General features: G+C 42.9%; 5 protein-coding genes across 8 annotated transcripts; 2 read left to right on the top strand and 3 right to left on the bottom strand.

Annotated features, from left to right (window-relative positions):
* Positions 1-353: 353 nt before the first annotated feature.
* mapk13 (mitogen-activated protein kinase 13) lies at positions 354-7,142 on the top strand. Its single transcript, XM_080534989.1, has 12 exons — positions 354-687; positions 1,409-1,538; positions 1,907-1,965; positions 2,915-3,020; positions 3,258-3,287; positions 3,759-3,806; positions 3,894-4,008; positions 5,483-5,554; positions 5,885-5,964; positions 6,125-6,203; positions 6,379-6,552; positions 6,737-7,142. The coding sequence occupies exons 1-12, from the start codon at positions 575-577 to the stop codon at positions 6,820-6,822; spliced, it is 1,092 nt and encodes a 363-aa protein (XP_080391115.1). The 5' UTR covers positions 354-574; the 3' UTR covers positions 6,823-7,142.
* Positions 7,143-11,757: 4,615 nt separating this feature from the next.
* Positions 11,758-24,631, top strand: brpf3b (bromodomain and PHD finger containing, 3b; the record flags this gene model as incomplete). The annotated part of the gene is made up of 12 exons (XM_080534980.1): positions 11,758-13,280; positions 15,052-15,208; positions 15,465-15,596; positions 15,825-15,953; positions 16,389-16,701; positions 16,996-17,286; positions 17,989-18,585; positions 18,675-18,756; positions 18,977-19,071; positions 21,839-21,936; positions 22,102-22,256; positions 22,809-24,631. 12 exons carry the CDS (start codon positions 11,758-11,760, stop codon positions 22,990-22,992), a joined length of 3,756 nt encoding a protein of 1,251 aa, XP_080391106.1. The 3' UTR covers positions 22,993-24,631.
* nr1h5 (nuclear receptor subfamily 1, group H, member 5) lies at positions 23,809-35,482 on the bottom strand. Of its 2 annotated transcripts, none has more exons than XM_080534987.1 (11): positions 35,376-35,482; positions 31,235-31,370; positions 28,840-29,184; positions 28,460-28,600; positions 28,055-28,194; positions 27,664-27,762; positions 27,449-27,548; positions 27,062-27,178; positions 26,743-26,832; positions 26,474-26,587; positions 23,809-25,384 (listed from the first exon to the last, which is right to left on the bottom strand). In XM_080534987.1, the coding sequence occupies exons 2-11, from the start codon at positions 31,329-31,331 to the stop codon at positions 25,197-25,199; spliced, it is 1,431 nt and encodes a 476-aa protein (XP_080391113.1). In that variant the 5' UTR covers positions 31,332-31,370; positions 35,376-35,482; the 3' UTR covers positions 23,809-25,196. The 2 variants fall into 2 exon arrangements, with proteins under 2 accessions (XP_080391113.1, XP_080391114.1); XM_080534988.1 differs by having other exon boundaries at positions 28,055-28,182.
* A 1,810-nt stretch (positions 35,483-37,292) lies between these two features.
* On the bottom strand, positions 37,293-42,072 carry slc66a1 (solute carrier family 66 member 1). Its single transcript, XM_080534990.1, has 9 exons — positions 41,981-42,072; positions 41,198-41,256; positions 40,642-40,842; positions 40,425-40,554; positions 40,107-40,194; positions 39,643-39,803; positions 39,454-39,546; positions 39,056-39,241; positions 37,293-38,385 (listed from the first exon to the last, which is right to left on the bottom strand). The coding sequence occupies exons 3-9, from the start codon at positions 40,830-40,832 to the stop codon at positions 38,299-38,301; spliced, it is 936 nt and encodes a 311-aa protein (XP_080391116.1). The 5' UTR covers positions 40,833-40,842; positions 41,198-41,256; positions 41,981-42,072; the 3' UTR covers positions 37,293-38,298.
* Positions 42,073-43,057: 985 nt separating this feature from the next.
* trim33 (tripartite motif containing 33) lies at positions 43,058-66,949 on the bottom strand (the record flags this gene model as incomplete). 3 transcript variants are annotated; one of them, XM_080534977.1, is made up of 20 exons in its annotated part: positions 43,058-43,785; positions 43,996-44,046; positions 45,271-45,423; positions 45,593-45,667; positions 49,655-49,772; positions 50,075-50,628; positions 50,807-50,963; positions 51,490-51,553; positions 52,099-52,234; positions 52,649-52,858; positions 53,425-53,610; positions 54,640-55,109; positions 57,602-57,719; positions 58,146-58,292; positions 58,544-58,658; positions 58,834-58,950; positions 59,444-59,576; positions 59,874-60,021; positions 60,353-60,471; positions 66,358-66,949. In XM_080534977.1, 20 exons carry the CDS (start codon positions 66,947-66,949, stop codon positions 43,567-43,569), a joined length of 3,882 nt encoding a protein of 1,293 aa, XP_080391103.1. In that variant the 3' UTR covers positions 43,058-43,566. The 3 variants fall into 3 exon arrangements, with proteins under 3 accessions (XP_080391103.1, XP_080391104.1, XP_080391105.1); XM_080534978.1 differs by having other exon boundaries at positions 54,649-55,109; XM_080534979.1 differs by having other exon boundaries at positions 59,444-59,567.
* Positions 66,950-70,861: the final 3,912 nt, after the last annotated feature.

Genomic DNA, 70,861 nt, shown 5'->3' with positions numbered 1-70,861 from the left:
TAAGTAGCCTACTTCCTTACTTCATTCAGTGAAAGGTGAGAATTTCCCATAAATAATGTTTTAGACTATAGGCCTAAGCTACATCTAGGTATGATATCTGATTCTAACGTGTAGTGTTGTTTTCCATTTATGTAGCCTAATGTGCTGATTAATAAATCATTTAGAATTTAATTTATTCATAACAAGTACAGTACCACCTACCACCATGTGTGGGTGTGAACGGAAACTGGAGTCATCGTAGCTGACATGTTTTAGCAAGAACCTCTGAGCTTCACAGAACATTAGAGAGCTATGAGTTATTGGGTCGTCATATTTTTCTGATATTTCGCATAGTGAAATAGCGTGGGCCGTCAATGATCAACTCCAGTAATAGCCTACTGTATCTTGGACATATCACCTAGCCAATATTGCAAACCTTCCTCATGGTAAACCCCACAGTGCTTTCCATTGAGCTATTGACTTATTGCGACTGGTGTCGTGACCTTTTTAACAAGTAGTTGCAGCAACAGCGCGTGGGAGGAGGTGGGGAGAAGTACGTGCTTGTCTTTGCTTCGCGATCTCACCGAATCTCAACATGGAGGCTCAGACACGGTTTCACCGAGAGGAGATCAACAGCACGGTGTGGGAAGTCCAGGAGAAGTACACACGGTTGAAACAAATCGGGACCGGGGCGTACGGTTCCGTGTGGTGAGTTGCATGACGTCGCCTGTACACTGTCACTGCTCTTGAATTCATGTCTCGCTTGTATTCACACATGTTTACAATGTAACCAGACTAACTACTGTTATCGTGTCTTAAGCTGCTGCAAAGAAAGTGTGTTGCAACTATCTACTCTAAGTATTGGTCAACCTCGAGTTATCATGTCAACGCTAACGCATTATGGTAAACAAAACATTTCACGCTGAGCTTATACCTGTTCTCAGAAACGCTGCTATCACATACGTTTTGGTCTATTGTAAGGGAGGGTAGTTAGAGTCTATCTTAAGCAATTTACCCCGAGGGCTGTGAAGACAGTGTGCACATTCACCATGTTTAGACTAATCAGCAGCATACGTTCCCACAAGCAAATAATTGTTAAAGGGATAGTTCACCTAAATTCTAAAATATTATTATACACATATTATTTGGTTCCTTACCCTGGAACTGATTCTATGGACAATGACAACTTCAATGAACACTTTGGTTCAGTTTATCTGGGCACTGTAACTGCTACGTTAGATTTCAAGGTTTACCTGTAATATTGCTTTGGGTTCCTACTACCTAGTTCCTAATTCAATCTCTCAATTGTATCCTTTTATTGCAGTCTGTACCAATGAATATTAAACACCATGCAATATTGAGTACATAAAGTGTAATGTAAATTGTATTTTTTTTTTTTTTACCTAATATTATTTTCTCTTTACCTCAGCTCATCAATAAATGAAAAGACTACAGAGAAGGTGGCCATCAAGAAGCTACACCGGCCTTTCCAGTCAGAGATCTTTGCAAAGAGGGCGTATCGTGAGCTGCGACTGCTCAAACACATGAAACATGAAAATGTGAGTACACATGGCCTGGTCTTATCTTAACATGTAAATGTAAATCTTCCCTATCATGCAATAATACTTATTCTCTTTGACTCTGAAAAAATCACTTGCCTTTCCCTACCAGAGTCATCAGATTTTATGCTGTGCATTTTTCTGCTATATGTGGCAAGTGCTCACAAAGCTGACCGTAAAATTATAAGAAGATATACTGTGACTTTAAAACTGACATGCACAATTTCTGTATAATTGTCGGGAAGATAATGGGAAACATTTCTATCCCTTATCACCAACCTTCCCTGCCTTTTTGTATCTTTCTGAAATGTGGAACCTACAGTATTCCTCTCAACCACTTCTCTCTCTCCTCTGAAAATTCCCGTCAGGTGATAGGGCTTCTGGACGTGTTTACTCCCGCCTCTGGCCTCGACAGTTTTCAGGACTTGTGAGTATTTACCACTTATCTGTGACATCAGTCAGAGTAAGGCCTGAGGCTGAGGTGGAGAATGTCTTTGATGATCTGGTAGGAGACATTGACTTGATTAGCTCAACTCTTGTTGCTCAATGCATTGTCCATGCAATCTCATTTTGGGAGTGGTCCCTTGCGGTTTCAGCTGTGACAGATTGAGGGTGTGATGGAGAGAGAGAGAGAGAGAGAGAGAGAGAGAGAGAGAGAGAGAGAGAGAGAGAGAGAGAGAGAGAGAGAGAGAGAGAGAGAGAGAGAGAGAGAGAGAGAGAGAGAGAGAGAGAGTAGAGAGAGAGAGAGAGAGAGAGAGAGAGAGAGAGAGAGAGAGAGAGAGAGAGAGAGAGAGAGAGAGAGGAGAGAGAGATAGAGAGGAGAGAGAGAGAGAGAGAGAGAGAGAGAGAGAGAGAGAGAGAGAGAGAGAGAGAGAGAGAGAGAGAGAGAGAGAGAGAGAGAGAGGAGAGAGAGAGAGAGAGAGAGAGAGAGAGAGAGAGAGAGAGAGAGAGAGAGAGAGAGAGAGAGAGAGAGAGAGAGAGAGAGAGAGAGAGAGAGTGTCTGTGTCTGTGTGCCAGTTAACCCCATATGAGACACTAACCCTTACCACAACGACTTCAGCACATGTTGTACACATGTTGTACTATGTTGCACACTCTCCAAAAATTACCTATGAACTTTGAGCTCCTGTAACTTTCAGTTGAACCAGGGGTTCACTCAGTATAGGACAAAATGTTCAGAATGTTGCAGATAGAAATGTTATGGAGCTGCACAATCCATCCATTATTCCACCTGATCAAGAGTCATGTTTGTACTACACAAGAAATTAAATTTCTGCCTGAACATTCTGAGAGCACCTGGTGTCATCGTTCACATAAAGCCAGTCAATGGGTAGTTCTGTTGATGTGGTAGTGATGATACCTATGTCTGTCCACAGCTATCTGGTGATGCCTTACATGTTCACAGACCTCTCCAAAATCCGTGGGGTTCTGTCAGAAGATCGAGTGCAGTTTCTTGTCTATCAGATACTCTGTGGACTAAGGGTGAGTGTGTGTGTGTGTGTGTGTGTGTGTGTGTGTGTGTGTGTGTGTGTGTGTGTGTGTGAGTGTGTGAGTGTGTACATGCGTGAGTGTGTACGTGCGTGCATGCTTGCGTGCGTGTGTGTGTCATGGGCAAATTTGAATTTTTGTAAGTATTTCAATGGAATTATCTTTTATGGTTGATGTTCTATATCATAGTACTTAAAAAATGGTCTACTTTTTCTCCTCTTCTGGTCACAGTACATTCACAAAGCTGGCATCATTCATAGGGTAAGTGGCATTAGAGATACATGGCATTTGAAAGAAGGACTATTTCTGCTGTGAAGCATGAGAATGTTATTTTAAATAGTCATCATTAGCATTGCGCCATCAGAACCCTGCCCAAACAGGTAGGATGACTAGACTTACTCCTGATAAATTCCCTGATATCTTTCACGTCTTTCACGTCTAGACACGCCCTGCCCAATGATGTTGTTTCATGGAACAACACCCTTGTAGTGTATGTGTAAGTGTGTTGATTTGGAAAGTACGGTGGGTAACTGTGAAGTATAAGATGGGCAGAACAAATGTTATTTTACATAACACCCTAACTGCCTGTTACCCATCCACCTGGTTTGTCGTTACTAAAACCGTTGATAGATTTAGTGGTTATACTCTAGGTTTATTATTTCTGCGGTATAAAAGCAACTTAATCTCAGCCACAACACTCTGCATTTGAGTCACACTTCTGTTCCTTTGCAGGACCTTAAGCCCGGTAACCTGGCTGTAAACCAGGACTGCGAGCTGAAGGTTTGTAATCATGAATAGGATAATTCATGAAAAATCAATGCAGAGAATAAGTCCTGGATTATGACTATGGCTTTGCTGATGATGCAGATCCTGGACTTTGGCCTGGCTCGCCACGCTGAAGCAGAGATGACCGGCTATGTTGTGACTCGCTGGTACCGGGCGCCTGAGGTCATTCTAAACTGGATGCACTACACCCAGACTGGCAAGACCATCATAGCTATTACACACTCTCACCCTCATAGATCTTGACTGTAGTTTGTAAAACGCGTGTATTGTCTAGTCCAGTGTTTCTCAACCCTCTCCTCGGGGTGCCCCAGCCGCTACACATATTTGATCTGTTCCACCACCAGCACACCTGATTCACCTAATCAAGTACAAACCATAATTGCTTTGTACTTGATTAGTTGAATCAGGTGAGCTGGTGGTGGAACAGATCAAATATGTGGTGTGGCTGGGGCGCCCCGAGGAGAGGGTTGAGAAACACTGGTCTAGTCAATACCATAATGGCTGGGACACACTGGATAACTACCTCAGCAGCGCGTGTGCATTTCATTTTGACGCCCATGTTAACAGGATAGAGCAGCCACACAGCCCGCTTGAGCCGCGCATGCCGTGGCGCCTGGCTGCAGCGGCACGCCATATAGAGAGTCGGAGTCTCGTCTATTTTTTCGGTGTGACGTCATACTAGTGTATTCATCACTTCTGCTATCTGTTTCAAATTAAAAGCCACATAGGTACTAATATACTAAAATAGGTATATTACATATACGGTAGTCATAGCAGAAACCCCACATAGGCTATAATTATATTATGTTAATAAGTTAAAAGAACATCAGGTGAAGGGCAGTATTTTGCAGGGGTTTCTCTCTCTCCCTCTCCTTTTCTCTCTCTCTTGCTCTGAACAAGGGTAAACAAAAACAACGTGACTGCTTTCTGGTTATAACTGTTTCACTTTTCGAACTGCTCATTAAAGATGGATGACAGCAGAGACTGAACCCAGAACAATTTATAATGAAGTGAAATGAAACATTATATTATTGATGGCCATTAGCAAACGCAAACTCAATGTGCAAAGATAGGGCTGGCAGTAGCAGCTCCGCAGCAGAAACTCTGTATGGAAACCGCAAGCGTGAGAGCCGCAGCAGCTCTGCCATGCACACGCGCTGCTGAGGTAATGGTATCCAGTGTGTCCCAGCCATAATAGTTTAAAACGTTATGGTGCTGACATGAGACAACAATGCGTCTTATCTTGTCAAGTTTAATGTATGATATACATGTACATTATGTGCTACATCAGACTGGGGTCAAATATGTAAAATCAAAGTGCACTCAATTGTACTAGGCAAACTAAATCAAAAGCAGCAGCAGGTATTTAAAAGTACTTGACATAATGTATTTGACACAGATCTGAACTGCACAAATGCATACTGGAACTATGTAGGGATAAGGCCTCTGTAATGTAAGTATGTGTTACCAAATATAGCAATAACCGAACAAGAAGCTGAAAAATTTAATATATCTGCCACACTGTTCTTCATATCACGATGATCTGACCATTTGAGTGTGTTAGTAACCATACTCCAAGACTCACTGACTCTGTATGTACAGTATATGTGATGTGGTTTTCAATGTCATGGTTTTAATTAAAATGTTTTACCTATACACTCCCATTCTAGTGGATATCTGGTCCGTGGGATGTATAATGGGAGAGATGATCAATGGGAAGACTCTGTTCAAAGGGAAAGACTGTATCCTTTCATTTTACTCTACTTGTGCAATGTTTTTGTCTATATAAGGGCTTGTTTTTGTCTATATAAGGCAGAAAGATTAATCCATGTCTGTTACTTGAATTTTCATGCAAATCACCCATTGACACAAGTTAGGATTTGTCCCAAGGTGCCTCCGCCATATACAGACCTCCTGAAAAGTGTTATTTCAACGTTTGTCATTTACTCTGATATCCAACTTTTTCTCTACTAATACTGTCCATCTCTGTTCTTGACCTTTGACCTGAGCCAAGACAGCCAATCACCAATAACAGAAATTGAAGCAAATAGACTCTAACCTTTGACTCGCAGACATGGACCAGCTGACTCAGATCATGAAAGTGACTGGAGTACCAGGACCTGACTTCGTTCAGAAACTGGAAAGTCAAGAGGTAGATTTGGCACCTGGATATTACCTGAATGAGAATGTGGTGTATATTTTGTTATAAATTCATAATTCTAATCTCTCCATGGAGTCAGAATTTGTCCATTGCTAGATTTGTCCACGTAAATGACTGAACATTTTTCTCTCTTGTGACTTTTTGTAAAAAGGCAAAAAGCTATGTACGATCTCTCCCCCACTTTCCAAGAAAAGACTTCTCAATGTTGTTCCCCAGAGCCAGTGCACATGGTGAGTTCAATTGATTTCACACACATTCTCTGCAATGCATTTGTTATTGCGCATGAAATGCTGTTATTCACATTTTGTACATCAGTACAATACTTGAATTTGGTTGTTCTGTAATCCAGTATCATCTCCAACCTGTTGTCTGTTATTCACTGTTTCTCTTCTGAACTTTTTCAAGCTGTTGACTTGCTTGAAAAGATGCTGGTCCTTGATAGTGAGGCTCGGTTGACAGCCGAAGGTGCTCTGGCACACCCATATTTTGATGGCTTGAGGGACCCAGAGGATTGCCCTGAGCCACTGCCATATGATGACAGTCATGACAATGCCACACTGCCACTCGAAGAGTGGAAACGTAAGTGCCAATTCTCTTCTTTTTTTTCTCTTTAATATTAGATATTGGTCACATTTTATTTTCAGATCTAAGATTTTGTTTTTAATTTGTCAATTTGTTTTACAAAGTTACTTATCTTTTACTTACTTTTATTATTGTTACAATATACTGTAGATATTTCATTGTCTAAACCTTTTCCTCATAGGGTTATCCTTCAAAGAGGTGAAGAGCTTTGTGCCATTCCCACGGCGTGATTCCAAGAGACGAAACACACTGACTATGTCCCATTGATTCCATGCTAGTGATGTGAAACAACGTTGTTGTGATACCATAAACTAACAAACACACACACACTATACTAAATTGTTTTGAAAATACATTTTGTTTCAGGAAAGACTGGGATTTGGAATTGTGAGATACTGAACTACATTCCAGCCAATTCAAATGGCCACTCAGTTTTTCAGCAATCATAGTGAAGTCTTTGTTGTTCTGCAAATGTTTGTCAACATAATTAGTATTGTGACACAAAATGTTACTTTTACAGTTCTTACCATGAGTCTTACTGTATTTTTACTGTATTGAAAGAAGACGTTATGTGAGGTAAGACCTCTGTTTCCTCAATAAATGACCAATGATACATGCAGTTTGGAGTCCTCTGTTAATTAAATCTTTTTAAATTATGAATGATTATCCCCCAGAGAACAGTGACATACATACTCACCAAACACTTTATTAGGAACACCTGTCAACAGTCCAAGCTGGTGGAGGTGGTGTAATGGTTTGTGGAATGTTTTCTTGGCACACTTTGGGCTCGTTAATACCAATCAATCATTGCTTGAATGCTACTGCCTATTTGAGTATTGTTGCTCACCATGTGCATCCCATGTACTCATCTTCTAATGGCTACTTCCAGCATGATAATGCACAAAGCAAAAGTTGTCTCAAACTGGTTTCATGACATGGCAATGAGTTCTGTGTTCTTCAGTGGCCTTCCCAGTCACCGGATCTGAATCCAATAGAACACCTTTAGGATGTGGTAGAACAGAGATTCACAGCTTGAAAGTGCACCTGAAATCTGCAGGAATTGTGTGATGCAATCATGTCATCATGGACCAGAATGTTTTTTAAGCAAAGGGAGGCCCTACCCAGTATTAGTATAGTGTTCCTAATAAAGTGTTCAGTGAGTACAGATTAAATTAAGTCAAGCCCGCAACTGAGATGTCATGGATCAATTGGTATACAACTGGCAAGCATGGGTGATTTAATTTGAAATGCAAGCAAGATAAGAATTATGCCTATTGCCTTATTGTCTTGTGCTGCAATGTCAGGAACTGAAGCCTAAAATGTACGTCAAACTTGAAACTTGAGATAAGATGGTCTATTTAAATACTATGATCAATGCCAGCCTCTTCCTTATCTTAATGATCTAAGAAGATTTTGATAGGTGAAAGTGAAATAGCCTTGCCCAGGATGTGATACACAGTTTTAAGTGGCATTTCCTAGGCCAGTAGAATTCTTTATTTATTTTCATAATTGTCGGGTTATGTATTTGATTGATTAGCAAATATTGTATACACATTTTTTTTTTGCATGTTTGCACATTCCAGGTCTATTTACTTACAGTGAAGCTGGAAAAAAACTGAGCAGAAACATAGCCAAAATCTTAGGCTTGCCAAAATCAACAGTTTTGAACATCATTAAAAATAAACTTGTGAGCTCAGCACACAGATGACTGCCCAGGATATCGCTGAGTGCAACAGCAACAAGGAGAACAGCAAGCAGCCCCTTCCCCCCGCCAGCAGATGAGGATGGGGGCATCGTCCACCCCCTTCTTCCTCCTGCTGTTTTGCACACTGTACATATACCCTAACTGTACATATTGTATTGATATCCATTGCCCTTGTTCTGTACATATCATAATGCACATATCTTAACCGTACATATCTTCACCCTTGTCAGTACATCTCACTGTACATACAGTGGGGTGCAAAAATGTGGCCACCCCTGGTTTAAATGTCTGTTACAATTAATCTCCAAGTGATTGAAAGCAAACCTGAACACTAAATGCTACAAAGTTAAACATGACACCTTTCTGCAAATTTTAAAGCAAGTTTCTTTTTATTTACATTTTTGAAATGAATTCGTTTTTAAATTATAAAAAAGGAAAAGGGCCCTTTTGTATTATTCTTTGTTACCTTTTGAGAAGATGATTACTAAGGCCCAGACCAAGGTGATTTACTCATTAGGGCTTCAATGAGTCAGGTCAATATAATTCCATGGATTCCACTTTATGTCAAGAAATTCTAGAGGCTAATGTTTGAAGGTCAGTCCAGAAATTGAAGTTGAAGAGAGGTTGGGTGAATACGACCTCAACCCGAAGCATACCTCAAAATCAACCATGAAGTACCTCCAGGAAAGACGGATGATTAGATATTAATTGTAAAAGGCATTTTGACTAGGGGTGCCCACATTTTTGCACCCCACTGTATATCTGTCCATACTTTTATGGATTTTTGCCCTAGTATGCACTATCTGGTTAGATGCCGAACTGTGTTTTGTTGTCTTTGTACTCTGTCAATAACAATTAAATTGAATCTGAATCTGAAGTTCACAATCAGCTCCTTGATTTAGTTGATGTTCAGGGAGAGGTTATTCTGGCACAGTCCGCCAAGACTCTTACCCCATCCCTGTAGTACAGTAGGGGGATGAGCACACAGCCCTGGGAAGCCCCTGTGTTGAGAGTCAGAGTGCATGAGGTGATGCTGCCTACCTTCACCACCTGGGGTCTGCCTGTCAGTCCAGGATCCAGTTAGGGAGGTGTTAGAGACCCAGAGCAAGTGCCATAGCAACTTGGGAGGGAGGAGTTTTTCAGGGCCAAAAAGTGGAAAGGTCTTGACTGACCATGTCAATCCATGTTGAATATGCGTTCCATTTCCTGGTGCTAAGATTTGAGGCAAAAAGACCTCAAAACAAACAACTGAAGATGGCTGCAGTACAGGCCCAGCAGGGCATCACCAGAGGCATGTGGTGGGGTCAATTGGTCGCAGACTTCAGGCAGTCACTGCATGCAACAGACTGTCGACTAAATACTCATTTGTACATTTGATGAATCTGTCCCATAAGTACCCTAACTTTTGGGCAGGGGACTATAAAAGTAGTGTAATTTCTGAATGGTGAAACGATTGTGTATTGCCTACCATTAAATAAAAGCTGAGAATCTCTAATTTAACCTCATAGTAATTGTTAGAGTGTAGAAAGAAGACATTTTTTCCGAAAGAAGAAAAATGCTTCACTGTCCCATTACGCAGGGCACTGCATAGGTCACATATTTTTGCCACCAACAACACTACATCATCTCCAAGTGCCTTGCAAGTTGATTTCGTTGCTTGTAACCAATACATGATTGAACCCTCTCAGTCTCAACTCATTGAATTGAATGCCTATGTGAAAGGCATATACTCAATAATACCTCATACCGTATTTAAGTTTCCAGCCCGCGAAATCATCCTCATCGTCTAGCTGGCCTGTTTTGGTCCAAGGGGCGTGTCCTTGTCCTGGCTGCTCGCCCCGCTCTCCGCCCGAACACCAATCAGCGACATCTACTGCAAGACAGTGGAGTTAGTTAGCTAGCCAAGGAGCTAGCAGTCCTCCTCACTAACTAGGTCGACAACTTAGTTGGCGTTTCCTTTCTAAACTGAAGTTGTTGGTTGTATGTTTAATGACAGCATTGGAATTCTGTTCTCGTCTATTCAATGGAAGGCTGAGGCAACAAAGACGTGTTACGACGCGACACACCGGCTCTGGGCCGAAGTCTAACAAGGTGAGCTAGCCAGGCTAGCTAACGAGAAGCCTTGGCTGGGCAAGCGGTTCATTCCCTTCTGTCGAGCTGCCAGTGACTAAATAAGGTAAAGAAATAACATTGTCATTATTCTACTGTCACAAGTATGATACACGCGACTGTGCCAAATACAAGTATGTTTCGAATCGTACTTGTCAATCTTGAAGTAGTTATTTATTAGCTAGCCGGCTAATTATAGCGTGTCGTTGGCTAGCAGGTTGGTATGCAGCCCGCGTTAGCGATGTAGCTTTGCCAGCTGCCAAAGTTAGTCCCTGCACACTTTTCACACGGTACACTTGTATCCGATTCTGACACGACATTGTTCATTTAACCTGCACAGTAAATGTGTTGAACTGTCGTAACCAGTTAGTTATTTCGTGTTTTATTCTTTGTGTAGCTTTATTATGCTCCACTAAAAACGTAAAAATGGCTGACACTTCAGTCTGGAAATAAGGGCACTCATCAGTCAGTCGAGGCACATTCGCAAACGATTGGCTTGGAGGTGGCTCTGTCCAAACGCAGAGAGAAGTGATTGGGTGTAACTGACCTTGTTGAGTTGACATACTGTAGTTGCTGAGATAAAGTCCAGAAAATGTAGTATACCCATGAGCTTGCATGCTCAGTTACTGACGTAAAGAGATCAATCCACTAGTTTGACAGCACTGCACGGCGTCACGTCGGACTATGCTTTTTGCATGTTTGTTTTGAGGAATGTGAAAGATCTGTTGACATGTCGCCTAGGTAATACTGCGGATATCATTGGAAGGTACTATAGTTGGACCACAACCCGCCTCCACGAGCAGCAAAATAAAAACACACCACTGCCTTGAGTTTAGCCTTGATACTCAGCTTTGTGTGTCAGTATGCCTAATCTGTCGTTTCGTGATCTAGATATGTCCGTATACAATTCGTGCACATGCTTTTGAGATAATGAATCAAAAGTTTCCTTTTTGGAAACGTTAGTCCACAAGCCCAAGCTGTAATATTGGGTAGATAGTAGATACAACAAACTAAAAGTCTATTTTGCTCGTCCTGGCATAACATTTAGAAGGCGGTGGTTGGCAGACTATGTTGTCCATCTGTTGGAAATTCTTAGCCATTGCCAGTTTGAGGTTTGCAATATAATGGTGTTAAGTTAATGTTACTAATGCACACAGCCTATATTACATGTATCAAAATGTTTGCTGTAAGCCAGCTGTCAGGGGACAATGTTATCCAGAAGCCAAGGTATATAAAGATGACAACATTTTCAACAGTGTGTGTCAGCTCACTCTGTTGAATACTCCCTCATTTCTGGCAACATTTTAATTCCAGTGCCTAGTTTTCTCACGCATCTCTTGTTCATCTGGTTACAGCAGTTGGCGTCAGGGCTGCGTGGTTGGAGGCCTATGAGGAAGCCACGGCGGAGGGGCCAACTGGCCGGGGGTGGGGCAGGGAGGTCAGATGGGACTGGCGGAGGGCGAGGGGGGGGCCGCCAGCGTTCTCCCTCACCATACAGCCTCAAGGTGTCCCCATCCAGAGAGACACTGACCTACTCCCAGGCCCAGAAGGTGGTGGAGGTAGACCTAGATGGCAGGCTCCACCGGATCAGCATTCTGGACCCTCTGACGGTCATTACTGAGGATGAGATGACTGCCCAGGACATCGCTGAGTGCAACAGCAACAAAGAGAACAGCGAGCAGCCCCTTCCCCCTGCCAGCACCACCCCAGTACGCAAGCCGGCCACACCTAGAGGCCGCAAGAAAGACTCCAAACATTCCTCTTCCACACCATCATCATCCTCCACTCAGAACCACTGCTCCAACGCTCACTCACAATCACATGACAAGACTAACTCTTCACACCACCACAACCACCCCGTTCCCTTACCCGAGCCCACCTTCCGCCTGCTGGAGACCTTCAGGCCCTCGGAGGCACCCCCTCTGCCAACTGCCTACTATCGCTACATAGAGCGCTCAGCGGAGGAGCAGGAGTTTGAGACAGAGTATGATATGGACGAGGAGGACACCGCCTGGCTGGAGATGGTCAACGCCAGACGGACGTCGGGTGGCCAGGCCGCCGTGTCCCCAGACACCTTCGAACTGCTGGTGGACCGGCTGGAGGAGGAGTCCTACCTGGAGGCGCGTAGCCGGGCTCCCTCGCAAAGTGCCATCGACGAGGACGCCTTTTGCTGCGTGTGCCTGGACGACGAGTGCCTCAACAGCAACGTCATCCTGTTCTGTGACGCCTGCAACCTGGCCGTGCACCAGGAGTGCTATGGTGTGCCCTACATCCCCGAGGGCCAGTGGCTGTGCCGCTGCTGCCTGCAGTCTCCTCAGCGGCCCATGGACTGCGTGCTCTGCCCCAACCGCGGCGGTGCCTTTAAGCAAACCAGCGACGGGCGCTGGGCCCATGTGGTGTGCGCCATCTGGATCCCTGAGGTGTGCTTTGCCAACACAGTCTTCCTGGAGCCGGTGGAAGGGGTGGACAATATACCGCCAGCCCGTTGGAAGCTTACCTGCTACCTGTGCAAGCAGAAGGGCCGGGGGGCCTCCATCCAGTGCCACAAAGCCAACTGCTACACAGCCTTCCACGTCACCTGCGCCCAGCGTGCTGGCCTCTTCATGAAGATCGACCCCGTCCGGGAAACCACCGTGAACGGGACCACCTTCTCGGTGAAGAAGACAGCCTTCTGCGAGGCACACTCCCCGCCAGGGCAGGAGGGGTCAGACGAGGAGGAGACAGCGGGGAGGGTGGTGGGGGGCAGGGCCAGCCGCGGGCGCAGCGCCTACACCCAGTCTCCAGAGGTGGAGAAGCAGTGCAGGAAGAAAGAGGCCAAGCAGGGGAAGAGGAAGGGGAAGAAGAGGTTGGAGGTGGCTGCCCGCCGCGCAGCCACACCCATGGTTACGGTATCACAGATCCCCACACACAGGTAAGTCTGTCTGCTGGTGTTCACCACTTACTGCTTAATAGTCTAGTATACCTGTAAACATCCTGTCCATCCCTATTCCACCGTATATGTAATCAGACATCAGTATTTGGCATAGCCTTATACATCGAACTGATGTTTCTATTAGCATGTCTCATGCTTGAGGTACACACTAGTCTACTCAAAATTAAGATGCATTTTGTAAATGGCATACCAAGATCAGGGTTTCCGTTAACCGGTAATTACCGGTCTTTGTCCGGTAAAAATAGTTGAAGTCCGACAAATTGAAAACTCGTCCGGTGAAAATAATTCCCTCTAACCATTTTCAGCTGAGCACCAAACACACACACACAACACTGCCCGAAAGAGAAGGACCCGCCCCCTTTAGTTAGCCTATAGGCTATAGGCTAACTAAAGGGGGCGGGTCCTTCTCTCTCGGGCAGTGTTGCGTGTGTGTTTGGTGCTCAGCTGAAAATGGTGTCCCGAAGCGGAGCGCCTTAACTTTATCGCACAATAACAAGGATAACAAACGAAACGGACAACATTTACACTAAGATGGAGACAAACTTCAGCGATATGATCTAACAGCCGGTCTTCAGGACGACATACAGACCCGTATGAGCTTACAGGGCTATCCCCTATCTATCTGAGAAAAGGCATAGCCTAGGCTGTAACATCGAACGGAAATTAGCCTATACGCATTGCAAGTTAATTTAAAGCCTATTTATTTTCAAAGAGTTTTATTCTATTTTATTTTATCTGATAAAAGGCATATGAACGGAAATTAGGCTAGCTGTGTCACGCCAGAAGCCTACATGCTTGCACTGTTCAATAAAATGTTATACATCTAGACATTGTGGTATTTCTTTATATACGTATCCCAGACTGCCTATCAATTGTTTCTCAATAAACAGTTATGTTCTCCTCATTGTCATACTCCCGAGTCCGATTAAGTATGATTTGACAGGCAGCTAAACGAAATGCCTTCCCAACCAGCGAGACCTGGGGGGTATTCCATCAACGTCGCTAAAGGAAAATCCTGGCTTATTTTGACAAGTCTCGCGAGATCTATCAAGATATGCCTGGATCTTTTTAAGAGTCTCGCGAGACTTAACGAAATAAGCCTAGATTTTCCTTTAGCGACGTTGATGGAACACCCCCCTGGTTATAGAAATGACGTTGTTTTATTGATTAAAAAAGGGTAAAACTGGAAAGAGAAAATAGAAAACTCACATTAATCCCAAACAATTTAACAAACTTCAGTTAACGTAATGTGGAGTCCGTTCATTGATCGACGCTGTCTGTTCAGTTCCCAGTGAGGCGCCCGTTCAGCGCTGGACCCGTTCAGCGCTGGATTTGACGCATGGCATAGCGCGCATGCGTCAAATCATGTTATATTATTATATATTATATAGCTCGCATCTAATCGTATCGGATGAGAAATAGACATTAAATGGCATATATAGGCCGCTACACAACAGTAATCACCGCGACAAACAGCTATATTAGATTTTGATTTTTTTTTTATTTATTTTTTTTTTATATTTTAATATGATGACCGGAATATATCACGTTTGTCCGGTAAATCGAATTCTTCCCGGACACGATGTCCGACGGCAAATTTTTCTAACGGAAACCCTGACCAAGATTCAGATTGATGATGATCTAGAACACAACATCTCTAACCTTTCACATACAGCAATGAACAGAGATGTGGACTTGAGATGACTGAGTGAGTTGTGTGGTATGTTGAACTCATCTTCATGCCACGCAGGTTGAACACCATCTGCAAAGGAATTCTTGTCCAGAGGAAGAACCAGTTCATGCAAAGGCTGCACAACTATTGGCTGCTGAAACGTCAGTCACGGAATGGGGTGGCACTCAACCGTCGCCTGCACTCCCATGTACAACCCCAGAGAAGCATTGAGAAGGTTAGAGGTCCCGGACACAAGGGGCTCAAAGGGGATACAGAGGGGTGTGGCATAGCCTTTGGAAAGATATAGATGGATAGAAATATGATGTGATTTCTTGCTTCCAGTTGACAGAGAAACATGTTCTATTCAGTGTGATTTCTGTCCAGATGTTCTGTGACAGTCACTCATGAAGAATCTTGTAGTTGTATGATAATGATGATTTTCAGGAAACTCTCGCCTCCAGTATTTAACTGAGTCCTGTGTTTGTCTGCAGACTGAGCCAGATGCGAAGGTGTCTGCCGTGAGGGAGGAGCTGAAGTACTGGCAGAAGCTGAGGCACGACCTGGAGAGAGCCAGGCTGTTAGTGGAGCTCATCCGTAAGAGGGAGAAACTAAAAAGAGAACAGGTATGAAGGGGACACAAGATCCTTCTACCGGCATCCTGCTCTTCTTTAATACTGTTGTCATTTGCCTATTCTTATCCTGTTTTATCCACATGAGAGCTCATTCTCAATGACTGACTTACTTGTGAAAACCAGGTAGTGTGAGTGGAGAGACAATTCTGCAGTTTGTGCACCATCTAGGAAGACAATGTTGAAGGGTCACTTTCTGACCTTTCTCACCCTCCTTTACAGGTCAAAGTTCACCAGGCAGCCTTGGAGATGCAGCTGACACCTGTGTTGGTGCTCATGCGTTCCACACTGGACCAGCTGCAGGAGAAAGACACAGCACAGATATTTGCAGAGCCAGTCGACCTCAAGGAGGTATGGTATACTAATACTTATGAAAAGTAATAATACTAATCAAAAGTACAAAGATGAGTTGTATTTGATACTGAGCATTATTAGAGTTCTTCATGTGGTTAATGGTGTGTTGCAATGTTGAAGGAAAGCCAAACAGCTAAAGTTAAACGGGGTGTTACACTCAAGAGATCCAACCGTCGCTATGTCATGTTATCTTCTTTATGTTAGACTGAAAGTACTTCTCTATAGTAAAGAGACTTCTTTAGTCTGCTGCAATGATCTGAAAACATTGGTAAAGTAAAAATGGTGGCAGGCAGCCTATCAGAGATAGAGCTGGCTCTTCTCTCCTGTCTCAATTCTCTCAGATCAGTTTGAATGAAGGAATGAGGAGGAAGAGAGGACGTAGCTTGAGACTGTTTTGTTCTCCCCCGGATTCCTTTTCTCTTGTATCCCTAGGTGCCTGATTACCTAGAGTTCGTCAGCCAGCCTATGGACTTCTCCACCATGCGCTCCAAGCTGGAGGCCCACGGCTACTGCACGTTGGCCGACCTGGAAGTGGACTTCAACCTGATGGTGGCCAACTGTCTCCTGTACAACTCTAAGGACACAGTGTTCCACCGCTCCGCCCTGCGGCTCCGTGACCTGGGAGGGGCCATCCTCCGCCATGGCCAGAGGCAGGCACAGAACACGGGTCTGGACCAGGACACAGGCATGCACCTCCCCGAGTCGCCCCAGAAGCATGACTTCTACCGCTGCACCTGGGACGATGGTGAGTCAGAGGAACTCAGCGTGGTTGGGATACACTTGTTGTGGGGTTGATACAGTAGGCCCTTGCACAATAAATGTAATTTACAGAACGTGTTAAGTGTGATAATGCACACTGCAACCCAAAACATGAAAAGCATTGTCCTAGAGGTACCCTCTCTACCACATGGACACGTATCAAGTCCAAAAGTCTATGTACCAATTACAGATTTCCACTTTGAAGCCTGCCATCTTGTGTATGATTGGATTTGTGGTTTTGCCCCCCAAAATTCTCACTCCCTCTCTCTTCGTCTGCTAGTGGACACACTGTTGGACCCGGAGAACCGGCTGCACATGTCTACTGAGGAGCAGCTGAAGGAGCTGCTGAACAAGCTGGACGTGGTGACCTCCATGCGCTCCAGCGGTGCCCGCACCCGACGCGTCCGCCTCCTTCGCCGTGAGATCAACAACGTCCGCTACAGACAGGGTCAGCACCACCGCCACTCACTCCTCAACGGAGACATCAAAGACGAAGAAGAGGATGAGGAGGAGGATGAGGCAGACGAGAAAGACACTGTGGCTGAGAACGCCCTGTCGTCTTCAGATAAAGGTGGGTGATAAACGCGTTTGGATTAACGTTATTTATGATATTTAACGATAAATGCCCTTGCGCAAAAACAGATTCTTTTTGACCTGATGAAACGAGACCAGTTGCAAACATGAGCTAACAGAAAATTATCCTCAGGTAATTGAGCCAGGGTCCCCCCCACGCACCAACCCAAACCACCTCACTGTCTACAGTCTAGTAAGTAGGGTCCCACATAGTGTTGTCAGCCATGGTTGCCTCACAACCCCTCTCCAAGTGCACTCACTCTACCTTCTTCTCGTTCTATGCACCACTCTGTGGACTCTCCTCCATTGGCCTCATTCAGTCATGTCATGCCATCCCACTTCTGACACCAATGTCTCGTTCTATGCACCACATCTAGGGGGTAACCGGGAGTACTCAGCATTGAACAGAATTCGAACCCTGGTCTTCCTTGCCTCATCCTCACCACGTAACAGTTACGCAAAAGCATTACCGTGGTCACAGATGACTAAATTAGCTTTGGTGGTATTCATACTGTTAAAAGTTGTCAAAAAGTGCTAACTCGCATATTGCTTTTGTGTGAACATTTTCAGCATATTGATATTGTATACCTCTACCAGTCAGTTGGACATTGGTGATTGGTAGTGTCATGCTTGCGTGGGGAAAGGCCAGAGTAAATTAATTGTAATTGGAAATTTCATAATTTCCTTTCGTCTCTTTCAGAGGACCTCAAATCGACACCACCCCCAACGCTGGAGCCAACGGCCCTGACCCTGCCCCCTCTACGGGGAGACAGTCCCCTGGAGCCGCCCACCCTACGGCCTGTGACCGGGGATCCAAGGACCCCGTGCCGGCCTAACAAGCGCCTGAAGTTGAAAAGCGAGAGCTCAGACAGTGGCATGCCCACTACCGACACAGGGAACAATAATTGCACTAAAGCAGAAGAGACGCCCAGTTTGCACAGTGGAGGTATGACAGTGGTCAACGGCCTTTCTGACCACTCTTCCCCACGCCCCCCCACCGGGGGAGTTGGACGTCGGACTTCTGTGCTTTTCAAAAAGGCCAAAAACGGAGCCAAGCTGCTTAGAGAAAGAGACAATCCTTTGCTGAATGGGAAAGGGGGGGGAGGTGATAATAGCAGCAGTGCTCCCCTGACCCCCAACTCTGCTTTAAGTACCCCGTTATCCACACCGTCTAAAACCCCCCAGCAGAACCCAGCCCCTCCCTCACTGACCACCACACCTGAACGACAAACCCCTGGTCGAGGTCTCAGCTCTGACAGTGAGCTGGACAAGACACCTAACCATGCACTGGAGAGTGGTGAGTGACAGTTTGTGTTTTACGGTTCATACTGTAGTTTACTTGATGTGTCTTGTAGACATCAGGATTGTTTTCTGTCTCTTTTTCAGGACTCACCAATGGGTTCAAAAAGCACAAAGATGGTGGTTCTGACTCAGACTGTAGCCCTATCCCAATCCTAAACAAAGAAATGTAAGAAATCTTTACAATCGTTGTGTGTAGGCCTACAGCATGCATTCCAATGTTCTGTCCTCTACAACCTTGAGACAGGGCTGTAGTAAAATTGACTACTCACACCATATCGAAAAACCGTGTGTTGTTTTTATCCAACTGAAGTTATGTTATTTTGGGTAGTGGTCAGTTGATATCAGCAGAACAGCACGGCTCACTGATATATTCTATTTTCCTACAGCAGCTCACCACCCAAACGAAGCCTGGGGAAACCAGCACTTTCCAAAGTACCATTCCTGGAGATTGTCAATGGGGATTCAGATTACACTGGTACAGGTATGTGTGTTAGATTAAGAGAGTAACACTGAGTATGCAGGGATTAAAGTTCTCCGTCGCTACGACGGATTTCCGTCAATTTATTCCAAGTTGTGACGGATTTTACCTGGTGTAATATGATTTGTAGAGGCAGACAATCTATTTTGATGTCGGTATTAGGCAGTGGCGGGCGGTGCATTTCACACCTAGGCCTTCAGTGATGTCCGACACATTCCTACCTGAATTATTCTACCTCTTAATACCATCGTTATGACGCCATGGCTCTAGAAACTAGACAGAAACACAGTATAACCGGGCGTTGCATCACCTTAACATAGTCAGACAAGTACAACAGAGTTATATTAATATTTCCGAAGCATTTTTAATCAATAAATCCGCATTTACAATGAAGAGTGTTAAACTAACATCTTTAAGATCGCTACATTACCCACGTCTGTCGTCTCGTCCACCATAATAGCGACAAAGGGTGCCTTTTTAATCTCCATTTTGATCTCTTCTTCCATCACTTCAGCAATAGCAAAAATCAGGTCGTTTTGTATTTTGCCTGACGTCCCAGTAAACACTTTGTTTGTGGACAGGTGGTAATGTAAATCTGGGTTGTTTTCAGCCAGAAAAGAAAGAAGCTCAACGTAGTTTCCTCTGTTTGTGGACTTGGCGCTTTCATTGTGTCCCCTAAATGAAAGTTATTGTTTACCCAAAAACAGGACACAATCGATCAGTATTATCGATCAGTCAACGAAAGCTTTCGTTGTGAGGCTCCGTTTCCCTGCGCACTTTCAAAAGTTTCACATCTACCGGCATAGTTACGCATCTCAATAGTGAATATCAATAGTGCGTATCAATAGTGCGTAGCAATAGTGCGTATCCAATCAAAAGACGTGCTGGGTGCTGACATCATTGAGCCTTACAGCAGGCGCCGTTGTTGCTTTTGCTCGCATCTACGTAGGTTTACTAGGTACGCCACAGGTTTTCTCGTTCCAATGTTAAGTTACAGGTCGAATCCGCAGCACCGTTTAATGTGAAGGCGGGCAGATTTTTGAGCCCCCTAGCAACACATTTTGATTGGATAAAAGCTCTAACATAAAGGCCAGCCCTCCAAATCTCAATCGGAGACTGGAAGCAGCGCAACCAAGAGGAAAGCTATGAAATGAAGAGAATAGACTATGGGGAATCATTAATACATATTTGTGGAAAATATATATTAAAATAAAATGTATATTCTGATGATGTTTAGGCCAGCAGAGAAGGCCTTGCTGGCCCTGACGGCACACCACTGGTATTAGGTATATAAATGATATATAATAGCCTACATATAGGCCTTTATTGGCTACAACTATGCGACAGTAACAGAGCGGGGTGCACTGACGCTGAACCCCTCATAGTGATAAGTAGGTGGACATGGTGCGTGGTGCTGAAATAGCCGACATGCGGTGTGTAGTTTGAAAAAAGTAACGCCAGCTCAGTAAATCATTCAAACTTAATGTTTACTTATAGGCTATGTGACTGCACCACACATGTGAACAGTAACAAAGCAAATGCAGTTTAATTTGATGAAAAACATTGACAACAAAATCGGCGCAAAAAAAAAAAGAAGCTGAATCCGCTTGATCATGGAGGGCGAGGGGTGGTGGTGCATAGGCTGCCTATATGCTCCTGAAGCGACAGAGCAAACACGCTACCTTACTAGGGATAATAATTACAATGAGCCATTCATTAAAAATAGAAAAAATAATATTAGGCTATTAAATCTCACTTAATGAGAAAACTGGCATCTCCCATCGGTCACTATTTGTTATCTGGTGATATGGACGTCTTTGAGTGTCTAGAAAAGCGCTATAAGTCTAATGTATTATTATTTTTTATTATTATTATGGACGTCACTTTAATCCGGCAGTTCTCAAGGTTTTTATGCACCAATCGATTCCTCTAGCGCGTCTTTATCACATTCATTGATGAAAAGGACGACTCGCATGTATAGGTGGAAGGGAACATTCATTGTGAGCACGTAATATGTGAGTCTCACAACGGCTTTGCTTTGATGAAACCAGGTAGGATGAACGCATAGTTCGCTGTCCATTCCTGTTTAAATGCCCTGTTTTCACCGTCAACTTTCCTCTTTAGACCTTTGGAGAGTGACATTATGTTTCTCTTGCTAGCTAGCAGGTTAAATGTTTAGCTAACTTCACCCGACACGCAAACAACCAATCCAATAATAATGTGACCTTGTCTGGGAGGAGGGGGGAATAATTATCACAATAAAAGTATGTTAAATAATTATTAGAATAAGTTAGGCTGCGCTACATCGTCAGTCCACACATTTATTATTCAAAAATATGGAAAAGGGCGAAACTACGTTTCAACGTTGTTGAGAATCACAACACAAACTCGCTATTCAAGTCCAAAACACTGCAACAAAATGGATTGGACTGCTACCTAGTTAACTATAACACTACTGTACATTGTTTAGCAGGCTCACAAAACAAGCTGTGTTAGTTGACTAGCGATGTGTCATTGATTTTCTACAACGCGGAAATGTATTTACATTTTTCGAAAGAAAAGTCAAAGCATTAGAACGTAGAACGGAAAAACGCACGCAATGGAAAGCCACCGATTTGGCCTGAATAATTTTTTCCGTCAGGAGATTTTGTTTTTGCTTTAATCCCTGAGTATGTGTCATGCCTAATATTTATGTCTGATTTAAATAGTTGTAAAGCACAAATACAAAGATTCATCACTCTATATCTGGCTTTTCCATGTCTCTCTGCAGGCAATAGCATCCTGATGCCTTTTGAGAACGGAGCTGAGCTGGAGCCCCTGGACTTGGTTTGGGCTAAGTGTCGGGGGTATCCCTCCTACCCTGCATTGGTGAGAGACTGTACTGAAACAGGTCCTAGTTGAAGTGAAAAGTTGCATGAGCTGGGTGGCATTTGGAATGGTGGGCTGGTGTGCAAACTTTATTTTAAGTGCATTTAGACAGCATGCTGCACTTTACAGTGAGCTTTGGTGAGCTTTGTCTATCTCTTTGAGCAGATCATTGACCCTGAAATGCCTCAGGAGGGCTTGCTGCACAATGGGGTTCCCATCCCCGTGCCCCCAATGGACGTCCTCCAGCTGGGGGAGCAGAGGCAGGAGGAGGCCGGGGAGAAGCTCTTTCTGGTGCTCTTCTTCGACAACAAGAGGACATGGTGAGGAGGTTTAGATTAGTAGGCACGGAGCATGACAAGAACTGTCAGTTGAAGAGGTTGTCCAAGTTTATAGTAGGCCTGCTGCATAGGCTATACAAACAGTTCACTCAAAGCACATTTTGTAGGCCTACCTTTAACTGTCACTCTCTTTGCTCCACAGTTCTATTTCCATGATTGTTGGAAATGTATAGAAATTGGATACATTGTAGTTTTGTATGATGTTGCGCTAGACAGAGTTTGTGGGAGCAGATGATTACAACGGTGTTATGTTACCAACCAGCTGCTATTCATATAGTGATTGCTGTGTGGAATTAATGGGTAATTTTATTTTGCAATCGCTGACAACATTAGTTGAAAGCAAAAATAAATGTCCATCCCTACTTGGAAGGATAAACTGCTCACAGTGGAGGGGAAAAAACATTGGACAGGAACTTTCATTGACCTCCTACTGTATGTGATATGGCCCACTGAGTACATCATATTATACTGCATTTGGGACTAGATAGATGAATTTGCCTCAACGCTCGCCCCCTCTCTCCCCCCCTCCCATAGGCAGTGGTTACCCCGGGACAAGGTGACACCCCTGGGTGTTGATGACACAGCTGACAAGCTGCGTATCATGGAGGGCAGGAAGACCACCATTCGCAAGTCAGTCCAGGTGGCCTACGACCGTGCCATGATCCACCAGAGCCGTGTGAGTTGTGACAACGCCTTCGTCACCTCCAACTACCTGTAGTGGGGCATACTCTTGGCCCAGTCCTAAATCAACCCCACTAGCCCGGGTTTCACCACTGTATCGATTTAAAAGGACTGACTGGGTGAAAGCGATATGCTTGCTAATGCTTAAACTGGTTACACCGATCTGTGGCAACTGTCTTGGGGTGCACAGGCTAGGAGTGCACAGGCTAGGGTGATTTAGAACTGGGCAGCTGATTATCTCCATATACCAAACCACTACTCTGAGAGGACAGTGGGATTATGCCTTTGTCTTATTTTAGACCTTGTCTTTGTGAAGAAAGAATGAGAATGTGAAGTATCCATCAACCCCACTCTGTTGGTGGGGGAAGAGCATTATTTTCCTCTAATGAATTGTAGAGGTATCTGCAGGAGCCGCTTTGATGCAATGGAGCAGATGGGTGCCCCTGTTAAGGCTGGATCAAAGTTGGAAGAACATCTCTTATTTTGTATAATGCTACTGCCAACGAATCAAATGGTCGAAGAGATTTCTCATATTTATATAAAACACAGAAAATGGATGAATCATGGATCACTGCCTTTTTTCTTACAATAGCTTTTTACATTTAATGTTTTACAAAAACCACTTGTTATATATTGTAAAGACACACCCATGTACATATGTATGTGTATATCATTCTTAACATAATTTAATGTTGCTCTTTTTTTAAATTCAAGCGAATTCAATCACGGGGCTAGAAATACTGTACAAAAATATTGACTCACTCTCTCTGTAGTAGTAAGTGCTATGCTTCAATGTCTGTTCATTGTTGTGGGTGTGAGTGAGTGTGTGCACATGTGGAGAAACACCCAACAGAATGGTCAATTGTTCTTTATATATAAATTCTCATTTTTTTGATACACAGAAATGTAATTTATTTATGAAAAGCAGAAAATATAGAAATAAAGTTATATATTGGTTGGAAACAAAAACTAAATCTGTTATTTAAGCTATTGCATAAGGTTTTAAGACTCATAGCCATGTTGAACTGTGGCAAGTATTGGTGCTGAGTTTTTCCAGATGCTGGGTTCAGTTGTAGCCCACCATGAAGCACAGAAATATATTTATTGTTGAATATTCTAGAATTCCAAACCCTGTTTATGAATGGTGACAAATAGTTTTAAGCTTGTACAAACTGCAGATTTTACCTACTCGCCAAATAACATGTCTGAATCAGTATTTTCTCGTGTAGGGGAAATAAAGGTTCTATTGAAGAAACGTATCTATTGTCACCATTTATTTGATGTTTTACTTTGCTGCTTTGAGAGGTAAGTACAGTGATTATGCTTGTATTGTCACAGTTCTTTTCAAACCTCTAAGGTTTGTCTTCTATATATATATATGATCATATCCTGGCCTTATAGTACTGTATGTGTTTTATCCCTAAAGTTATAGATGCACTTTTTAAAAGGGAAGGGATTTTCCATTCCACCCTCAAAATGCAGACAGGATACAAACAGGGTTTGACTGCCAAGGTATCAATACTTATTTTAATATCTTAACCAGTTTTCTGCATATAAAAAAACATTGATTAAATACTGGTCTCTGACATCACAGTGAAAATCAACCATGTTTACAATTGTATTATTTAATTTTGTATCTGTAATTATACAAGGCCAATTGTGTTTCTTTACATTGTTTGGTACAAAATGCACAGACTGACTTCTAGACAAGATTATTTTTTGACTGAGCCTATTCTCTGAAATGTTCATTTTCTCACATCCCTTCATGGGTTTAAAATGATCGGTATAAGCATAGAGACTACGGGCCGGTTTCACAGAATAGGCTCAAGCCTAGTCCTGGACTAAATCACACTTTCAATGTAAAATCTTAATTGAAGATGATTTTTAGTCTGGGATTAGGTTTAAGACTTGTCTGTGAAACCATCCCAATAAGGAGTTCTCACATTAATTCTTAAACTACTCGATTCCAATACAATCCATGAGGTGGACTGAATCTACACACTTCAGCGAGAAGGGTAGAGAATCAGACTGCAACCTTAAATTCCAAACCAATCCCAGGCACGCCTGTATATCTGTAGATTGGATAGCTATAAGCAATATGGTAGTAGCTTCATCTGGCCCTCTGATTGGCTTGGTGGAAATGTCATTCCTTCCTCCCACCCAGTTCTCTCAGATCAACATCAGGAGCACAGGGCTGATTTGGAACCCCAAATCGTTCTCCTCTTCCCTCCCCACTGTCTCTCAGGGCTGCTGTCTGAGCAGGGTGAGGTGGTTGTGTCGTAGTGTGCGGAGCTCCGTCAGCCTCCCCAGCAGGCGAGCAAAGCGCTGGGGCCCTTGAGGCGCCTGGGCTCCACACACCCTGGACAGCAGCTCCAGGATCAGCTCCTGCAGGCTCTCCACACACACCACCGCCCGCAGCGGCGCTGCGTCTGCTCACACAGGGAACAGACATGGTTGGTTGCAGTCTGGCCATGCTAACAATAAGGACACTTTCTGAATAAACCCTGGTGCACATGCTCAGTTCTTACACTTACAGTGCCCTCCATAAATATTGGGGTTAAAGATGACACTTTTTTTTGTCTTATTTTAGGTCTATACTCCAACAGCTTGGATTTTAAATCAAACAATTTCTATTGGGTCAAAAGTAGAAATTATTAGCTCTAGTTAATTATTTAGAAAATGTCTTTATATTGTGTCCAACATATAGAGTACAACCTTTTTTAAACAAACCCCCAATTTCAGGGTTCCAAAAGTATTAGAAAAAATTATATAATGTCCAAATAAAGTTAGTCATGTTTAGTATTTGGTCGACAATCCTTTGCATGACCTGCCTGAAGTCTGTGTCACATTGACCCCACCAGATTCTCAGGCCTGCACTGCAGCCATCTTCAGCTGTTTGTTTTGAGGTCTTTTTGCCTAAAATCTTGTACTCTGTTTAATTAGATTTAAATCTGAAGATTGACATGGCCAGTCAATAACCTTTTCGGCCCTAAAAAACTCCCTAGTTGCTATGCCAGTATATTTGAGGTTATTTTATGATGTAACAAACAGTTGATTTTGGCAACCGGTTTTGGCTATGTTTCTGATTTTCCAGCCTAATAATGGCTTCCTTGATTTTCACTGACACTTCTTTGGTCCTCATGTTGACAGACATGAATAGCAAACTCCACAAAGTCAAATACAAAGCTTCAATACTAGACATTGACAGCTCTTATGCATGCACAAATGATGTCAGAACACACCTGTAAAACAAGTTTTCCAATATTTTTGGTGCCATGAAGTCGGGGGACTATGAAAACATTGAATTAAAGCTGAGACTCAATAGTATTGCATAGTAATTGTTTGATTTCAAATCCAAACTGTTGGAGTGTAGAGCAAAAAGAAGACAAAATGCATCCTCTTTCCAATACTTATGGAAGGCACTGTATGTCAGTTTCAGCTTAACCTAGTCACCACTGGGTGATTATATTTGCCTTTGATACTACTACTTTTCATCAGGTATGGAGAGACGCTCTTACCTGAGCACAGCAGTGCTGTAGCAGTGAGCAGTGTGTACTCAGCCTCTGTCACTCCAAGGCCTGTCATACTGTGGAAGAAGTTGAGCACAGGTCCTAGCAGGTCCTCACTGCCTCCTGCACACAGATAAAACACCCAGAGATGCATCACAGTACACAACCTCCCACTTCTGTTATTACCCCAGACTTCTCATCTGACATTACAATATAATAGGCTACACCTCTTCAAATGCTAATATGTAGAAGATATCTGATGCAAGAGTGTGCCTTACCTGAGTTTACTGGCCCCCCACTATGAATGTTTTCCTTTGACTCCAAGGTTTTCAGCCAATGATGAGTTGGGATGTTGAAAGGTTGTAGAGCTGATAAGAGAACACAATTAGCTCTGATGGGCCCGGTCAGAAAACAACCTGTTAGCCCCTTGCGCCCTACACTTGTGTAGATGTGTAAAGATTGAATGGGTAGGAAAATTCACTGCAACTTGCTGATACCTATCCAATCCTTTCAGATATACACAACAGTCTTTGGTGAAGGGGCTAGTTCCACCATACTAGCCACAGTAATAGGCCAAAATGGTTATGCTCCCAGTACCTGGGCTGGAGGCTGCAGGATTCTGGCTGAACTGCTGTGCTGAGAGCAGGAACATGACCTCCACAGACGAGCTGGAGAGTAGAGTGCTCTGGTCTAGGTAGTCCAGTAGCTCAAACCCTGCATGGATACAGGAGGGTAGATAAATAATGCTGCAGGATGGAGTTCAAGAGGCACTGAGAGAAACTCAATAAAAAAAAAAAAAAAGTGAGTTATTTTCTTGTCTCCTTTCCTTCATCTGCACTAATAGGAAAACACCGGGAGGGAGAACACAATGTGGTGTATGCCTCCTGGGAATTACGCGGCAATTTACCTGTGTTTTTAATTTTCAAGTCAGTGCATAGAAGGATAGGAAGCCAGTTTAGACTATTGGGACGTGTCCCAACTCACCAGGTACACTTTTGGCAAACTGCAGCAGCCTTTGAGACGGAGGTGAGGCTATGTCTATTAGTCTGTCTCCACCATCATCTGTGCAAGACCAGTCAAACACCTGCAGAGACACAGAGCAACTGAATAAGCAACAAGCAAAATGACAGCACAATGATGACCCGTTCAAATCTCCATCCATGAACAACTGAGTTGCTGCTAGATAACCAATGACCCACCCGGCAGTGTGCGGTGTCCTGTGCCCTATACTGTCGATGAGCCTCCACCATCCTCTCCAGCACGTGTTTCTGTTCTCTTGACAAACTGGCAGACAACACCTAGTGCATTGAAACAAATTAATCAGAAGCAGTTTGCTTGACATTTGACTGTAATAACCACTTTGACATAGTGCTGCAGTATCAAGCCCAAAAATCTGACCCCTAATGGGCAAGAAAGGGTGGAAGAGAGAATAAGGAAGGACAAAGAGCAGTATTGAGAATAAAAAGAGGTGGTTACCTCAAATAAGGAAAAGAGTGGGAAGGAAGAAGCGGTATCTGAAGACAGAAGTAAGGAAGTACAGTATGAGAAGAGAGGGTAGGAAGTAGAGGTGGTAGAGAGTAGCTAGTATACCTGTCCTGTCAGCCTGCTGGTGGAGCTGACGCTCCTACCCTCCACATTGTCGTCCTCCTCATGTCCTCCTCTGTGCTTGGCCCCCTTCCTCAGCCTCTTGGACTGACACTGCACCTCTGTCAACAGACCTACGGACACAACTGGTTACAGCAGAGTTTGAGATGCAAATACTGAGCAAGCATTTTTTTTTTTGCATTCTTTTTTTTTTTTTTACTATTAAATCCTTTATTCAACCATGTGGTTTGATTAATAAGGGAGCCCTGGCAATTGGAATATGTTTTGTCCATGGTAACTCACTTTCACTGACCAGATTTTTCTATTCAAATTATTGTTACATTTCTTTAAGTTCAACATCGTGTCGGATATCTCTAATGACATGAGAACGGTTGTTTTTATTCGGCTCACATTCAGCCAGCATGCCCACGGCCCGACATTTCCGCAGGCGGCAGTCCTGGCACTTCCTCCGCATATACATGTCCATCTCACAGCCCCCGCCACTCTTACACCGGTACACAGCCTTCTTAGTCACACTCCTCCGGAAGAAACCTAGGAAACAGGTGTACCATAAGGATGGAGATGGTCAGGACACTGGAGTAGAAACCTGTAGAGTTGAGGGCTGTATCAACTCAAGTTACCGCAACAATAGTTGCCAGTTGGACATTTTTCTTTTTCAATATTACTGTAGTCCCATGTTTAACGATACGCACAGCAGAATTGGCAAACACTGTGATTAAACTTTTAGTTGACTTCCAACAAAATGTTGACAAATACCATCTAGTATCTACCTTTACAACCCTCGCAGGTGAGAGCGTTGTAGTGATAGCCCGAGGCCTTGTCTCCACACACCACACACAGCTCGTCCTGTCCCCTCACCCTCCCTCCAGGGCCCAGCCTGGTCCTCTTCACCAGGGGAAGATCCTCCACGCCCAGCCCCTTCCCCTGACCCCCACACTGGGGCTCCAGGCTAGGCTCACAGGCAGCCTCCAGGCAGTGGGTGGCATAGGGGTAGGGAGGGTGGCACGGCTGGGAGGATGGGGGTCCGTAGACGGGACAATACTGCTGCTGGCTGAAGGGAAGCCCCTGTAGGTCTGAGTCCTGGAAAGGGTAGCCCAATGGGTCTCCAAGTACATCTGTTGGAAGGAAAGATATCATCATAAAACATGTATGGATCTTAACTCTCATCAGTAACTGGTTCAACTTCCATTTAAGTGTGGATCAGGGAGAAAGAGTGGCCCAAAAGGGTCAATTAACACATTATTAAAAATCTTTCAACAAGAGCCATCATCACAGTCACACTGATTTCAAGTCAAAGTGCATCTGAGGAATGTGATCCCTGTCCACTATCGAACGTGATTCATGCATGACCTGATGGCTTTTATTGGTCCTGTGGGACGTCATAAAAAAGAAGAAGTCAGAACGAGACCCCGTGAACCAGCTTGGACAGTGAGAACAGGATGCAGCTGAAGGGTTCCTGCGACATTTATGATTTCAGTATTTTTATAGGGCTTCATTTGGTGTTTTTATGGCAGTTTAAAATGACGCCTGACTGGATTTTCTTTTGAGCGTAGCTGGGCGGCTTGAGGTGCTGCGGCGCATTTTGCAAGTCCTACATCTCCACTGAGGGAACATGTGTCACCACTGGCAGTGGGCCACACCTCAAGCACATCTGCATCAGGAGGGGAAGAAACTGTTGTCTTTAATCTCCCCGATACGGACGACTATCTACTCTGGGGTTCCATGAGATGATTCTCTTTCATTCTAGTTACAGTAATAACTAATACTAACTATACTAGTAATAACAAACAAAAAAAGTGATCTTCTCAGAAAGCACAATGGAATTTGGTCAAGAAATACCAAGAGGTCTCAAGTGAATCCTACAGCATCTTGAATCTCCATAATCAAGATAAAAAGGTTCCTGTCTTTACTCAACCAGCATACTGGGGGTGATTACATGGAGTATATAGTGACCAATAGCATTTCAAATGTTCTGTGAGCTATGATGATGCCCTGACGTTATCTGACTGTGACAGTGACTGCCGGAATCCCTCTGAACCTGTACTCGACCTCAGTTTCAAACCTCTGAGCAGCAAGCCTTTCTATCCTCACCCCAGCAGTGCCCCCAAACCTCACCCATATCTTCCTAGAACCATCTCTCTCTGTTCTTCCCCACAATCGCTCTCCATCCATCCACATCCACCATCTCTGTGTGTGTGTCCTAACAGTCTGTGTGTGTGTCCTAACAGTCTGTGTGTGTGTGTCCTAACAGTCTGTGTGTGTGTGTCCTAACAGTCTCTGTGTGTGTGTCCTAACAGTCTGTCCTCTTCATCTCCTCTCTTCCTTCTCAAAACGCATTGGAGGAGAAAAACGAAATCCCCTTTGATTTTAGAAGGAGAGGAGACAAATGGAAGAAGAAAGACTATTGGGATGTAACCTCCGTCCATAACAGCACTTCCCTCACTCGTCTCATCACATCTCGTCTCTGTCTCGGCCCAGATGTTTCCTGTCCTAGCGAGGCCAGGGCCTGAGCTCGTGGTTGTGTGAAAAAAGCTGTGGTGAGGTCTGTTTGTAAACCGTTTTAGCGCTGTGTAAACACTCAGGGCCTCCCTCCATCCATCCATCCCACGCACGCTAACACTATAGCCCCCGTCATGCTATTTCCATTCAGCAAGGAGTGGAAGAACATGAAGCCTCGTAGATAAGGTTAGCTAGGTCAGAACTCCTACTGTAAATGCAACCATTATAATAAGCCACTCTTCCCAAAGTCTTGGTTAACATCTTGTGTATTGAACATGTAGCTGGCTAACAGCCCAATCTTGTTGATAGTCTAAGATAGTCCTATAATAAAAACTGTAACATTCAGTAACAGAACATCTTTATGTATGTGTTAGACACTCCCCCCCTCCCTAATCTATATGGAATTAAAAATGAGAATATTATGTAAATGCAAAGCAGTACAAATGGAAATGTTCAACAAAGCGCATTATAATAATCACTTAATTGTATTAACTATACTATTCTTAAGAGTATCAGAATTCAGATCAGAATTCAGACCAAATATCAGAACCAATTATGTTAAGTAGTATCATGGAGTATACGTACAGTATATAAAAAGAAGGCAATCAACTTACAATGGTATTGCAAAGTCGCGTATCAGAATGTTTTGGGATGAGGGAGACTCACCGTAGTACTGCAGAGGCTCTGTGATGCCGTATCCATCGGTGGCAGAGAGGTATCCACCACCCGACATGGTCATCTCCGACTCAGTCCACTCTCTCATCTGGACGTCTGATCCACACTCAGTCTACTAACACTAGATCTATCCACACACAAGGAAGCACAGACACTGTATAAAGAATTCGGGAACTTTCCTAAACATTCCTTTATACCTACCCTGGCTGTGTGATATCATAGGCTATATTAAGCAGTCCCTATGATGCAGAGGTTACTGATGTCCAGAGCGGAGCTCCGCAGCTGAGGTCTGTGTAGTGATGTGATCATGTGTCTGACGGTCCTTGGGGAGGTATAAGAGGAGACGAGGGACAGCGAGGAGAGTGTGAGAAGAAAAGAGGGACGGGACTATTTTTCCAAACAGCTGCCCTGGATGAGAGTTCAGAGAGATGGAAGGAAGAGATCTCTTGTCTCATATGGGGGTCTGTCTGTCCCTGGTGGTGGTGGTCCCCCCAGGTTTGGCCTGGGCTATTGGATCCCACCATGAAACAGCTGGGGGGAGATGGGATGACCTCCCACCTGAGCCTGTGTGCTGTGGGAGAGGAGCTCACATAGGATCAGTGAAATAGCTAGTTGGCTAACTTATGGGAACTTTCAAATCTACAGTGTCTTTATCAACAGACCTAGCCATGGCCAATGGTGTGTGTGGCCTCAGAATTATAAATAAAAGGTATTATACTTTTTTCTCTCCAAACCTTGGAGAGAGAGAGAGAGAGAGAGTGTGTGTGTGTGTGTGTGTGTGTGTGTGTGTGTGTGTGTGTGTGTCTGTGTGTGTGTGTGTGTGTGTGCGCGCCTGTGTGTGAGTGTGTGACAGCTAGCTACTTTTTTTTCTCTACAAACCTTGGAGAGAGTGTGTGTGAGTGAGTGAAAGACAGAGAGAGAGAGAGTGTGTGTGTGTGTGTGTGTGTGTGTGTGTGTGTGTGTGTGTGTGTGCATGTGCGTGTGTGCGTGTGCGTGTGTGTGTGTACGCGTGCGTGTGTGTGTGTACGCGTGCGTGTGTGTGTGTGTGTGCGTGTGTGCGTGTGCGTGTATGTGCGTGCGTGTGTGTGTGTGTGTGTGCGTGTGTGACAGCTAGCTCATCTTCCGAGCCCCCGGGGTGTGTTTACTTTGACTCTTGTTTGCCACTGCTCTGTTTGTGCTGCAGTTAATATTTGACGTTGGGCAGATTTAGGGTTTGGGAGACTCGCCCCCCCCCTAGAGAATTGACTGGGCCGAGAGCTCTGGAGAGAGTAAGATTGTCCCTAACCTCTTACTGATGGTGTTTGACACGCAGCAGCATGCTCACAGAGTACTCATGGTAGCCCCCCACCCTGACCACATTCCTCAACTGTCTATACTGTCCTTCATGTGAACCAGGCCAAATACTATAAGACTAGTGTAGTGATAATGGGTTTTTTTCCTGGACATATACTTAGACTAAGCCTTAGACTAAATAACACTTTCCATTGAAGGTGCTTTTTTAGTCAAGAATTGCTACATCTGTAGTTCTGGGAAACAAGATGTTTGACTCGTCAATCCTCAACCACAGTTCTCAGTTCTCTCCCAATGGGCTTTCTGTGTAATCAATGTAACTATGCCAGGCATGTACAGGACAGTTCCTATGAAGTGCACTCTCATTGAGAGACGTGTGGAGGGATGACCCTGGTCGGAGCGCCGCACGTGTGGTTAACTGTGGCTAAATCATATTGGAGATGGATGAACATGTAACACTGCGTTGTGATGATGAGGGTTAGGGTTAGGTTGCAAAACGAAGGTCACTGGGGGGAATTTGAATCCCGGCAGTTGTGAAAGACAGTGGCGAGAGGGACCAAGAGGAGAGTCGTTCTAGGTGAAAAGTCTGTGAAGGATCAGATCAGTTCCATACACTAAAAAGGGGTGTAATTTATGAAGAAAAGACTGAATAAAGCTGAGAATCGATACTTCAACTGCATAGTAATTGTTTGATTTCAAATCCAAATGGTTGGAGTATAGAGCTAAAAGAAGATAAAAATGCATCCTCTTTCCAATACTTATGGTAGGCACTATGTCAGTTTCAGCATAACCTAGTGGCCGATTATATTTGCCTTTGATACTACTACTACTACTACTACTTTAAGTAGTAGAAGATCAGATCAGTTCCATACACTAATAGGCCAATGGGTTTGGGAAAATAGATACAAGTTTAGGGTGATTTGTTTTGTGCAGAACATCCAAATCTTTTGTCTCAGTGACATGCCGACCAGGGGAATTAGACAAGAAGGCAGCTCTCTATGCTTCTGTCTCCACCACAACTAATCTTCTCTCCAGAACTCCCTGAAACACTTTTGCATAATATGCTACTATCACAAGTTAACTATGTATCCAGTTCTCTTGCTCCGATACAGATGTTCGACTAGAAATGTAGCTCCAGAAAATACACAGAATAGGATACACATTTGTCTGACGTGGAGACTTATATTCCCAGGAGAGTGGATGTCTCCTTGTTTGTCCTTTTTACAGCAATGTTTCATGAGCACTAGTTATGTCCTCATATATCCGGCAAAACAAGTCCTCGCTATCCCTCAAACGGTCCTCTACCTCAGAGAGAGAGAGAGATAGAGAGAGAGTGTGAACAAGCCTGTGGACGTTTTCATTCATATTTCTATTACTATGAATGATGGTGACAATTTCCCAGAGTGTCTAAATGTGGCCGTGGATCTTCTAGAGAAGCAGAGTTTGTCATATTGTTGGACAGGGGCCTGAATATGCTGCATGTCCCAAGGGGAAGAAGATGACATTGATATGGATGAGGATGACGAAGAAGAGGAGGAGGAGGAGGAGGGGGGGGGGGGGGGGGGAAGGATAATGGTGGGCTTAAACTCAGTACAATTCACTCGCTTGGAATGAGGGTTGTAAGCACATCACAAATCTCTCCCCCTGTGTCAGTCTGTATAAATCCTCGACATCTCCCCAGCCTCTTTTTATCAACGTGTGCTGTTTGCTGGTAGCTCAGCTCAGATAGCAGTGTGTTTACTGATTTGAGCAGGAAACAGACGCTTAGATTAGAGTGGCCTTGCAGGGAGGGCCAGGGGAGGGATTTGTGGGTAAAGTCCACTGTTAAATTGTGGAGGGGAGGGGGGGGGGTTAGGGGGGCTTTAAGCTATCATTAATGACATGAGGTATGTAAATACTTAGAAATGTTCCTACAGTTGTGCGCTTTTGATTGTGAATTACCATTGTTGTGAAATGGCAACAGGACAAAATTTGGGCTTAGTAGCCTATATTTTCATCTCTTTATCAGTTATATCACCCTCATTATATCCAAAATTAAAAATTCCCCCTACACCAACCCAAAGCTACACTGCCTTTGTATTCACACAGAGTGTTTTTGATCTAAAAGTCAGCAGACAATATAATGATAATGATTATAGCTGTAAGAGCTATAGGCAGCCATTTAATTATTATCTATCTGCATGATTGGACTATTTCCTCTCAACTTATTGCATTATTGTAAACCTCTCAACATATCAGTTACTTGTTTGTCATCTTTATCTAAATCAGTTGGTGGGCCTACTAATTAAACATCCCCTTACTGGTACTGTACTCTGTACTGAACTCAGTACTCTGTACTGAACTCTGGCATAACAAAACAGTATATACTGCAGTAACAGTAAGTACATCACGAACCATTGAGATGGCAATCAATTCAACAGCATTTTCACGCTATTTACAAAACACCATTGCCCAATATCGGCTTGGAGATGAACAAGCTTCCATAGCACAAAACCCACCATTAGAAATATCTCTCTTTCAACCCTGTAAAGTTATAAGACACAACAAGGAACCTCAACACTTAATCAGGTTACAAGTTATTCAGGAACGGTAGAACACATCTGAGCTACTTCACATAAGAAATAAGAGTCACTTATGTGGTGGTGGGTAACATAAAGGTACAACTAAGCTCTGCAAATGCAAACTGTCAAGCAGACATATAGGCACAAGTTCAATTGATGTCCAAATAGAATAACATTGTTATTTCTCTGAACTGGCAGGAATACAGATCTGATTGACTGTCTTGATGCTCCTCTGCATTCAGTTAAAGAGTTGTACATTAGAAAGAGTGATATGAACTCACCAGTGGTGGTCTTCCTTCTCGTGTGTTGACTCTTCTGATATCCTGCCCTTACATTTGTAATGTTGACTGCAGTCCAGCCTCCGACATCCTACACTTGCCAAACATGCACATGCTCTTGCGTGTGTACACTCACACGCACACGCTCATACACACACACAGTAAACAGAACTTTTGGTCTAAAACAGGAGACAGTCACTCGTGCATGTACATTATTTCAACTTCCTTTGGACACATAAACAGTAAAACGCAGAGACTTTTCCTTGCAACATGAGTCAGGTGATATAAAAGCAATAGAGGATCATTGAAAGCAAATACATTCAAACAACAAGATCTTGAATGAAGATGACAAGTATTCGAAGGCGTCTACGTCTATCTACTGTAAGAGGGAGGGAGTATTATATATTTTTAAATCATGCTTAATAATGACAGCAAAACAAAATGCCACAAAAACAAACAAAAAAGTAAAATGTACGTCCTTCATTGGTGCGGTGCAAAGGTCATGCTAGTTGACCTTCTGAATTTAGTTCAAGACAATCATAAACTGATCATAAAAAGAAAAATCATAAACGTTTTCTGAGATGCTTGCTTTACTTTAGCCTAAATACTTAATGAGATATTATATCTAAACATCAAGCTGTTAACTCATACTGCATTTGGCAAGCTTTAGCATAGTGGGATAAATGAAATCTAGCGCGCCCAAGATGCCGTATGCGGGTGTGATGGTGAGAGCCCCGCAGTGAGAGAGCGGTCTCATTAAGACATTCCCAGCATTGTGTGTTTATAAACAGCCTCTTGTTCATCCCTGTGATTGATGATGGCTCACTATCGCTGGCTCTTCCTGCTGCCCTCCTCAATAAGCCCCCAGGCCTCGCTAGGAACACAACCTCTTTGCCACTGTTTCACAACTGAAGACTCCACGTACAGACGCACGCACACACTCCCTTCACCAGATCACCCCCCACACAGTTCATCTCCTCACTGAACCCAATGTGATAGTTGTGTTCTGACCTTTCCTTCCTCGCTGGGTGGGCCCTCAATGTCACTTGGGAGTGTGTGTGTGTGTGTGTGTGTGTGTATGTATATGTATGAGGGGGAGAGGAGGGATTCCCAGGGTCAGAATTCCATGCCTAGTTATTCTTCACTAACAGGACAGTTATAACAATAACTGCACTAATGAAGAAAAACAACATATCTGTGTGTGTCTTCCAGGAACTCGTGTGTCAGTGACAGGTCTAAACCAGGTCCCTGAGCGGATGGCCAGAGGTCAGGGTCGGGGCAAGACTTCACCTACACTGAAGTGTTGAATGGAAGCTGAATGTACTGTACACTGGGTAAAGTAAAAGTTACAGCTGGACATGGTATAATAGATATAATGTTGTGACATGGCAACTCATTTCACATATGACAACTTTAAAAGGGACAGAATGTAAGACTTTAGCTTTAAAAAGCTCTAAATGCCCATTATAAATGAGCAGCAAGAACAGAATGAGATTTGGTGGTAGAGATTGAACATTGTCATTCTGTTCTCTCAAATCTCTTTTCAAAATATGGTGTGGAGGTCAGGCACTGGCCTTGACGTACCATTTTTACTTATTGGTAGTTCATAAGCATATTTACATATTTGTCGCAATCTAAAAAATGCATATTTATGTTTCACATTTTCAGTGTGGCCAGAGGGCAGAAATGCACACACTTACATTCTGAACCTTTGAGGCTTAATAACTCAACACTTCGTTAACACACGTCTGTGAATTAAAAAAATACAAAACTCATTACAAAAATAAGAATAGACCATAATTACTTTTTGGATTTTACAATTGTTTTTTTTCAGTTTTCAAAATTACAATCTACGAAAACAGGAAACTGACTCCAGGTTGGCCAAATTACATTGTAATTCCTTGCTTTTATCCAGTTTCAATTAAATTGTAATTTTATTACATATGACCCATTGAACTTATTAGTGAAAAGCAAACATTCATTTATGAAAATGAACAGAATAATATTCCCCTAACTAATACCTCTGTGACCAATTCACAGATTGGTCCAAGTGTACAAAGTGAGAGGTGAGACGTTATCAATGTGATTAAAAAAAAAGTCATGCACCATTTGTGAATGAAATTTAAACAAAACTGAAATATTCAAGTGAAATATTCAAACAAAACCAGGGTCATTCCATCACTGAAAATCTTTAGTGAACAATGTTACTGTGTGCATACACCAAACAACATGAAACAGATCAAGTATCCAGGTTTCATAACATAATAAAATGATCTGATATATGATATGATATATCTAAAATGCACAGAAATTAGTGTACATATTCCAAATGTTGTAAACGATTATACAGAATTAAAAACAGTACATTATTGCACACTTACACATTACTGGGTAAAAGCTATAATACATTTACATTAACAAATCAGACATCATGATTTTAGCACTTTAGTGTACCCAGAAGACAATATCAGTGTTCTGTTATCAGACATCATTTCTAAAACACTGTAAGAACACAGCACTGATATGTCCGCGGGAGGGCATCATACGAGTGTCCAGATTGTCAGATTGTGTTTGGCAGGTTTGAAACCCTGGAGAATGTTTTAGACATGAATGTCTTGAATGTACTTCCCTTTAAAACTATAAATTAAGATCAATTAAGAACAGTTCACTAACATACAGTACATGACGGATGCATCCCAATGACCAGTATCGCCAACAATGATAAACACTTCCCTTCAGACTTAGATTTCATATATAAAATAAAAAAAACATAATAAATAAAACTATAAAAACAAAAAGATAATTTCCTGTGTTTCTATCAAGATATGATTACACATTAGGAACGTGATGATTTTGAGAGTTCATTTGGTGGGTTCTGAGTGCCTGGACATCTCAGACTGGTAGATCTAGCGCACAGAGAACAGGTTTAGTTATGCAGCAGGGCAACAGTCTCATCGTTCTGCTTATCCATCTCTAGGGGGGCGTCGCGGTACGCCAGGAACTGTAAGGAGATCTGATGACAAGTGTCAAGGGAATTAACAAAGTTGGAAAAACTGATCCTGATCTGAAAAAGAAAGAACCAGGCTCTAGAAATTAACAAGCAATTTGAACCGCTGCAGGCTGATATGCCCCCACACATGCAATAAGTATGTAATACCAAGTAACAAACCAACCTATGAATACAGACAAAGGCATTTAGGTAGGTTTTTCCTGATCTCGTTCCCAGATACTTCAGCTTACACTCGGAAGGTCTGGTAGACCAATGCATAAACGTTGTTTACCCAACAGAAAGATCAGAAGAAAAATAAACTATTGGCCCTTGGCTTTACCTCGCATCAATAATCTCCCATAGCACTTCTGCTCACATTCACTGTTTGAGTCGTTGGTTTTTCAGGCTTAGCCTGGGGACACGGTTAGCTTAATGATTGCTTATGATTGTGTTCCAAGGTGTCTTCCATCTCAGTTGGGCTGCACAGACCAGATTTCCATATCATATATTAGTTCCAGAGGTGTTAAACACTTGTGAAAGGCAAAATGAAGATTTGGTGATCTGCATAGCACGACTGCTGTGAAGACACCCTGGAACGCAACCAACTTGTTATGTCAAAGCAGCAGAAATGTCACAAGTACATGTGTAAGGGAGAACTCAGAGGCCCGGCCTGTTAGGGCATGTTGAAGGATACAAGGAGGTCTAGTGTAAGGGTGCCGAGGCTGCCTATGAGCCAGGGCAGGTGATGGACGATGTAGCTGCTCTCACCCTGGCCTCTCTCAGGGTTCTTCAGCAGCACGCTCAAGCCATAGGTGGTGTTACCCAGGATGACCAGGGCAAACAGGAAGTAGGACAAGCCCTCTGTCGACTTCCTCTTCCACTGCAGAAATAGAGGATGAAAAGATGAGAGGATGAAAGACAATAAAGACGAATGCAGAGATCTTCAGAGGAGTGCTTGGATTTTCTGGCAGGTTGCGAAATACGTTTTTTGCCTCCTCTATGCCCAGTGTTTTCTCTTTCTTCTCGAACCAGCTTCCCCCTAGCAACTGCTCCTCTCATTTCCCCATACATCAGCCGAGTCCTCATACTCACGTTAGTGTACATCTGCGGCAGTCTGGAGCAGAGGTAAAGCACTGAGGACACAGAGCCGATTGCAAACCCTATGATCGCCTTGGTGCTGAAACCCTGGACGGACACACATGGACACATACACACAATTAGTCCACATTACACTGAAGGGGGGCTCAGTATCTAGTCGATAGACTAAAATACATTCCTCACCATAACATTAGAAGCACCCTCCTCAGAGTCTGAGAGTAAAGCCCGCCCCTTGAACCCTGATGGCATCACGTCCTGATGGATTCCTGACCCAGGTAAGGTGACAAGACCAGCAGAGAATCCCAGGACGTAGACGACACCAACCGCATTTAGAACTGTCCTGCCTAGAGAGAGAAAAAGAAATGAGCTATTAATATTGGAAGACCGTGCCACAGCACATTCCTTCAGACGTGTCAACGGTCACAACGAGGAAACAAAATGGGTGTGTGTGTGGCGGGGGGGGTATCGGAATCTTCATGGGCTCATGCATTAACCTTATTCCGCTATGCGCAAAGGTTTTGAGCAATGTTTCTGAATTACATGTCGATGTATGGAATGTGTAAAGCCTATTGGCAAGACAATAAATCTCACTGCAATTAATTTATAGCACAGATTAAATACATTAACAATCAAAAACACTAACTCACTGCTAGCCATCTTGTTCTTAGCCGCGTAGTAAAAGTACAGTGCCAGCATTATCAAGTCAGCCAGGACATAATACACTGCTGTGTACGTCTGTATGAGATAAGGGAGAGAGAGACATTGACAGTGAATTAGACAGGAGGAATAATGTATGTTATTAAACATCTTATATTAAACATTGATGTAATACCATAATGGTATAATTCTTGGTGGAACTGACAATGCCAGGTTATCTCCCAATTCTCATGCTTGGCAGACAATTTCTAACAACAAATTCTCTATTTAAAAACATTTAGCAATAGACCCAGGTATATGTTGCTTACCTGCAGTGGTAGTTGATCAGCTAAGAATGAGCCCACAAGATTGCAGGAGTCACCACCCAGCCACAGCAACAGAAACCAAATGGACAAGGCACTGTCCATGTTCCCCTTCCGACAAGAGCTGTAGTATTGCCTGGGTTTAAGAACAATGGAACGATTGAGAGACATGTTCAGTATGGACTGGGATGAAGTTGAAAATGTCTTCTTAATCGAGACTTACGGGAGTGAAGACACCATAAAGCACAATATGGACAGCAGTCCTAAGAAGACGCTGGCCATGTCCCTGCCGTCCAGGGCGCATTCCCCTAAGCCATTCCAAACCCACACTGATCCGTTTGGACACACCGAGGAGAAGTTGCCCCCCGTGTTCCATCCAAAGGACCCCCGCGTGAGGACTCCATCCTTCACCATTATAGGTCAGCTGGAAATAATGATAGGTTAATCACACAATAATATTTATCAAGCCTGTTGAACGAGATTAGCTAACTATATTTTCTGAAAATTAAGATGTTAGCCAGCTAGTTTCTAAAATGTCTCAAATGATACTGCATTCTGCGCCCCGGGCCGATGTAAAAGTTGGATGGGGGGCGCATTATAAATAAAATTAACATAACATAACATAACATACTGCTATCAAGGAACCAAAGAACCAATCGTCCTCTTCGAATGGATGCACAGCTTAGCCAAATTAGCAAGATAGCTAAACTGCCTTTTCAAGTCTAGTTTATAGCTCTTCCCCGGTATTATAACACACTCTTATTGAACAGATAATGTACCTGGTTTACAGTGGGTTATTGCAGCTTTGCCCTGGGAGGAATGATGCCTTCACGGATGTCTAAGTAGAGAAGAAAACACAGCAGCAGCTTGTAAACAGCTCTGATCAAAGTGAGCAGTGATTGGCTGATAGGCTCCACAGTCCAGAGACGTGGGCGTGGCTAAGCACACCATTAAAGGGACAGATCTATTTTTTCTTAATACAAAGGACATCAAACGAAGACCACATATCTCTGTCTCAAAACAGTTTGTTACATTTTATTTTCAGTTATAGAGAGACCAGAGACCACAGAGACATTCTTAATCTACCCTTTTAGAAGTAGGTCTACGCGGCTGGGTAATGTACATGATAAGTCATATAAATCCCCTAAAAATGTTTCCTAGTAAGCACAAACTTTAATCAGTGTGTGTCCACATTTCACATGTTCGCATCACATATCAACAGCTCTCGTTAGCTAACCTTATCCATCTGTGTGGTAATTCAGTTATTAGTCTTCAGCTGCTCTCGCTCCCTATCATGGCCCCACATTCTTCAACAAGTTTAGCGTTTTCTCACAATGCCGTCAACATTTCGATCGTATTCATGTCTGATTTAAGAGAGGACAGCTATTTGTGATGAGGGACAGGGACACGTGCCATGTATCCAGTCAATAGATCAGTCGCGTGCCGAAACATTGACCACAATAATAAACCAATAATTAATCATCAGCGAGGCAGTTATACATGACATCAACTTGAAACTATCGTTTTTCGTTTTCAATTATTTTAAGAAAAAAAATGCTTACCTAATAAAGTATTAAAAGTTCCGCAAAACAACTTAAAACCTCTATTGAAATTCGTCGATCATGACACCAGAGTTCCTGCCGACTCTCCTGAGACAAAAAATAATATCAGCTGATCGGCTCACCTGACTGACGAGTCAGCAAAACCCTCTGTTATCTCACATCCTGTATAGACGTCTACTACCACTGAATCACAACATCTTCCTCTAAATGCCCAGAAGGGTATTCCATCAACGTCGCTAAAGGAAAATTCTGGCTTATTTAAAAAATAAAAAGTCTCGCCTGGATTTTCTTTTAGCGACGTTGATGGAATACGGTATATGGAATACGAATACGAATACGGTCCCTATTTCCAGACATTTGAATTAAGTTAAATCAATTGACCAAAGCAAATTAATTGATATAGCCTACTCTAACAATTGTACCTGTAAATATCAGAAAAATCTAACAACTCAACAAAGTATTGTCAAAGGTGGGAACAGGGGCTTGAGAAATGTTATGCTCTGTGTAAATGTTTGTGTTGATAGCCGGGTCAGGGCCACAGAGGGCTATAACCATTCTATCCCCACTTGACTTAGTAAGTGGGTCATTCCTGAACTGCAATATTTTGACTTAAAGAATTCACAGGTAACAGCTATGATCGTGAACATGAAAACCCAACCCAATATGATGCCTTCGCTTGCAAGAGTGAATGTAAATTGTACTTCGATAGGGGAAAAAACGTGACATTGCTGTCATTTTACATTTCCGCCAACCTCAGGGTCTTTATAAAGAGTGCAATGTAACATTCACCGAATCAAGATAAGATAAGGATTAACCAAGTTATTACACAAATGAATACATTTAAATATTAAAGTAATGACTAACTTATCAAACCCTATATTCTGGTGTGGAGCATCAAATGTAACTCCTCAGTTTCATTGGTCAAACCAATTGGTTTTCTCTGGCCAACAAAACACATGCCAACAGGTCTTCACTGATATCAATACTGCAGGAAATATTTGAAGAACAATGTTTTATTGATGATGGACCAAACATCAACGTGAATACCTGCCACTGGCTTTTCTGATTTGGTTTCTCTTATCTACAGCAAGGAACACATGTTGACAAACACACTCATACAAATACTTGGTCGGTAATTCATGTCAAATTTTATAGTACATTAAGATTAAGGGAAATTAGGATTTATTTAGGATCTTATAAAGCATGTTTCACAACAGATTTACAAACATCGTAAATTATAATGATAGAAAAGAAATAATGAGTTATTAGTTAAACTACTGCAAACAAATCATACTTTAAAATCTGTGCAAGCATTTTCTTGAACATCCATAAGTTGCCACGGAGGAAATGCAAATCTTCCATTATGTCTTCAAAAGTCCAGTTTTGCCAGAGACAGATGTCATATCTATTTTACAATAATTCTTTTAGAGGCAAAACATGAAATAAACCTGTAAAGTCTCTACAATAAGTCCCACGTTTGACCTATGTAGTCTCAAAGAGAAGTAGTCGAAAAGTGTAAGAGATGAGGAAGACTAAATCCTTTCAATTCTCTGAATTTCTTCTTTTCCTCTCTTACACGATGCATCTCACTTTATGTGCAGGGCCTTTTCGTTTTCAGTTTTTAAACGCTTGCGCCTCGGCTGCACAAACTCGTCCTCAGAGTCTTCTGTGACATCACCCTCCACTTCGGCGGGGGCCTCGGACTCAGGTTCTACCGGGAAACTCTGTTCAGGGTAATTCTCCAGTAGCTTCTCTTCAAAGTACGAACTCACGGTTTTGCCTGCCTCTGCCACCTCTGAGTCAGCCTGCCAGGAGGGAGAGGGAGGGAGGAAGAGGGGGAGGAGGGGGGAGAATAAATTGGAGAAGGGGGTGGTGAGGGCCCCATTCAACAGGAGGGATGAATGGGTAAGGAATAACAGAAGGAGGAAGAGAAAAGTAGAGTGGGTTAAGAATCCCAGTGGTAGGGTGAGTCGCAGCTGAACCTTGCCTGTCCATGTGTATTAGAAACGGCTTACCTGAACATTAATCTGTTTCTCCTCATCATAAACCTGGATTATTCGAGACATCTAAAAGGGGTGATAACAGTACAATAAAGACAAAAAAGCAGATGGGGAGAGGGGGAGAAATAAAGATTTCACAGCACAGGCAGGTTAAGTGACAACCATGTGTACTGTAACTACCTAAGCCTAAAATACCCTGCTCGGTGAACTGAAGTGATGTCTGAATATAATGTGTCACTCCATAAAACCCTTATTCCTCTTACAGAAGTTAACGCTGAAGACCTCTGATCAATATTGCAGTTACAGTTACTAACTAGACTTCTGTTTACAGTCTATTCCATGAAATGTCTTTACCTCTCTTTCCCCCGTCTGTCAGGAGGGCAGATATAGGGCAGTACCCCACACACTGTGGATCCATGTGAATACTAGCTTTTCGTTTTTCTTTTACATTTTATTTATGCTCAATTAATTTGCTTTAACTGTGACCTAATAAATGTCTAAAATTTCTGAGACCAAAATAAGTCCTAAATTGTGATCAACAGGAGACCCTTTACTGTTAATGCAACATGGTTTTCAAATCTCAGTTACTTCCTCATTGATGCAATTATTTCCCGTTCCTCATCAATAATTGACAGAAGAAGGGAAACATTGACACCTCATGGTAAAATGCCATATCAGTAAAGCCCATTCTAAATGCTTGTAAATAGGTGGTCCCATAACTCACATGACAAGCAATTTTGATTTCAGGTTTCCCAATATTTGGATTAGAATTAAATTGTGAACATAATGTGGGCTACATTATACACATCAAGAATGTGTTGACATGGGCATCACTCGTATGTATTCTGTGTTTGAGATTTTAAATGTAATCTGAAAAGAAAATCTGTTATTCAGGATAACACAAATCTGAAAAAGAATACACAACAAATGTTTTTCAAACACATTTATCATGCTATCCTGACTAGTCTAAAAGCACGGTCATGCCAACGTTGTTATATTTTCAGTGGCTGTGAAAATCTAAAGTTTTGAGTAACTGCCTTAGAATCAGCCTTTTTGGTTACAACAGCAAGACAACAGTTCTAGTAGCCAGTTTGAAGAGGGAGTGGACAGTAAGGCTGGAATTCCATTCCACCCTAATTTAAATGAATCTAGTATTGCTAAAGTAATCCCTGTGAGTGCACACAAGCCCATGCAAAGTGTGTGGTTAAAAACTGCCCCACCTTCTGCAAAATGTACATGCATTTAACAATCTCAGCCTCCTCCCTCATACTTGGTACTCATGCCACTCACCTCGTTGTACTTGGCACAGTTGCTGAAGACCAAGCGCACGTCAGACACAAACTCTTTCGGGCTCTGGTAGTGCTGCGGGTGTTTCAACTGCAGTTTCTGTTTCACCAGGGTCAGGTCCATGGGCTTCTTTATGATCTTGTAGTAGTTAGGGACCTGGAGACAGAAGAAGATACTTTACCTGACCAGGAAAAACTCTTGGCCCTAGTTATACAACATTATGGTTAAATGTTGTGGTAGGGCAGTGCTTTGATGGAGGAAAGCAGATTATCTCGGGCAGGATACAGCTAGCACGGACTCTTCTACTTGCTTCCCCTTTACTTACTGAGGGAGAGACTGGCTCCTGGAACTCCACACTGAGCGGATGGCAAAACAGATACAGCAGGAGGCGCTCACATCTCTGCAGAGAGGAAGAGAGAGGGAGAATGACCAGGAGGGGAGGAACAGACGTAGTGTTGTCACAATACCAACATTTTGACTTTGATACCACTACCAGCTTAAGTATTAAGTATTAACAATTTCGATTCTTAAATGATACCACGGCAACCACAAAAACAGAACATGGAAATTCTTTCAAAGATAAAATGATTTGTATTAATAAAATAACAGAATAACATCTTCAATATGAAAATGTAATAATAATAAAGTCATTTGTTACAAAGCTTGGAACTTTTTGCTATTTTTCAGTTAGTTATTTGCTAATGCTTGTTCTTACTTTGTTGTCTCTTACTCTGGGGGGGAATTCATAATGAGATTTGATAGCTGATATTTGAATCAGTATACTATGCTAAACAACAAATGAGTGAAGACAATAATTCTATAAATGTTTACATTCTTTCAATATGATACAAAATATAAGGTTATATTTGTTAATCTGACCAAATACAGGCCAAGGTCTTATCTCAATGACATTCATATAATCACAAAAAATGTGTTTTGTTTAAACTCACTCGCTTGCTTGACTGAATATTTGAGATGCTGAACTTAATTGTCATCCTTGAATGTGTCATGTTGTCGAATCATGTATCTAAGCATATCCTTAGCTATTAGACCTATCGTCATTTGAACTCCTTGTAGAGGTTGGGATGGAAAGATGTTTGGCTAAATGACGTGTTGCCTCCCTTTGACTGCATTGGCCTTATAACATCTTTTACAAAGAGGCTTTTTTTAATGCATGCGGAGTGCACTGCCCCCTGCCCCACATAAGCATATACTGTAGACCAGGGGTCGGCAACCTATGGCACGCGTGCCAGCAGTGGCACGCGACAGCTTAAACAGTGGCACGCGACAGCTAATCAATAAGTGCGAGAATGGGATATTTTTTATTTTTATTTTTTATGTTGGCCGCGTTCGTAAATTCGCGCACACTGGGTTCAATGTCACAATGGGATTGTTTTATTATTATTGGGATTGTAGGATCAGGCCCGTGAATGAGTTCTCTCTTGCCCGCGGGATGATATTTAATTACTATTAAAACCGGCCCGCAGTATTATGTGCCCGCAGCACCATAATACTACAAGTCCCAAGATGCATTGGCGCGTACCGAGTGCCCGCGAGCGAGCGCGACCCCTTGTCTTCTCTTCACTTCAGTACTAGTCATGAGCAGCAGCAGCACAGTCACAGTGGAGACCTAAACATCGCCGTCAATTCCCGAGTGTTCCCGAGTACACAGTTTGCTGACAAACTCGGCATACTTGCTGCCGAATTCAGGCGGAGATTTTCCGACTTTGAAGCAATCCGTTTGCAGTTGACGTGGAAAGTGCACCAGCAAATCTCCAAATGGCGCTGATTGAGCTCCAGTGTAATGACACACTGAACGCAGAATATGAGTCCATGGCACTGCTGAGTTTGCTCGTTTCATCCCCGACACAATGCCTGAGCTGCGCACCCAAGTTGCTCAGACGCTGTCTATGTTTGGCAGCACATACTTGTGTGAACTACTGTTTTCGTTGATGAAACTAAACAAAACATCACATAGGAGTCGTCTTACTGATGAACACCTGAACTCAATCCTGAGGATTTCCTCAGCTCAGAGCCTGACCCCAAACATTAATGAACTTGTACTCAAGATGAGACACCAAGTATCGGGCTCAGCCTCAGACAAGTGAGCAGAAAGGACTTGGACTTGATATTTCTTTGAAGGAAAAAAAAAAATTTCTCCAGTTGAATGGACCCAGGGACATGTTGCCTACGAAATTAATGCAACTGTTTTGCACTTTTGCAAGTTTGCACTAACTTTTCTAATTTTATTATAGAAGACAGTCATTGGTGAGGATCGGAGCAGCACACTGATTTGTTTTTAATGCATGCTGTTTCACTTTTGCATTTATCTTGCCATTGAGCTTTGAATGAAAATTACATTTAGCTGTTTACCTGTTAAAAAAAAAACGTTTTCAATTTATTACTGAAAGAGCCTTGAGAAAATATTGCAACTGATTTTATTTATGTTTTACTTAATTTAATGTAATGATTAATGCTAAGTGCAATATAGGCTGTGTTATTGGTATTGCTTCAATATGTGCAATAATTGCGAGTTTTAATAAACATTGAACCAGCCCGGCCCTCCACTTGTACCATTTTTAAATTTTGGCCCCCTGTGTATTTGACTTTGACATGACTGGACTAGAGGCAGTCTCAGGCACGCTCCGGCGCTCTCAGGGCGAATTTACGAATGCAGCCCTAGTCTCTCATCCACTCCACGAGAGTCGTATTCTGGCGCCAATTTCCAAAGTAAAATTCTGAATTCGATTCGATACTTGTATCAATATAACTCAAGTTGTTCAAGGATGAAGCAGACAAGGCCGAATCAATAAGACATGCTGTGTCAAGGTATGGGAAGCAGGCCAGCACCTTTAAAGCATTTGCCACTGCTAAAAATCACGCAACTGAAGCAAGCTTTCGCATTGCTCATTGCATTGCGAAACGTGGAAAGCCATTCACTGATGGAGAATATATTAAGGAGGCTTTCCTCTGTAGCTCAGATGTTTTGTTTGAAGGCTTATCAAACAAAGACACAATAAAATCAAGAATAAAAGACATCCCAGTGTCAGCCAGAAGTGTGGAACGAAGAATAGGAGAAATGGCAGAAAACGTGAAAGCGCAGCAGACGCGTTTGAAAGATGCGACGGTGTTTAGCCTCGCACTTGATGAGAGCGTAGATGTGAATGACATGCCACGTCTGGCTGTCATAGCAAGATACTGTGATTCTGCTGTAAGGGAGGAGCTCTGCTGCCTAAAACCAATGCCAGAAACAACAAAAGGTGAGGACATCGCTAAAGTTCTTATCGAGCATTTTGTGGAGCGAGGGATTGACATTAGCAGGATTTTTGCAGTGACAACAGATGGTGCCCCTGCCATGGTCGGGAAACAGAGGGGAGCGGTTGCATTAGTTGTGTGCAACTTAAAGTGACCAAGTACCACCCCCAGATAATGGAGTTGAGCAAAGGAAAACAGGGCCAGGGATCACGACATTGATTGTTAGGACTGTTTACATGGCTTTGCATACATAGCTCTTTGCAACCAAAATATATTATATATTTTAATTCATACAAGTAAGACCCTTGTATAATCACCCTCCAGTTAGGCCTACTTATTAAAATGATAACCATAGGGAGCGCAGTGAGCAACTTTGGTAGAAATTGAGCGCTCCAATTTGCTTAAAGTTGTGCTACGCATCACAAAGTTTAGTTGTCTTAGATGTTATGTTGGTAATTTTGTTCAAGTTTCAGTTAGTTAAATTTTTAGGTTTATTTAGCATACATGGCTTTGCATACATAGCTCTTTGCTGAAAATTGTTGTTCATGTTGTGGAATAAAATTGCAGATCTGTTGGTCTGTTTGGTTTGGTTTGATGTCGAGTCATAATTAATGTTGATATTGTGGTTGGCACACTGACTAACAAGACAATTTAAAAATGGCACTTCATATCAAAAAGGTTGCCTACCCCTGCTGTAGACAAATGACACTTAATGTAATAATCCACACAGCTCAAAGTAATACTGCATCAGGCTTCTAGTAAATATTCTTATAGAACCGTTTTCAAAGCTGGGTATTGTGATACTGACATCATGCAACACTAACAGACATGTTAGGGTATTGTGACACTGACATCATGCAACACTAACAGACATGTTTCTCATTCCTCAGCTTACATTTGGGGCTGAGGGTGATGTGGTTATTGTGTCTGATTCTGAACCCTGTTCCACCAAATGTTCTTCTCAATTGTAAACAGAAAATCATTACTGGAAGTAGTAAAACATCTTTCCAAAGAACAGGGGGGGGGGGGGGGGGGGGTCTTCCCTCGAACCTGCTCAAACACTTTCGGCAACAGCACTGATGGCGGCCCGCCATAGTCTCGTCCATGTATGGGGAACCCTGGGAGTACTTACCCTATGATCCTCAGGACTCAGGCCCTGCTCACTACTGTCCTTGGTGTCAGTGTCATCACAGTTGTACTCCATCTCTGGGCTGGTCAGGCTCCGGCAGAACGTGCACATCCAGTCTCCACTGAAGGACAAAGGAAAGAACAACACAAGGGTTACATTTCCCTTTTTACATTTAAAAAGCAAGAAAAGAAAAAAATTAATCTACAGGCCCTATACTTTTCATACAACCAAAACAATCAAAATGTTTAAATAATTCAATCTGCAATTAGTTACATAGCTTAATAAACACTTATATGTTGTATTCTTCTTTGCTTTATGCATTCGACATAATATTTATCTGCAATGTTACTCACAACACCTACTAAAAACAGTCCAAGAAGCAGCACGAGCCATTAAGTGACCCTGGAGGAGCAGCCTGCTCACCTTGGGGAGCATTTTAACGTGGGGATGTGGCACGTCATGTGGAAGACTTTGGGACAGCGGTCGCAGCACAGCAGCTCCCCCCCGTTGTTGCACACGGCGCACCAGTCCTCATTAGGGTCGTCATCCTTCCCAGCCTGGGCTGTGGCACCGCTCCCGCTGCGCGGCGAGCGCATGGAAGCGGCTGCCGCCACTTTCTCAGACTTCCCGTTGGCGAGTGGAGCGCCGGGGGTGGTACTGCTGTCTTTCGCAGTGGATGTTGTGGTGGAGGTGGAGGGGGCTATGCTAGTGGAGGTGGAGGGGGCTGCACTGGTGGAGGTGGAGGGGGCTATGCTAGTGGAGGTGGAGGGGGCTGCGCTGGTGGAGGTGGAGGGGGCTGCGCTGGTGAAGGTGGAGGGGGCTGTGCTGGGCCCGTTGGCTCCACAGTAGGCTTCGTCGCCCAGGGGCTCGCTTTTGATCAGCTCCCCGAATGTCTTGAGGACATCCTGCACAGAGCCTGTGGACACGGCACCCAGCACAGGGAGAGGGGGCGTCATGCTGCTCTCTGGACTGCTCATCTAGAGTGGGGGGGGAGAAGGGAGCAGCTAGTAGGACATGATGTAAAATGTACATTTTAAAAACAGTACATCTCGCTGTAAACTTTAATAAAGGTACATTGCCTGTCATTAGGACGTTTTGAGCAACATCATATGTATGCAAATAGTCTAGAGGTGTAAGAAAACTGAGTTGTAATACCATGCACGCACTCCTCCCCCCGTCCTTCCCCCGTTCTGTCTTAACGGAGGAAGAGCTTCCAGAGAAGCCACACTCCACCTCTGTCCCGGGCTCCTGCTTCACTCTGACCTGCTCTAGGAGAGCGCTCACTGGCCCGGATCTACCTGCAGAACCACAACTAAGGACACGGACGGACACGGACACACACACACACACACACACACACACACACACACACACACACATCAATACAATCTGACATGTATGCCAATGAGGTCTATGAATGCTTCACTTCTTTCGCTGTTGTGAAACAGCTGTTGTACAGCTTCAGCTGCTTCTCAGCAGGGACTTCTGCACTTAGTGGTACAGAGTGGTTTCAGAAATAAAGAGAGAGAATCAACTTTCACATTTTCTCCCTAAACTACTAAACTACTCTCACCCAGGGGTTCTCCCGATCAGGAAGTGGTGAAAGAACAAAAGGTAACAACAATTGGTAAGATCCTTTGGTCAGGGAAAAACTCCTGGCCCTAAAAGCACTGCCATATGGAGGAGGAATGGCCAAGCAAAAGCAGTCCCATGACTATGAATTATATGAAATTATAGGAATTATAATTAATAGAAAAGGCATCCATAGCAGGTTCATAAATTCTATATCCAAATCTAATGAGAGTTCTAAGGTGTGGGGCTGTGTGGTGGATCATCACCTGCCCCTGCTGCCGGTGCTGGACGTACTGGAGGGCCGCACTGGCGTGTGGGAGTTTGACAAGCCTGTGTGTGGGAGAGAGAGAGAGACAGAGAGGATGAGGCAGTGAAACACCATGACAAATGGGTTTAGTCAGTCATACAGCGTTCTTATCTTTCACGGGATAAATACAGATATCTGAATTTGTTCCAGACAGAGTGAATTAACCATCTGCCTTTTTGGAAAATGATTCAGGATTTCATAGACTGATAGAAGCATGTGTCATACTCGAATGGCCTGATATTGATAAAGAGTTTTACTTGTTGCCATTTATTTTTATTTTGCATATCCGATTTTTCTGACTTGGAATAAGAGGTGCTACATTTACAGTGGCGCTTATTTGATCATAGCTCTGAGAAAATATATAAGACACAGCATTCTCCATGTACAAGTTTCAAAGAGTAATATAGTTATGAAAATATGCAAACTGTGCTGTCCATTATTTATTTGGTATGGATTTATCATCCTGAGGACCCAGCAGCACTAACGGTGTGTGTGCAACAAGCTTTTGGAGTGAGCATGTTTTCCCTTTCTTTCATATCCTTGTCCAGAGTAAGATCCCCCCCAGTACCTGAGGAGCCCGGTGAGTGTGTGGAGGGTCCAGGGGAGAGGTTCATCTCCATGGGCAGTCCCAGCTGAGAAAGCGTGCTGGCCGAGATGTAGCGACTAAGGAGGTTGCCCAAGCTGCTGGAGCCTGCGTCTTCCAGCTGACAACCACACACAGACATACACACAAAATTGCTGATTTTTGATTGCTGTGATTTGCTTGCCCGCTCATAGCACAGGCGTTTACGCTTGTCAACAGAGACTAACTGCTTAGGCTATTGAGAAGAAAACACTGACATGGATTTACAGGTAACCATGCGCTATATATATAAATATTTATATAAAATGACCTGAAATGGCTATTTTGCTTGGCAGCTGATAAGAACTCTCAACCCATCCCAGAAAGTTCAACCACCCTAACCATACGTACACTCATTGAATCCCCTCAAAAAAACAAAAAGGAAATGGAACCAGGTTTTGACATGTGACATGTGCCTGTTCCTAAGAGGCTGTGTGTTTGTGTGTGTGTGTGTGTGTGTGTGTGTGTGTGTGTGTGTGTGTGTACGTACGTGTACCTGAATGGGAGGGATGTCCGGCAGACAGGGCAGGTTTTCTGGGTTGGTGACGGAGGGGATGAGCTCGATGGCGCCCACTATAGGGCTAGCAGGGCTGCGGTGGGCCATGCTGGCCATGCTGCTGGCACTGGTTGGGCTGGTGGGGTTGGCAGCACTCATGTTGTGGAGCGACGCCACTGGGAAGGGCCCAGCGTGACCTGGGTTAGAGTGCTGAAGGGAGAAAGGGGAGGGAGTGGGAGTGAGAGATAAAGACAGAGAAAAAGAAAAGAGAGGTCACCAAAATTAAAACACTCCAGGAGTATCAATGCTTGTTGAATCACACCAAGTCTACGTGCTACGATGCAGTGTGCGTTTCACTACCATGCTTTAAAATCATGTTCATGCTCCACAAACACAACTCTATGCAAGTATGAATAGAAAAAATACCAAACCCCTGTTTGATGTAAGAAACGAAACCTGTGGTGGCTCATCTCAGAATCTACAGTCATCTAAACACAAAAAGATTGTCGATATGGCTCTCATTGCTCTCACTGTAACCATACATTCATTCATTTGTCCATGCGCTAAAGATTAAACTGCAAAATGACACCCGCTGGGCCAATCAATCATGTCTTTCTCATGTACACAACAGCACACCTATTGTGTACCATCACTGTTTGTAGTGTACGACTCCTCATCTTTGGCTGTGTAAAACAAGATCGATTTATCTTTGCTGTTCATCCATTTGGATTTCTATCAACATAATGGTGTGTTTTTGAGCAGGCGTAACGTCTGACCTGTCTCTGCAACTGAGGCTGCATCAGCGGGGGGTACTGTTGTCCGTTGTGACGGGGCTGGGCGGTGGGCATGCGGCCCTGGACCTGGGGCATGCGCATGTGGTGGGGGGGGTACATGTGTTGGGGAGAGCCGTTCATGCCCCCTGGTCCCCTCTGCAGGGCCTGCATGCTGATGAGCCTGGGGGGCTGAGGGGAGAGAGGGAGGGAGACCACCATTATTCTTTTCATCATTATTGTTTGTTGCCTTTACCATTATGTTTCTATTATCTGCAGTATTTGCCATTATCCATTTGCTGTTTATATTGCTTTGGTATCATTGGTAACATCCTTTCATGAAGCAGAGCATTTGTTCATGCTGGGCACTCTTAGTCGAATGTTGCAGCTGTCTGTCAGGTGAGAAGACAGCTGGTTCTACGCGTATGCGAAAAACATCATCACGTATTCAAGGGACAGAGGCTTAAAAGCATCAGTTTAATAGTCCTCCTAGCATTCAACAGTTTTGGCTAGCTGAGTGTTTGTGTGGTAAACTCGACCACCACCCCCAGCCTCCACCCGCTTGGTCGCACTACGTAACCTACTTCTGGAGTCTTGATAAGTTATAGCTCCCTGCCATATTGTATACTTGTACGTTGTGGTTGTTTTAACTCCAATCAGGGAGCTATATATAGCCGAGCCATCCAATTACACCAAGCTTAAATGTATTATCATTTTCATGAAATAAATGGTTAAACTAATGCAACTGTCCTGACTGAAAGGACAATAAACCCTGAGCGAAAGAGGCACACATAGATACACACATTCTCCTACCATACACAGGGACTATTTAGAGATGGAATACGAATGGGAGAGGGGAATGGGGAGATTAAGATACTTATCGGTGTCAAAACAAGCAGCACTTTTGACCCAAAATGACTTTTGACATCTTGTTATGTGCGTCATTTTTTCCGACCGGGTAGGACTATTTTCAGAGAGCTGTTGGCTATTCCTTACTAACTTACAACACTAAAGAAAACCGAAGAAAACCACAAGGATTAACCATGAATTAGCTGGCGCCCAACCTAGTACATGGTTGGTTTTATGTGTGGCGTCACTCATTTCAAACGTGTTTCCACGCCTTCGTAGATACGTTATGTAAAGGGTTTCCCCACGCTTCTGAACTAGTAGAGCCTGGTCTCAACGAGTTTACCTCCAACCCAACTTCAATTGACCACTGACCATCTCTACCTGCTGCTGGACCATCTGTGGCCCCCCCGGTCTGGGCCCCCCTTGCTGCTGAGACAGCTGGGAGGCGATGCGCATCTGCTGCTGGATCTGCTGTTGGTGCTGCTGCTGTTGTTGTTGTTGTTGTTGTTGTTGTTGTTGCTGGTGTTGTTGTTGTTGTTGTTGTTGTTGCTGGTGTTGTTGTTGTTGTTGTTGTTGCTGGTGTTGCTGCTGCTGTTGTTGTTGTTGTTGTTGTTGTTGTTGTTGTTGTTGCTGCTGCTGGTGGTGCTGGTGGTGCTGCTTCTGCTGTTGCTGGGCGAAGGCGGCCTGCTGCATGTGTTGCAGTCGCAGCTGGGCCAGGTTGATCTGCCCCGAGTGTTTGCTCGGGTGCCCGTGTCCCGGCGAAATGGGCCCACCCCCCACCATCACGTTGGGGACACTAGGGGGGTGCACCGCCTGTGGCATCTTCTCGATCACCAGGTTCCCTACAGTTGGGGGGGGAAGAGTGAGAGGGGGAAAAAGGCTGAGAGTAAGTGACAAGGTTTATATGTAGGTAGAGGATTGCCTGTACAATCCAATGTACAATTATATGCTGTGTTGTAATAATACAAACTGCGAGTGAGACATCCTGCTAATTGTGTATTCACTATTGGGAGGTATATATTTGTGGACAATGGACACACAGTGGGGTGCAAAAATGTACAATTAATATCTACGTGAAAAGAAGCAAACCTAACAAAGTTAAACATGATTTTTATTTGTAACTTTTTAGTTTCAAAATAATAAAAAAAGGCCTTGTGCAAAAGTTTGGGAACCCTGTCAGCTAGTACTTTGTAACTCCTCCTCAGGAAACTATAACAGCTTGCAAACGTTTCCTGTAGCCAGCTAAGAGTCTGTCAATTCTTGTTTTTGGAATTTGTCCACATTCTTCCCAGCAGAACACCTCTAGCTCAGAAATATTCTTCGGCCTTCTTGCATGCAAGTCTGGCGACTGTGATGGCCATTCCAAAACCTTCATCTGTCTTTCCTGGAGGTACTTCATGGTTGATTTTGAGGTATGCCTCGGATCATTGTCTTGCTGGAATACCCAACCTCTCCAACTTCAATTTCTGGACTGACCCTCGAACATTAGCCTCTAGAATGTCTTGATATTTGGTGGAATCCATTCTTCCTTCCACCCGTAGAATATTGCCTGTGCCCCCAGTTGCTACACAACCCCAAAGAAAATGGATCCACCTCCATGCTTAACAGTTGGCACGGTGTTCTTCTCTACAAATGCTTCAGGTTTCTCAAGGTCTCTTTTGCATACTTCAGACGCTTGTTGAGGTCGTAGGATAGGCTTCTTTATGGCAACTCTGCCATGTAGGTCTTTGTTGTTTAAGGTACGCTGTATTGTTGTCCTGTGAACAACTAGACCGGTGTCTACTACTCTTTTTTGCAGCTCTTTTGCAGTGATGTGTGGGTTCTTCTGAGCATTTCTCACCAGATCTCGGGCCATTCTATCTGAACATTTTCTTGGTCTTCCAGATCTTGCCTTGACTTAAATTGCTCTACTTATTTTCCATTTTCTGATGATGTTTCTGACAGTGGAAATGGATAGTTTGAAACGTTGCAAGAGTTTTTTGTAGTCTTCTCCTTGATGGTGGAAGTGAACTATCTTGATTCTGACATCCTTGGACAACTGTTTAGAGGAACCCATGTTTTTTAACACCAGACACAACAGCCACCGCAGTCGGATACTTTAGAAGGCATAGAGTTACTTCAGAATAATATAGTTCAAACCTGGAATTATATTCACCTGACTCATTGAAGCCAAATAACAAATAAATCACCTTGGTCTGGGCCTTAGTAATCATCTTCTCAAAAGGTAACAAAGAATAATCCAAAAGAGTTCCCAAACTTTTGCAAAGGGCCCTTTTCCTTTATTATCATTTAAAAACTGTTAATTTTAAATAAAAAGAAAACTTGCTTTACAATTTCCAGAAAGGTGTCATGTTTAACTTTGTAGAATTTAGTGTTCAGATTTGCTTTCAATCACTTGGGGCCCGTAGTTCCAAACTTTTAATCTCAATCAGATCCCATCAGATTTTGAAATCCCATTTTTTGTGATCCAGGATCAGAAAACTCGGACAGATTTTGTCCCAGTATTTCAAAGCAATTCAGGATAGGATCACCCTGATCCAGATTCAGACTTTTCAAGATTAGTAGATCCTGAATATCAGTGCTCGCAGAGTCCCCCTCTCTGACATCCATGATCCCCCAGAGCCCCTTGCACCTGCTGATTATCTAGGCCCACCTATGGATATCCCTCTAAATGAGATACTGAGTGGTGGTGCAATGCAAGACGCTATTGTCCGCAATTACTTTTGAAAGGTGATGACAGATGATGGACTTTTTTTTCTTTAATCTAAATTACATTTGTGATTGACAATCTTTGTTGTGATACTTTTATGAGCATAAACATTTATGTTATCAACATTTGGTTGAAAATGAAATAGGCCACCAAAAATGTGTGATTTGCCATGAAGGCTAAACATTGTGTATTATTTCATTTAACAAACTTTGCCATCTTATTTATATTGAAACATATTTTTAAATAAATTGTAGCCTATAGTACATTTTGCTCTGGTAATCCACTGGAAATCCACCCCTCTGGTGGGATCAAGATAATCCAGTTTTTTGGGATCAAACTGATCCCATATCTGATCGGATATCAAAGTGATCCTAATCCTGTTTTTTGGTTTTGAACTACCCAAAATCCAAATCTGATCCGAACAGATAGGGATTAAACGTTTTGAACTACTAGGACCTGGAGATGAATTGTAACAGACATTTAAACCAGGGGTGCCCACATTTTTGCAACCCACTGTATCTCCCTCTCCAGACACTTCCCTGTGTCATTAACTCAACCTATAGATGTAGATGAGTATAGTGTATGTGAAGAACTATCTTCTCAGCCAGAGGGGGGTCCTCTCACCTAGGTTGACCACATTCTTGGCCCAGAAGGTGGGATCGCAGAAGAAGCGCACCGCCCCGTTGGCCTGAGGCACTGGGTCCAGTCTGGCCTTCAGAATATAGCGCAGCTGGAACAGGATCTGCACACACACAGACAACCACATGTTGGGACTCAATGGTTGGTAGCTGGAGTAACATACTTAGAGGAGGGAAGGGCAATATTTAAACAGATCAGCCATGTCAGATGTTGCCTAGATTTGTGATAGGATTACTTTACAGGCTAACCACTTGCTAGCTTCCCAAATAACATGGTATTCACTCCACAGTGCACTATTTTGAACAAAACCATGTGTCTTCAACCATAGTGGGAAGCATGCGCTGGTAGGGTTTGACCTCATCTTAAGTAAGAGAGAAAGAGGGAGAGAAAGAGCGTGTGTGTGTGGGTGTGTGTGCATCTTCAACCAAAGCACGCCCTGGTAGGGTTTGACCTCAGCTGAAGTGAGAGGAAAAGACACAGAGACAGAGAGTGTGTGTGTGAGAGAGAGAAAGAGAGAGAGAGTTCGTACCAGCCTCTTGCTGTAGAGCAGGGCAGTGCTGCTGCCGTTGCTGATGGCCCAGTGGGTAAAGTTGAGCACGTGGAGGATCTGCTGGGCCAGCGTGGTGATGTCCCTCTGCTGAGACGCCAACTTGATGCTCCGCTCCTTGGTCACACTCTGGAGGAACAAGGGACACGCGCAATAGCAACTAACAATTAAACAAGTCAAATATAGACAAAAAAAAGTAAAATAAAATGATCAGTGCAAAATGTAAGTCACATATAATGGTATTTCATGGGTATTCATAATTGTTTTCTTTATATTTTTATATCAACTGCATATTCCATAAACATTACATGCAAATGAAGGTCCTGAGTCCCAAGTGCCTCCTCTCTATAGTACCAGGGGGCTAATGGAGGTCCTCTTACCTCCAGCTGCTGCAGTAAAGACTTGCCCTTCTTGTTGATTTCGTTAATAAGAGTAAACACTGCGATCTTGATCTCATACTCCACTTTCTTATGTGTCTCAGTAACTTCTTTGATCCTGGATTGAGATAATTGAGAGGGAACGAACACACAAACACACACACACACACACACACACACACACACACACACACACCTTAGAGACACAATAAAAGGGCACTTTGAGACTGCTCTTGCTAGCATCAAGAAGCCCATATCAAATGTTGCTGGAGAGATGGGGAGGGTTTCATTACCTGCTATGCACATGAGAGGCAGAGAAATGGACATATTGCTTCTTCTCCTGCAGTTTGCCCATGTGGGTCTCAATGACACCTTTCTGGTTCTGGAAGGCCTCCTCCAGGAACTGGTACCTGAAAGAAGAAAGGCTCTGTTCAACAAAGACCGCTACAATACTACATCAATATACCACTAGATCAATTATGATGTGGAGATTGTCACTTACAATACTTTTTATTTAATTTTATCCTGACTATCATCCATTTGAGTTTTTGAAAAAGATAAAACAAATCTTGAAACTAAATAAATAGTAATAATTATATATATGTATATACATACAAGCAAATAACTCACCAGAATTGCCATACACATGTATATATGGTACGTACATTGATGGAGAGGCAATAATATAACTGAGCTCATATATACACATACAAAAGAAAAGGGAGAATTATTATTTTTTATAATAAAAATAAAAAGGAAAAAACTAAACTGAGAAAAAACTAAAGAAAAGGGTAGGCCTACATTGCAACAGATACACTAATTATATCCAACTCCTACTCTACTCCTGGTCAATTCACAACAACAACTATCATCCATGTCTTGATACAAAGCTGCCTGACTTGCCTGTGCTCCTTGTGTTCAAGCAGTTGGCAGTCTCGGCAGGTAAGCGTGTCACACGTCTCACAGAACAGTTTCAGGGGCTCCTGTTTGTGTATGGGACAGAACACTGGCCTCTGTCCTGGGGCACCTACAGACACTACAGACAGACAGGGAGAGAAAGAGAGAAATAGAGAGAGTGTCAGCAACACTGGGAACCAGCAGGGCCAATCTACTGAAGGACTCAGATTGATTCTGCAGCATGGTCACCATGGCAACAGCCTATCGGCTGTGACGCTCAGACGCCTGAAAACTACCCTATGTAGGGGTACTACTACACACCAAAGCGATCATCAAAATATACCACACATACAGTATATTTACACATTCACCGGTGTCAAACTGTCATTTGGTATTTCACTGTCACTGTGTTGAAAGAGTTTGGATGACAGCTCACCAGTGGGGACATCCTCTTTCTTGTGGATGTTGTGGTCCTTGGTGATCTTCACCCTTTGGTGAGCCTCGATGCAGGTCTTGCACAGCCACTCTGCACATTCTATGCAGAACCCTATGGTACCTGCATTGTCCTCGCAACTGGTACACACCTGGTTCAGGAAACACACACAACCACATCAGACACACAGATTAACAAATAATTCTTATAAACATATATATCTTTTTTTCTCTTTTATTACTGTTATTATATGTATTTTGATCATTACAAATGTCAATAAGTGAGGTTTCCTATAAACCATCAAGGGTTTCTCATGTTACCTGCACATTTGTCATTAGTTTTTTATTGGCAGAATATTTTTCTGGTTTATTGTCTTTTGCAAAACAATAAATAAAGATGCCTTTATTTGGCCACACAAGCAGCTTGAATGGAATAGGCCACTGAATGGAATTGAAATCAAACAGCGCAAAACCCAGTTATACCTGTGCCGATTTTTCATCTGAAGTGTTGGAGGCCTCAGAGGTGTCCTTCACAAAGTAGTTATCAATGATGTCGCTCTGCTTGCAGTCCTGGTGACACACCGTGCAACGCATGACATTCACTAGAATAGAGAGGAGGACAACACAATAAAGACACACTGGTCAACATCCACTCATTAAATACAAAACCAAGTGGCCTGGGGTGGTCCAGTGGTCTAGTGGCCCATGTCGGCATGGGTTCGAATCTGGCCCATGCCCTGCTGACTTGCCCTCTCTCCCTTCTTCTCCTACTTTCCTGTCTGTCTTCACTGTATCTGTCCAATAAAATGAAAAATATGAGTGGGACTGCCCCACTCAGAAAAATAACTTAAAAATACAAAAACAAGAAAAGAGCCTTATATCCTCACTCACTCAGTGATGTTTTACATAAATACTGGACACTTCTCTATGCCTCTGCTATAACCTTGTACTTTTCATTCATAGTTCAATGAATGTAGTCACTGAAATCCAGCTGGATCATTCAATGACTACATTCAGTAACAAACAGGGTTTTCCTGCCATTTCAACAACTGGATTACACTACGTAAGTAAATACAAGTAATACATATTATTTTTCTATTTTGCTTTTTATTTAACAAAAAATAAATAATAATAAATAAATAAACATTCATGTACTTTGGTGGTCATGTTCAAGCTAATATAGATTCCATCTGTAGTCTGACACTAGCCTATATTACAGTCCTTATAGGGACTGTATTAGAAACTCACAGCAATTAGCACTTCCTGACAGCCTACCTAAAATGATTCAATTGGCTAAGCTGCCAAATGGTACTACTCCATTTGGTACTGGCCATTTGTTTAAATGATTCCAAGGCTACCCAAAGGTATTCCATCATAAATGCCATCGTAAATACCAGACAACTGCATGCCAGAAAAATAAAACGAACCTGAATATCTCCAATATTAGATAGATAGATTAATCTATCTATTAAGCTGTCTATCTAATATTGGAGATATTCTGAATAAATGGTTAGTTTTTTTGTTTTTTATTATCTCCAATATTACTTAAGCTATTTTTAAAATGTTTTTGATGTTTTAATACATTAAATGATCATCAGTGAGCTGATTGAGTATCATAGGGCAATGATATGCAAATATATTTTTAGTAGATTAATCAGTAGAACGAATATACATAATACTACACTCCACCCCCACCCTAAACTCCTCCTACCTCACATAAACCCGTCAATTTAATCTCCCTGTACATCACTGGCTGCAGCACAAACCAGCCCAATCCAGTTTAAACCAGTCTATACTGGCTTGGGCTGCACACAGCCGGTTTGTGTAAGCTCCAGCTGCAAGGAGCTGTGAGTGATTGGTTGTGAGTGCAGCTGGAGAAGGGTTGAATTGAGACCACATCACGTGGGCTAATCCGCCACTGCAGCTGTGACACTTTGAACTGAGCTAGGTCAGCACATACATACATACATACGTGCGTACGTGCGTGCGTGTGTGTGTGTGTGTGTGTGTGTGTGTGTGTGTGTGTGTGTGGTGCACACACACACTTTAAAAATAAAAAAGGAATTCCACACAAGCCACTTATAAAAGGTGTGATGAACATTTTAAGCATAGTCTACAAGGGGAACATTTGATTCAGGGACAGTAACTACATCCAAAGCAATGTAAAACTAGCAATAGAATATCATTGTGGAAACAAAGACCCTGGGAGCACCGTGATCCAGGTCACACAGACTGACGGTCAAGTCTCATGGTTAGGCCAATAACACTTTTGTCACGGTGGTAGAGAACAATTCTAAGCTTTAGCAGGGCTTGACAATCAGGTAATTAGTGACTGGCCTACCGCATTAGAACCAAGTGAGGAGGAAATAACTGATCCAATAATATCAGTATATCGGGAAGCAAATGGAACACAGCAATTTTAACTATCAATGTAGTTCCTCCTACAAGTCGATACAACTTAAAACAGATTTCTCTGCGCTGCTCTTTCACTGACAAACAACCAACTGTTTTTGGTGTTAGCTGAATTTTGCACGATTTTACTTGATATTCGGATCAAATGCATGGGGCGTGTCAGGTGGGCTACTTCCCAGCAATCTAGAGTTAGACTATTTATCTGATTCTCATCACATGAGCCATTACGCCAAGAATGACAGCATTTTCATTATTTCTTCTTAATTTATTTTTACAGGGTATCGCGGGGCCTGTTCAGTTAACTCTGCATAGGCCTATGTGTTTGAACTTCTAGGTGTTTTCAACTAAAGTTATTTTCATACAACCAGGATACTGTCATTTAGGATGTCCATGCATGATTGAATACATACACAATTCTATTCGGTTGTTAAGTCTGACGTCAAAAGTGACGTTTAGCCATTTCCGGGTCCAAACCAGAAATTCCCCGCACCAGAGTACCAGTGAACTACAGCGGTAGAATGACAGTTTAATCGTTTTTTAGACTCGGATCTATTCATACAACAAGGTAGGGCTGCCACAAACGATTATTTTCATAGTCGACTAGTCACCGATTATTTTAACGATTAGTCGACTAATCGGATCATAAATTACAGCTTATCGCACAATTACTCAATCGCTCTTATTTAGCTATCATCTTCTAAATCAGCTTCTAAATTTAGCTTGAAGTTGTTAGTTGTTGTTGTAGGCATGTGCTAACTAAAAATAAAGACAATTAAAATGATTGTTCACTCAAAAATAGATATTTTAATGAACTTTGCAGATTTATTTCTGGCATCACTTGCATGTAATGTAATGTAAAGAGTAGTAGAGGGTGCAAACTGCTGAGTAAAATGAGGTAGGCTAGGCACTAGGCAACCAAAAGAATACAAAAACAAAAATAAATACTTGTACAGAGTACAAAAGTTTTGCTTTGCTTCACTCATCTCATAGTAGAACGCGCCTTCTTAGCACTGTAACGTTAAGACAACATTTTTAGCTATTTGATAAGTATCACTTTGATGACAACGTAAAATAATGTAAGAAGGCTTTTAACGTAACGATATCGTTAGCCAATAACAAGCTAACTAGCTTACCGAGACGAGCCATCGTCTTCCTCGTCATCTGCCACAACGTGCTTCCTTTTTAGATGCTCGCGCATCATAGACGTGCTGCCATGATAAGCGAGTTCAGCTTTGCAAATTTTACATTTTACATTCTTTTTTTCAACGTTGTGGTTGAAATGCTCCCACACTTTAGAGGTACGAGGACAGGAAGACATTTCTCTGTTTGTTTTTCCGGGGAAGTCACGTGTGCCCCGGATGACCGACACTGCGCATGTACATCAAAGACACTGGGAGACGCTAGCCAGTGGCAGCTTCAGGGAAGAAAAACGAATGCTTATCGAATGAAATGAATGGTCTTTATTGTCATTGATATAGTACAGGTACCAAACAACGAAATTTGGGAGGGGGGGCTCCCCTGGTGCTAGGCAAAAAAAAAAAAAAAAAACGCTTATTTCAGCTCCAAAAAAACATGCGACTACGGCGATTACCAAATATGTCGGCGACGATTTTGGTAGTCGACGTCGTCGTGACTAGTCGACTAATCGTGGCAGCCTTACAACAAGGGACACAATACTTTCCCGTTTTCTCCATATTGTCAGGGTATTTGAGCCTCGGAAAAGCGCTATATAAATATAATTAATTATTATTATTATTTCTGCATTTCGAAGACAGTGCCTCAGCCAACGTTGGACCCGGAAACACGTCACGACTTAACAAGCGGATTAGAAGCACAACCTAACCTTTTGAAAGACACCTGCACAATCCAACACCTGCACAATGTTGGATGCTTGCTGACACTCTCTTGTATCGTTGGCCTATAGAGTTTCTCCAATGGCAAGGCCTTCCACCTGCTACTACCTGCATCTGATCTAGCCTTCATGAAATCTAAGATACCAAGCTGCCTGGGTCCCACCAGCAAATCCTGGAAAAGGGGAAAAATGTTATTTGAGACTATGTATAACAAAGACCTTGCTTATGAACAATGATGTATGTTTTACAGTGTATGAAGCACAATATTGTAATTCAGGAACATCACATTCACATACTGTTACTCAAGCTCAAATTGTTCACAAGCAAGGTGCTCCACACGATCATTTCATGAAGATAAGACTGGGATGATGCTGGCTGCTTTTTAAAAAGCAGCAGCGTGTCTCTTCTCGTTGTTTAGAGTGGAAGAGATGCGTTTCGAGTGCTTCTCTGCCAATGCAACAGGCCGTGTGTTCCTGTGGGGGTTTTGCTCCCAGCATTCAGTTGAATAGTTCTTCTCCGGTGCTTGAGAACCGCTTCTCATTCCTGCACCTCATGTTTTTACTCCAATTATAAAGGTGTAGTGTGATGAAAGGCGTCATGCTGTCCAGTTAAACAAATGTGTCCCCTGTCCAAATGCTGCATTGCCTATGGAGTAAGGCCCAGCAGCTAATCATGGTTGCCATAACCTAATACCATTCTAAGACTAATTAAACTGCAAAAATGCTCAAAGTAAAATAAAATATCAGCCTAGCCACTAGGTGTATGAGTCATGATATCAGATTATTTGAGTTCTGACAAGCAGAAATGGCAATAAGCCAGGGATCACATGATAAAAAGTAATGGTGCAGGTCAGATGTTGTATGCTCTTCCCATAATCTTGTCTGTCCACATGACCAATAATATTTCAGAGCTGTTTATATTCCAGTGGAGGACAGGCTCATTGTAGGCCTAATGCATTGAATGGAAACGTGTTAGACACAATTCCTCTTTCCAATCCATATGTTACAATAAGACCATCACCCGTTTCCTTCAATAGCTGTCACAGACACAGGCATAGCTTCCCACCGATTCAAATGGAATCACTAAACCATGATAGAACATAATGGTGCAAAACCGTATCAAATAATAGCCTGACTAGGGCTCAACCAAAGTCATGAACATGGCACTGGCTGGTAGGTCAGTATAAAGAGAGCGACCCTGTCCACAAACATTTCTCTCTCAAACGACCCCCCACCAAGCCTAATCAGTACTTTGCAGACACAGTTCTGGTCATTAGCCTATGCTTTACTATGTAGGCTACTAGGCTTACTATGTACAACTTCAGTAACTGTTACTCAGAATACAACTAGTTATGAACTAGGCTAATGAATCAATATCGGGTTTATCATTGAGTAAGAAAGTAACAAATTAACCCAAAACTTTAACGCTTGTGGGAAATAGGCCTAATCATTAGCCTTGTAATGTAATCATATGCTAGAATGAAACTAGTTTCAACAAACAAACATTACTGGTGTGGTGTGACGGAGGCCCAAAACACCAAACCCTATCCTATCAAACCTCATCTCTCGGCACTTGTTTCCCATCTAAATCTGTATGGGATTTAGACCACAGCATCTTTGCCATTTTAGATGAAGACCTCAAACCATTTATTTGGTCACCACGGTGTTTCTCTTATGGCAGCTTTAGACTGGGCTCAAAGATCACCTCAGACTTGAATATCAGCCTAAAGATGTTTGTATTTTAACCTCCTTTGACGGCATAGCTGTCATGCAAGTAGTCTGACCACAACAACAGGAAGATGTTAGTGCATGAACAGGCTTACCACCACGAAAAAGGATGGAGAGACTGCATTTCAGATCCTGGACCAGGGCTTGTTTACAGAAACTGAAAATTCTCTGGCACAAGTGCCCTCATCCAGAAACATTAGTCCTCATCTGGCATATCAGGCCCAGGGACATCGATAGGCCTAGGGCCGATCTGTAGTATGTATGGTACGTTAGATATGTTAGATAGTAGGTAGCCCTAATGTGAAAGTCACAATGGGACTAACTACAGCCATTACCGTAAATCTACGACTATCTATCTATACAATCAAGGCTAAAGTCAAGAAGAAAACAACAATATAATTTCCTGTTGCCTCATGGTGCTGAGACGATTGTTGCTCATTCGCTTGGACGTGCGGCCACCTCGTAAGCATTCCATGTCCACTTCGAGTGCACTCACCTATGTGGGTCTCGGTCCCTCCGTGCAGTCCCGGCCTGGTTAAGGTAAGTTGTCGCTCGGGCTGTGGTATACATCTTAAGCAGAACGAGTGAAGGCAAGGTAAGAGTTTAGGTTCACAGTCACGGTTCTGGAGACTTTGTTTACACACAGCGCACGTATCCAGAAGGTTGATCGGGGCGGCGGGAACGGCCGCTGGGACCGTGGGAGGAGGGGACATCTCGGTGGTGAGTGTCGGTGAGGGTCCGGTAGTGTCCCCAGAGGGTCCGGTAGTGTCCCCAGGAGCCGATGGCTCGGTCGCCTGGTCCACACTGGTGTTCGCCACCGGGCTGTTGTTGCTCGTGCTGTCTTCTTCTCCCCCAGCGCCCGCCGCGCTGCTGTTACCAGCCCCGTCCCCTCCTCCGCCGGTGGCTGTCGCCGCCTGGGGAACATTCTCGTTGGTCTGTAATAATTCCTCTCCATCTTTCGAATTCGGCTCTATGACAATAATCGCATTCACATTTTTCGGTTCGGGGTCCCCGCTCTCCTCTCCCTGAGGTAGTGCATCCGAATTGGCAGGGCTCTCCATATCCCCCTCGCCTTTGTTTTCCGCCATCTTCCTTCCTCTTTGAACCACTGGACGTCGTACGTAGTGAAAATAAAACCTGCTTCATTACGCCTGACGTCATTACGCCAAGAGAACGATTTTTTTCTTCTACTTGCAACCTGAACACATAACAAAGATGAATCTCTTTTGTTATTTATGAATCTAATATTTATTAAACTTAAGCATTTAATCAACAACAACAAAATACAAATAAAAACGTTAATTGGTCAGAGTTAAAGGGACAATCTGGGATTCAAACAATAACAAAGCGGTCTGCCTTCCATTGTGTTTGGTAAACAGCTGAGGCACAGGGCTGGAGAAAATGCCACTCTCAGATTAGATTAGATTAGATTAGATTAGATTAGATTCAATTTAATTGTCATTGCAGAGTACAAGTACCAGACAACGAAATTCAGTTTAGCATCTAACCAGAAGTGCAAATAGTGATACAAAACATGATATAAAAAGACATGATAGAGATAGGTACAGTATGGCAAGTATGGTAGTTATAGTTATACAGTTATGAGCTATGTACAGTTAAGGTAGCAATGTACAGTATGGTATGTACAGGTGCACATTGACCAGGGGTGTGAGTGTTTGTGTGTGTGTGTGTGTGTGTGTGTGTGTGTGTGGGGGGGGGGGGTTCACAGACAAGGCTTAAGCCTAGTCCCAGACTAAAATGTCTGTTGAACTGTCCTAACCCAAAGCGACTTGCACAGACTTATCTTAAAATAGTCAAAGATGTAATCCATTTGTTGTGGATTAATTAAAGCCGATTGCAAGAGAGAGGATTAGAGGACTAGAGGATTAGAGGACTCCCAGGACTAAATTGAAGTTGAAATTAATCCTTCAAAGAGGCAGGTTTAACTGCTTACTACTGTTTGTGAGGGAGCATGGACTATTTGAAATATCTAAATGAAGACCAACATGCACTACAGAGGCCAGCCAGAGAAGTACATGTGGATAGAAATAATCCATTAAATTACTTTGTGGTGATTAAAATATGTACACTCATGAATATCCAACATTTATTTTTTACATATCATATTGTTCACCGAGGCTGGTAATCACAATTGTTTCATTACTGTGTCTTTGGATCATAGCTCTCTTTTCCAACTTCATATCCAATTCAATCTGTAGTATTCTCATTTTCATCTAGGTTCCTTTAACTAGTACACAATGGGCTGGTTTCATGGACGCAGATTAAGACAAATCCTAGACTAATCCTCAATGGAGATTTTCCATTGCAAGTGTGATTTAATTGTGGGTATTCCATTAACGTCGCTAAAGGAAAACTTGATTTATTCAAGTCTATTTAAGTCTCGCAAGACTTATCAAAAATAAGCCTGGATTTTCCTTTAGCGTTGATGGAATACTCCCCTGGACTAAGTTTAAGACTTAAAAACCGTCTGTGAAACTGGCCTTAATCTAAGCCCTGTCTGTGAAACCGGCCCTCAAATTCATAGACAGAGCTATGGATACAAGGAATGACCACCCATGAGATAAAAATGTAGTTTTAACCATGTTTTGAAGCTATACAATGTTTGTTTACAATTACAAACAAGTTTCAAGTTTTATTGTTACACATTACATTATAGGCAAGGCAAGGCAAGGCAAGTTTATTTGTATAGCACATTTCATACAACAGGGGCAATTCAAAGTGCTTTACATGCATTATTTAAAAATACAGCAAGAGGAGCATAAGAAAATAAAAATTACAATGAATAAAAGCAAATATAAGAGGTAAATAGATAAAACATTTAAAAAGACAATAGTTTAGCCCCGCGGTGGTGTAGCGGTCTACGCGCTGGCCGCTAGTGCATGCTGCCCACCGGGGCCGGGGTTCGTATCCCGGCTCGCCAGATCCAATATGCACACGGGAAGCGGCATATTGGCCGGCCGCTTCCGAGGGGGGGTATAGGAGTATTTCTGGACTAGGATCCGTCGCGCAACACCGCCCCCTGGGGTGCCGGAATAACGGTACTGGGCTCGAGGAGCCAGTCAGCCTAGTCTGCCTGGCGCCCTCCTCTGGGACTGCCGGCCACGGGGTCGGGCGGCGGATCCAATGCAATAGGCAGGGGATAATTGGATGCTAAATTGGGTTAAATTGGCTACCAAAATTGGGTGAAAAAGGGATAAAATCTGAAAAAAAAATAAAAAAAAATAAAAAAAAATAAAAAAAAGACAATAGTTAATGGAAAAAAGACATTGATAGAAGTGTTTGTGTTTAATCATAACTGGTGCAAAACATGAAGGTTTTTAGCTTAGATTTAAATATTTTAAGGGTTTGGGCCTGTTTGATTTCTTCAGGGAGTTTGTTCCAGGAGCATGCAGCAGCGTGACTGAAAGCTGCTGCACCGTGTTTTGTTTTTACTCTTGGAATTATTAGCTGATTTGTCTCAGCTGACCTTAGGGACCTTGCGGGAATATAGGGTGGGAGGAGATCTGAAAAAATATTATAAATATGTATTTTGGTCCAAGACCATTTTGTGATTTGTATGTAATTAGGAGGATTTTGAATTCAATTCTCTGAGAGACTGGTAGCCAGTGCAGGGATCTCAGGATTGGTGTAATGTGTTCAAATGTCTTTGTTTTTGTTAGGACCCTAGCAGCGGCGTTTTGGATGAGCTGCAATTTACGAACAGCTCCTTTAGATGGGCCTGTTAGTAGACCATTACAATAATCAAGTCTACTCGAAACAAATGCATGGATGAGTTTTTCAAGGTCTTGCTGGGACATGAAACCTCTCATTGTTATGTTTTTCAGGTGATAGTAGGCTGATTTAGTTATCAAGTTTATGTGGCTGTTGAAGTTTAGATCGGAGTCTAGAATTACACCAAGATTTCTGACCTGTTTTTTAGTGTGAAGAGAGAGAGAATCAAGTTTTGCACTGACTTTCGATCTTTTGTCAGGTGCACCGAATACAATTATCTCTGTTTTGTCCTTGTTTAGTTGGAGGAAGTTTTGTGTCATCCAGGCGTTTATTTGCTCAATGCAATTACAGAGATTGTCAATGGGACTATAGTCGTTCGGTGAGAGGGCTATGTAGATTTGAGTGTCATCCGCATAGTTGTGGTAGGCAATTTTGTTCTTTTTTATGATGTGTCCCAATGGAAGCATGTAGAGATTGAATAGAAGGGGGCCAAGGATTGACCCTTGCGGAACCCCACATGTCATTTTAATTTGGTCAGATACAAAGTTGCCAATGGAGACATAGTAGCTTCTGTCCTGTAGGTATGATCTAAACCAGTTTAGGGCAGTGCCCGAAAGTCCTACCCAGATTGTTAGTCTATCTATTAGAATGTCATGGTCTACAGTGTCAAAGGCAGTGTATAAGACTAGTTATACGGATTTATGAAACACATATAACCGTATGTGTATAAGAGTAAAATTATTAGGCTTTGGTTCCTGACATTGCAGCACAAGACAATAAGGCAATAGGCATAAGACAAGATTTTAAAAAGTGACAATAGTACAAGACATACTGTAAGTGACAAATAAGACAGGATACAATTAGCAGTACAAATAGTAAATAAAATGAATAGTTTCAAGATTCAATATGTTTATTTATCACAACGGTTATACAAGTATCATATGAGATCCTTTCGCTGGGGAGGCTCCACCTAGGATGCATATAAACATTTAATAAATAACCTATACATATAGAATATAATAACCAAATATAAGAGGCAACGGAAAATATATTCAAAATTGAGATAAAACCATTGAATTCTATACATTCATGGTAAGAAAAAATAAAAAGTACACTCAAGATATACATTTAGAAGAATGTTGCACAGGAGATGCATAGTGTGTGTGTGTGTGTGTGTGTGTGTGTTTGCGTGTGTGTGGGCCTGTGTGTGGTGTGCTTCCATGTGTGGTGTGCGGGGGTGGGCGGGGGTCGTGTTAGTGTGTGTGTGT

Source organism: Nansenia antarctica, assembly GCF_963989245.1.
Source record: "Nansenia antarctica genome assembly, chromosome: 6".
NCBI classification, from domain to species: domain Eukaryota; kingdom Metazoa; phylum Chordata; class Actinopteri; order Argentiniformes; family Microstomatidae; genus Nansenia; species Nansenia antarctica.
This window is presented reverse-complemented; position numbering and strand designations above follow the sequence as displayed.

Excerpts from the sequence above, each read along its gene's own strand:
- slc66a1 (XM_080534990.1), bottom strand. The coding sequence starts at position 40,832 with ATGGTGAAGGATGGAGTCCTCACGCGGGGGTCCTTTGGATGGAACACG. Across the intron at positions 40,195-40,424 it reads CTGATCAACTACCACTGCAG|ACGTACACAGCAGTGTATTA; the intron begins GTAAGCAACATA and ends TATCTCATACAG. Across the intron at positions 38,386-39,055 it reads CCCTTACACTAGACCTCCTT|ATCTCCTTACAGTTCCTGGC; the intron begins GTATCCTTCAAC and ends ACTTGTCATCAG.
- nr1h5 (XM_080534987.1), bottom strand. The coding sequence starts at position 31,331 with ATGAGAGAGTGGACTGAGTCGGAGATGACCATGTCGGGTGGTGGATAC. Across the intron at positions 29,185-31,234 it reads AGAGCCTCTGCAGTACTACG|ATGTACTTGGAGACCCATTG; the intron begins GTGAGTCTCCCT and ends TCCTTCCAACAG. Across the intron at positions 25,385-26,473 it reads TACAGCACTGCTGTGCTCAG|ACGCAGCGCCGCTGCGGGCG; the intron begins GTAAGAGCGTCT and ends CTGTGTGAGCAG.
- mapk13 (XM_080534989.1), top strand. The coding sequence starts at position 575 with ATGGAGGCTCAGACACGGTTTCACCGAGAGGAGATCAACAGCACGGTG. Across the intron at positions 688-1,408 it reads GGGGCGTACGGTTCCGTGTG|CTCATCAATAAATGAAAAGA; the intron begins GTGAGTTGCATG and ends TCTTTACCTCAG. Across the intron at positions 1,966-2,914 it reads CTCGACAGTTTTCAGGACTT|CTATCTGGTGATGCCTTACA; the intron begins GTGAGTATTTAC and ends GTCTGTCCACAG.